Here is a 72089-nt window from a genome sequence, read left to right as displayed (position 1 = left end):
AGGGACAACTATTTTTCTAGAGGCTTCAAAAAGTCTAACCGACCTAATCCTACTATAGTTTAGTTCACATGAGTTAAGTCTAAAAATTCAATAAGCCATGGTTTTATAAATAAAAAGAAAAATACTAATGTATACATCAACAACTTATACAATCAAAAGATATTTAACTTATCACTCTAGACACTAATAATGTGTTCTCAAAATCAAATTCAAATTATTAAAAAGATATTATTTTAATTTATTTATATATAATTAAATAAAAATTTCATTATAATAATAAAAGAGTATTTTTATATTTTTTCTATGAAGCTTTCTTATTATTAACTAATGATGATACTTTTTATATACTATTTTATAAAATTTATAAATATAATTCTTACTTAACTTATAAAATGCATTTAATAATTTATTCTAAACTTGTTAAGATATTTTTTATATTTTTATTCGTTATTATCTTTTACTTATCACTTTTTTATATAAAAAATTGTTTTATGCCATTTAGTATTAACGGCTGCATCTTAAAAAAAAATAATTATTTTATATTAATTAATATAATTAAATAAGTTAAATTTATTAAATTATTTAATTAAAAATACTAAATTTATTAGTAGTTAAGTGATAAAAATTATTCTTTAAATAATATTATATTTATTATAATAATTAATTGATAAGATTTATTTTTAATGAAAAATAAAGACATTAGTAGTAAAAAAATAATTTATTTTTATATTTAATGTAATAAATAACTTGAAATGAATATAAATATTTAAACAATATATAATATGAAATGACAGAAGTATACTTATGATATCTATTTTTTTTATCATTTAAATATAAATATATAACTAATTTAATTTTTTAAATTTAATATTATTTTTATTTTATCATAAAATTATAATATTTTAAACCTTAATTAAATTAATTATGATGAATAATATTTGTTACAGTTAGTCTAAAGTTATACAACAAATAGTTAGAAGACATGGAAAAATAATTTAATAGTGAAAATTTATACTTTTCATAGTTTTTGAAATTTTTATAGTAGAAATGTATATGTAGATTTATAGACAAACGTTCTATAAAAATATTTATTATTTATTCAAATTTTACTTCATAATTTATGTATTTTATGCTGATTTTTAAAAATAATTAATAAAAAATTAATACAAGTAAAAGAAACGTATTTTGAAGATAGACAAATTTATGTTCGTATATTTTTTTTAAACACAACAGACAAACGGATGTTTAAAAATATGTTAAAATTTCAATAATAATGATTCAAAAATTTAATAATTATGATTAAAAAAATTCAATTATTGATATTAAAATAAATTTATACGTAAATTCAACTAAGTTATAAAATTTTTATTACAAGTACCTTTTAAGATTAATTTCAAATATTTAATAATAGTATTTTCTTAAAATTTGGTTTTATATGTTTAAAATTTATATAATGTTAATAGTTTATTAATTAATAATAACATACTATTCAATTTATTTTGTTTACACACGCTTGTAATTACATTTATACCCGTTTGTGCGCGTGCATATAAACACAAAATCTTCAATAAATTAAAAATAACTTATTTTAGTTTAGTTTTTGAAAAGTTATAAAAAAAATTTATTTAAATTTTTAAAATTTAAAAAGATAAATTAATTTTAACTGATATTATACTAATTTTTGTTTTCTTTTTTATAAACTTCTCTGTAAGTTTAACCAAATTGGGTTACATCATAATAGAGGATAGTAATCGAATATTACTTTAAATAGGATTTTATTAAATTGAAAATAGGAAAAGTCAACTTTACCTATATATGTTTGGTCATATATAATTTAAACTTTAAATTTTGAAACTGAGAAACACGATGCTCTCTACTTACCAATACGTGCGAATAATCTTTTCAATTATTGAGACATATAATTTTACCATGAATACCTCACGTGCTCTTCATGTGTATATTTTGTTGGACAAAAATGCTCCTAAATCTTTATCTCCCATCTCCTAGCAATGCCAACCTTCTTTGCTGACAAGGGTGAAGGTACGTCTTCTTTATGGCTAAAACTTCAATGGCGAAGCACATTTCACAAGTTTTACAACAAATGAGCAGTTATAACAAAAGTGTGTGTGCACTTATAATAAGTAGTGTGACGTTGACTATGGTAGAGCATCATCACCGTCTGAGTGCCGACATCAAACTTTGAAAGACACATTTATGCGAAAGGTTTACAGGACATGAAGTGTGTGGGCATGCAATACTTGAAGTCATTTCAAGCCTGCTCATGTTGATTTTCGACAGAAAATATTTAAAAATAATGTTAATACTTAAAATATTAAAACTCAGAACTCATCCGTATTTGATCCATTTCACTGTATATTTTCAAATTCAAGGTCATCATTTTTCTCTTTGTCGGTTGGTGCTTCAATCACACTAAGAGCATTCCTATGTAGCTTCAATTCAATACCATTTGTAAGAAAATGCATTTACTTATACCAAAAACAAGGTAAATAATCATCTAACCTACAACAAATGCCAATCTAATTTCCAAAATCAACAAATTCCCTTAAGTAATATTCAAATTTATCATAAAATTCTAATCTCTCTTCTAAAAGATGACAACGTGCGAATGTGTCTACTGTGCTTTTTTAAACAAATTTGTAGGTGGATGTAGTCCCAAACCGGTCAGAAGAGCACCTAGTAGATGTTGTTCAAAGGCTTTTATTTTGCAGATATCTAAATATTAGTGATTTCATATTTGTAATAATTAAAATTCAAATATTTAGTACAACACATATATGATGAGTACAGAGACATGAGAGATATTTGAAATTTAAGATATGATACAACTTATATACGTTAGCATCAATTCAAATAAATAACATATTTTATACATATATTAAATATTTATAAGGAGATATTGATAATTAATTCATATTAATATGTTACTTTACATATAAATGATCATATTTTATAAAAAAAATAAAAAAATTACATACAATCATATCATTCTCTTATCTAAGTAATTAAGTTAAAATATTTCTCTTACTATAAATATATATTAAAAAAATTACATACTTGACACTTATTCAAGTTAAAATTTCACAAAAAATTGGTAGTTTTATATATAAAAAAAATATAGAGCTATCACAAAAAGAAGGTTATACCTTTATACTGTTTAATTCTAATTGTATCACACTTATCTTCTTTATTCTTCTTCGCTAGAGAAAGCATAACTTCTAAGTCTTGTTCATCAATAGATAATTTAGCCAATTCAAGAAATTCAGCACCATCATCAAGTGGATCATGTACATCTCTACTAATATTCTACATCCTTGTCTCTTTTTTAGTGTACTTTTCTTTTTTAGACAAAAAACGCGATATTTATTTCATTTAGGATTGAGTTTTTCTACGGGCATTCTACCTGTTACTTTAGGAGGTATTTCGTTTGGCATATGTCTGCTCTGACTGAAATCTTTAGAGATGATTCTGTACTCCAATTTGGAGAAAGGTTGGAATGCACATAAACTAAATCCTCAATCTTTTTTGGATCTATTTTGTTTCTCTTCAAAGAATGAATGAAAGAGAATGTACTCCATGCATTATCTACCAAGATTTTGGTTCCAATATTCATCTATCTTCAATTGAATCAAAAGAAGCAAAGTCACCAATATAAGATGAAAAATTTAAAAATTCAACAAACTTTTTTTTTCCTTTCCTCAACATTAGTAAAATATCTCTTTTAGACTTTTGTTAAGTCATTCTTCACTATAATACATATATATGATTAATAAATTTGTTATACTATGACTTTTATTGTCCAAGAGGCAGTAACTAAAATAAAATTTACCTTAGGTTCAATGAATGGGCCAAACAATGAAGTGAAATACAACTCTTACTCCTCCTAAAATTAAGTATATTATGAACCACATTATAAAAATTAGAAACCTCATTTTCTTCCTTTCCCTCGTGCCTGTGTATGATTATCTTCATTTTTTCAAATCATGGAATTCCACATTTCATAGACCAAATAAAGAATAGAAGCATCTGTGTCATATTTTTTAAGCATGCCATATATAAGATATGTGAAAGAAAAAATAGAGTCTAATTTATCCCACCATATATCATTTAAAACAAGTTCTTATACAACTTTACAAACATCATTTTCTCTATAACTATTCCATTGATCACTAATGACCATATTTTGTAAAGCATGTTTCAACAACTTCAATCTTTTTAACATGACAATCATTGATGCAAAACAGGTTTTAGCAACATAAAGCAATTTAAGAGGAAAAACTTATTAAAAATAGCTAATTTTATAGAATAGGTCATTATGAAAGTCTTGATGAAAGATGTTTCATCAACTATTTTAGTGATCTAATAACACTCATTGAAACATTTTCATTACCATCAATATTTCTAGCTACAAATATTTTTCAATGTTAGATTCAAAGTATGAATCATACTAGGGGTTCAAAACACATGATTAAACTTAACTTCAATTAACATCCAGGCTGCCTTACAAACATGAGCATTATTAGTTATAATTTGAACATTTTTTGGCCCCACTTCATTAATTACATCAGTTATTATGTTAGTCATGTAATGTTTGTCTTTGTACACCTTATAACCATCAATAGCCTTAAAAAATGTTGACCCTCCTTCACTTACACTTACAGCCATGAAATTTATCAATGGCATTCTTTGAATATTTGTCCATCCAACAACAACTAATGCATGATTTACTTAGATTTAGAAATTTTGAAATATGCAAGGTGAGTTTCTTTGTGTGTAGGTGTGATAATGTAGAGAACTTACCCTTACATTTTATTTTTCAGGTGACCAAGACAATCAGCACCAACCTCAGTGAATGGGATGAATGATACTGCTAAAGGACATATTTTATTTTGAAAACTGTAATTTTTTGAATGAGTCCTATAGCATTTATTTTGATCAAAATTGTAACTCATCTCATATTTCAAAATACTTTATTGAAACCCTGTACTTGAAACCATTTGAAATAAAATTTTTATTATCCCTTTTACTTGCGAAAATATCTCATTGAAAAATATTTGAAAATAAATAAGTTACGCTAGCTGTACTAGATGAGTGATGTTACTAGTTGAGATTAAAACTCCTCATCACAATATTAACTTGACATAAGTCATGTCTAAATATGTCGAGTTGTAGCTTAGCTGTATCTAAATGTGTTGAAATGTATTACTTTCGTATTGGGTTGAGAATTTATTTTTATAATAAAATTAAAGATTAGATACTTTTTGGATACATATCTTGACATATCCAACACATATCGATATCCAATACATGTCTAACATGTATCGATATTAAATACATGTTCGACATAGATACTTCAACATATTTAGCGTATAAAGGCTTCATAGATTAAAATATTCTATCATTTTTAAACAACGTTATTATAGTGGTGAAATTGCATATTTTTAAATTCGAGATCATCATCTTTCTCATTGTTGCTGAACACTTCAATCACACTAAGAGCATTCCTTTGTAGTCATGACTTCACTGATGATTATATTTATTTTTGTCATTGTCTAATTCTTATTAAGAAGAAGACAGAGAAAAAGGTTGTTGCTATTTAGAGATGAGAGATTAGGAATTTGGGAATATCTTTGTCCAAGGAAATATGGACGTAAAGAGCACGTGAACCTGTCACAACCAAGCGGTCGCAACAGCATGACGAAAACAAGTTAAGAAAAATATCTTTTTAAGAATAAAATATTTTGTAAAAAATCAGAGGAGTTGCTACTAAAGTTTATTTTAAGAAAACATTGGAAAAACTTTTAAAATAATATGATCTTTGAAACAGAAATGAGTACAGGAGTCATTTATGCGTAGGGAAGATATTAGCACCCTACAACGTCCGTTTAAAAATGATTACCTTAAATTAATTGTGCAAATACATTTTAATTTTGAAAAATATTTATTTAACCCCTAAACAATAATCATTTTTATTTTTTATTTTATAAGAAAAAAATTATTTATTAAAATGTTAATTGATATCTTAAAAGAAAAAATTATTTTGACTTTATGGGTCTGGTTCTCATTCCAACATATCTCCACGTGCAATAGAGAACTAAAACCCACGTACCTTTATCTAAAAATTACAAAGTTAGTTCATGAAAATTAAGTTTAGTAGAAATTTTTTTTTTTTAAATTTAAAATTATTTTAATAAGATTATAACATTTAGGATACGAGATAATGCAGTTATACATGTATCTTATGAGAAATAATACGGAAGTTAAAGGAAAATCAGAATAAATATATTTAAATTGATTAAAGAAAATATTTATTTACTAAAAAGATTAAAACTTTGTAAACACCAAAATTTTCATTTAAAATTTTTTATTTAAAAAAATATTCTAATATTACAAAAGGAGAATGGAATCAAAAGGTTTTAAAGAAAAAAACAAAAATTTGTCTTAATAAAATAGGAAATTTTCAGAATTAATTTTTAAAAGGAAAATAGAATATGACAAATAATCAAACTCTTGAACTAATGCTACTTTATACATAAAAAGAGAAAAATTCAGAATTTTTGGCCTTTGTGAAAACCCTAGCAATAAAAGAAAAAAAGAATTATAGAATAGAGGAGGCATCAAAGGAGGCTAAAAATTTTGAGAGGAGGATTCTTAAACTTGGAGAGAAAAAGAGAAAATATAGAGAAAGAAAGGTTAGTAGAAAGGAGGAAGAACAAAAGGCAAGCAAAAATTTTTAAGAACATCAAGTAAGCTTCATCATGCATTTTATACATTTTTCTTCTTCATACATATTTATATTTTAAATAAACATTTCCTATATCAAATCAATCCCAAATGACAAAAAAAAAAAGTTTCAAACCACCACTTCAAACATCCATGTCTCACCACCTCTCCACCCATTCCTTCACCTATCATCATCCACAAACACAAAACTCACCATAAAAAAACTCTTTCCCTACCTTTTCTCATTCCTCTTCCTTTTACTCTCACTAACCTTCACCACTCAAAACCATGACCTCCATTAACCTCACCTCCACCCTTTCATAACTTTTTTTGTTTTTCTTGGAGAAAAGCACACCCCTAACCCTAAAGTCCTTCCCTTTCAAATTTGAAAAATTTAAATTTGGGACCATTTTACCCTTTTTTTTATTTTTTTGTCCGAATTTTTATTTTTATTTAGTTCAACATACAATTTCTTATTTTAGTTTTATTTATTTATTCATCATCATTATTATTTGTTATTATGATAATTATTAATTTATTTAATGAATGAGTTCTTATTATTTTTTTTATGTTAGCCTTGTTTAAATTATTTTATTTTATTTATTAAAAATCTCTTGATACCATTTACTTTACAATATCATATTTGAGTTAGTTTTTTTTTTATCTCATTTTAACATTAACAATAAATTATTTCCTTTTTTTATATTTCATTATTTATATCTTACTTTTTAAGATTGTTATCTTTTATTTTATTTATTGTATATTTGTATCATATTAATACGATTTAATTTTATATTTATGATTACTTTATCTTATATTGTGAATATTAAATTACTTATTTTTTTGTATAATTAATTAATAAATAATAATATAATTGTATCAATTTATAATACTAACGTATAGTTTCTCTATCGTCATGTATTATAAATTGATAAAGTCTATGTGTACCTACGTTACCAAGACTTTATGTAATATTAATTTATCATATATTGTCATTAATTAATTAGTTAACAACTTTAATAACAATGCAAGATGTATTTCTCTTCTAAATACTAACTTACAAATCGATCAACTAATTTAAATCTAAATTGTTTTATTAAGAAATAATTTATAATGCTAATGTGTAGCGACTCTACCTTTATGCGTTATAAATTGTCAAAATCTATGTGTACCAATGTTACCTTAGGTTTTATATAATATAAATCTATCAAATGAAATTTTTAATGTTTTTATTAAATGAGTATCTTCTTTAATCAATTCAAATAAAATTATTTTTTATTAAAATAGAATTAATTTCATATTTTAAATTTTCTTAAGTCATTTCAAATTTTGATAAATTAAATTACTATCATTTCTTCATTTTATAAATTTCTATAATATCGATGTGTAATTTACATTACCTTCAATAGTCTAATAAATTATAAGAAGTTTATGTATAGCTTACGCTATCTTAAATTTCTTTCAATATTAATCATAATCAAAATTAAAATTCAAATACCCCATTTACGAATAAAATATTTCTTAACGATTTGCAATATAGTTGTGTGATCTTCCTTCACTTTCCGTATTGTTTCTTGTAGGGTACATGTATAACCGCGTTATCTTGTATCCTAAACATTATAATTTTATGAAAATAATTTTAATCTCAAAATAAATTTTCTTTACTAAACTTAATTTTAATCAACCAACCTCATAACTTTTTAGATAGAATTATGTGGCTTTGAGTTCTCCATTGCACCCGTGGATACGTAGGAGCGGGAACCGAACTCGTCAAGTCAAAATAATTTTTAAAATAACCCAAATAATATTTCAATAAATAACATTTCTTCTTCTAAAATAAAAATAATTGATATTTAGGGGTTAAATAAATATTTTTCAAGATTAAAATGAATTCGCGCAATTAATTTAAGGTAACCGTTTTTAAACGGACGTTGTAGAGTGCTAATACCTTCCCTACACGTAAATGACTCCCAAACTCATTTTTGGTTTCAAAGATCATATTTTTAAAATGTTTTTCCAACGTTTTCTTAAAATAAACTTTGGTGGCGACTCCTTTGATATTTTTGAAAGCGTTTTTCGCCGTACTGTTGCGATCGCCCGGTTGCGACAAACTTCATTTGATAAATTTATATTGCATAAACTTTAGGTAACGTTGGTACATATAGATTTTTAACAATTTATTACGCATAAGGATAGAGTCGCTACACATTAGCATCATAAATTATTGCATTATAAAATAATTTCGATTTAAAGAGTGATTAGTAAATTAGTAATTATAAGAGCAATATATTTTGATTAATTATTAAGATAAATTTCTAATTAATTAAATACTACATATGATAAATCAATGTTGCATAAAGCTTATGTAATATAGGTACATTTAAGCTTTATCAATTTATAACATTGGATACTAGAGAAGCTACACGTTAATGTTATAAATTGATGCAAACATCTATTGTTTATTCATTTATCGTAAAATAGATTAAAAATGTAATTTATCCACAAAATAAAAAGGAACAAAATATGAATATAAAATCAAATTACACTCCAAATCTATAAAACACTCAAAAATAAATAATAAAATAATAAAAAGAAAAAATTCAAGAATTATTAGAGAAAAAAAGAGATTAATTATATTATTCTACTAATTTTTTATTTGATTTTGATAAAAAGAGACACATTTTAAATATTAATAAAAATAAAAAATAAAAACAAAATAAAGTGAAAAATTTTAAACAAAATTATAATAATAAAAGATGAGATAATTTTACTAAAATAAATTAAATATAGATAAATAAAATAATAGATAAAACTAGAAAAAGAAACAAAAATAAATAAAATAAAATAAATTTAAATTTATTTATTATTTTCTTGACTTAAAAAAAGAAAAAAAAAATTTTGACCTCAAATGTTTTTAGTTTAAAAAATGGGCTTTTCTGAGCTTAGGATTTTAAAAAATAAAAGGAAATCTAAGATTATAAACGGTCCAGTCAGTAGCTTATATAACTTACCCTCTGTTCTTTCATTTATTTTTCAGGACTTCAGAACATGTTAAAAGTAAAACGAGTTTTATATGCAAAGAAAAAAAAATACATCCAATGCAGTTAGCAAATGGTCCAAATTTGAACCGAAAATGAAGATGAAGAAGACTAAATGGTGTAATTTTTTTTCTCTTCTTTTGACTTTTGATTTCCTTCTCTATTCTTTTTTTTTCCACTTTTTCTTCCTTTTGGTTGTGCTCACTTCTATTTTTGTGTCATTCCTTCTTCTCCTCTTCTAAAATACTTGTTCTTTACTTCTACCCCTTCTCGGATCTTCGTCTCTAAAATGATTTTTTTTACTTCGTAAAATTTTTTTCTTCTCTCTCTAAAAACTTGTTGTCTCCTTTCCAAAATTTTTTTTGCTTTCTTTCAGAGAAAAAACTCCCCTCATAAGATTTTTTGTGTTTTTATACGGGTCATTTTTAGGGTTTTATAAGAGGCTAAAATTATGAGTTTTTCTCTTTCTCATGCATGAAGTTGGCTTTGGGTGCTAGATACAAGCATGCACAATGCAGGATTTCCTTTCCCAAAATCAAAATAATCTTTCAAGTTTTTTTTCTATTAACATAACCCCATTATTTATCTCTTATTTATATATATATATATATATATATATATATATATATATATATATCTTTAAAAAGGAATATTTGAGAGCAAAAATTGGTATTCTAGAAGCTTAATGGTAAAATTAGACAATTCTATAATAGAAGAGTTTCTTTTCATATAAAGCATCTTTTCAAAAGTCGAGATTTATATTGTATATGATCAAATATAATAGAGTAAATAAGACTTTTCTCTTAAAAAATATTCCAAAGAAAATGGTTAGACACTCCAAATCTTATCACATAAAATCTTTTTTTATTATTAAACAAAGATAAAAGTCCAAAACAACATACTAGTCTAGGCTAACACCCTAGGTCAAGAAACTCCTAAGGTATCAAGCATTAACGGGGATCAAGGGAGGGGAGCCGTATAAAAAACAACAGAAGACAATCCAGCCTCATACTCATGTTTAGCCAGCCAATCAGCACATTAATTGGTCTCTCTTAAGATATGGTTCAGCCTAACAAATTTAATTCTCGTAAGGAACCTAATTCCATCAATGATAAAAAATATCAGGTGTTCACTACTCTCAAATCACATAAAAATTTTAAATAAAATAAAAGTTTTTGAAATATATACAAAGCATCCAACAAATAATGCCTCTTTAATTGGTTTCAGGAGTTTAATAAATATTTGAATTCTTGGTTTTTATTGCCTTCTCCTCCCATATATGTCTTCCCTGTTCCCTCACTTACACGGAACGGTCTTTCAACGCTTGATGGCAGAACGAAGGTAGTGGAAAAATTGTTACATAGAACCCAAGTCATACGTGGGTTACTCATGCCATATATAATTAATTATCCAAACAGAAATATATAAAGAGGAATGGTAAGAATTCTTTTTGACACTTTTCAATCATTCCATACAGTCTCCTCTATTATTGATTGAAATCTCATGTTAGTATCACTAAATAATATATGGATCAGTCCACTCAGTCGATAGGGTCAGCAGAGGATTTTATCCAATGATAAAAAAAAAATTATTAAAAAGAGCGTGTTAAGAACGTGTGTTTAACTGTTTATACCATTTCATGTCCTTAAATAAATCATGAAGTACTCGGAAATTCTATTCTACAAGTGAACTTGTGAATTAGACCATTAGACTTCTCTTCTATGAGGCAATCTAAGTGTTATACAAATTCTACAACCAAGTACTGCGACATACAGTAAATTAGCAAATAAAACAGAAAAACAACGACAAGCGATGAAAGCCAAAATTTAATTTAGCACAGAATGTTTACATTATCACTATTGAATGAACTGACATTCAAACTAATTTTATGATGCTGTCTCGAAAGTAAGCGTTAAAAAATATGTATTGATCTATTAAAAAGGAGAATGTATATATCGATATATAAACACGAATATTATGTAAATGGAGATACAATCTTTTGTATTTATATATACTATATATGCATGGATTTATAGTGGCAAGAAACAATAAAATGACGAGGGCATAAAGCATAACACAACCTCTCTCAAATTAAATATTACGATTATTCATGCAAAATGGGGTCCTCAAAAAATATTTCAGGCCAACAAGATGGGGTTCCTCCATAGCTTGAAGTGCAGCTATTGGCATCTCCTGGATTGCTTGTTGTGGTCCTTGTCACATTCAATGGAATAGATGGAGCAGGAGATGCTATAATGCAAGGAGAGCCATCAATTATGTGATCACCTTGACCCATCATTGTAAAGCTATTAGTCCCTTGACCCTGCTCATTATTCAAACGAGATTGGGAACTGAAAGAGACTTGTGGTGGGTCTAAAAAGTGAGATAACATGCTTGAGTGGTGGAGTGGTTGGGAGCTATGATCAAACCCATGAGAAATTGAGGCAGAATTATCAAGTTGTGGAGAGTCCAAAACTTGGTTACTGTCGTTGACATTAGTGATTGAATCTAACAAATTAAAAGCTTCCATGTTTGTGATGGCATTTTGGTCATAGGAGTTATTGGTACCTACGGAACTTGTGGATTGGAGTAAATAATGAAGGCTTTGAAGCTTTGCCACATGAATGGCCTCTGCATGTAACCTCATAGCTTGTTCATCAAAGGATTGATGATCCATAAGGTCTGTCATGTTGGCCAAAGCTAGTAGATATGGCAAGGTGGAAAAAAGATCAGTTCTTGGTTGGTGTGTCATTGGATCAAAACCCATCTGAATCAACTTTTTCTTTAAGTGAGTGTTCCAGAAATTCTTGATCTCATTATCTGTCCTGCCCGGAAGATGGGTTGCAATTGCTGACCATCTACCAAGGAAGCATAGCAAATAATAGAAGTATATTAGTCATAATAATAACTTAACAGTTTAAAACAAACAATGGGAAACAAAAAGTCATAGAAAAGATTTAAACGGGTTAAATCAAGCAGAGTTGAAAGTTCTCGATATCCATTCACCCTCTCCCCAAAATCCAATGATAAGAAAATCATGAAGTTAAAAGAGTAGTGTAGTTAGTTAATACTTTTGTTGGTTATAACTTCAAAATTATTTCAGGAAAAGGAGGAGAAAATTGAAAGTACTTGTTTCCAAGGATGGAATGGAGATGCAGAATTGTCTGCTCTTCTTCTTGAGAAAATTTTCCTCTCTTGATATCAGGCCTTAAATAGTTGGTCCACCTTAGCCTACAGCTTTTTCCACATCTGTTAAGACCTGAAAAATTTTAAGCATATGAATGAATTAATGAGGAAATTAACACTGAAAATAAAAAGTGGTCTAGAATTAATTGCGGTGTATTTAGAAAAGTTTATACAATACAAATTAAGACCTGCTAACTTAGGTAGAGCTCTCCAACTTCCATGACCATGTTTCTGAATGTAATTGACTAGCTTTAGATCTTCTTCAGGAGTCCAAGGTCCCTTCTTAAGGCCAGTTTCATCGCAGCATGGGGGCCTTCCCATGTTGTAATGATATCAAAGATTTACAGTTATTTTGTGACTGCTTCTTTTCTTCTGCTACCTCTAAATTAAACAATTGGGTGGGGGGTTTGCTATTTATATCGTTTATTCTTGCTTGTTTCTTGCGTTGATTGTAGTGCATTACTTCATTTGAAAATTATTTTCGCAATCTTTCTTAGGTTGATCGTAGGTTTGGACACTTCCATCTGGTTAAAGTAGAAAAAAAGAAATATCAAAAGTCTCGACAAGTATATTTTCAATATAAAACTTGTTATTTACTAATAATTTAATATTAAATTAAACTTTATTAATATAATTTTTATTTAAGAAAATAAAATCATTAATACAAATATATTGAGCTTTTATTAAAAAGTACAATATATTATGCTAACAAAAGTAATCCTAATACTTGATAATTTTTTTTTTAGTATGGATTATAATATGGTTACCGATTATTATTTAATAGTATATAAATCAAGTACTATAAAACGTGGTGAGGAAGAGAAACTCTCGGATAGACTTTTAAGGTTGCTTTTGTTTTACTTATACATATCTTTTTGCAAATAGTTCATATTTTAGTTAAACTTTGATTCTTTTAAATGTTGGTAAGCACTATGACTTTAGCTATGTTTTAACTAGTTACATTTTTTTTACTGTTTCACTATTTAACTCGTTATAATGTTATATCTAAGGGGATAAATATTCAGTGATATAAAATAAATTATATAAACACCTGAGAAGTCTTAAGACTCTAATTACATAGCATCTTCCGTCTGGATGTTAGCAGATATATGATGGTGCGTACTACTGTAAGAGAGACGGGTAAAGGGTCCTCAAAATTGGGTATAAAATTAGATTTTACTCTTATGTATTTTATAAATTGTTCAAATAATGTTTAATCGATTAAATTTAAAAACCTAGGTCTGATTAGTTATTATACTTTAACAATGAATATTACATTTTGCCTGCATGTTTTTACTCTTTTATTTGATTATAATTACCATATTTTCTTTATTTGATATTGTTATTGTATTCTTTAAATTTATGTTCACATATAAGTTTGTTGGTGATGTTGTGATTAATGAATAAAATTTGAAATTATTTAGCACGAAACAGCTTGAAACTCGTATATAACTTTTTTTTCTCTTTGTATTACAAAAAACAAAATCACTTATTTAATAAAACTTACCCATAAAAGTTGAATTTAAATTGATAGAATACAATATATTTATTTATTTTTACATAAAAAAATCAAATAAATTTTATTATAATACTCATTTTCTCAATATAATTACTTATATATATAATATATCCATCCTAGTTACTACTTATTACACTTGAAAACAAAATAAAACTTTTAAATATATTGATTAAAGTTTGGCTCCTAATGATGTATATAAAAAAGTTTTTATAGAGAAATAAAGTTCACATAAATAATTTTTACATCTTAAAACAATTAATCTCTAACAGCTATGTGCCGGAAGACATACCTTAGTTAGTAGTAATAATAATAATAATAATAATAATAAAAAAACGTGTGATAATATGTATAGAAAATCAGGACATTTTGGTAATTGTAGGCTAAACAATTTAGTTTCAATTATTAAGGCATAGTATTCTTATTAAGACGAAACTTTCAAATCAGATACTGAGATGGCAAACGTAACACGTGTCGAATAAATTCTCCTTGAGGAACCCGTCCCATAAGGAGGCTATGTCCCCTTTCTTCATGGTTTGCATGCATCAAATGACTCACGTCCTCTCCCTTTGGATATCAAGTGCCCTTTGTCCAAAATGGAATCATTCATTGAATAAAACCATCAAATTTGTATATACAAAATTATTTTCACTTACACTATATGCACTCTATATCCATGCCTACGAAAAATACGGTTTCGTTACCCCTTTATAAGAATAAGACCATTATATAGGCGAAGCTATGTTTTAGGAGTGTGATAAAGAAGATGCACTAGAATATTTATTTGAGTGATCGAATCAAAACATTTAAATTTAAATAAATATGTTTCAGATAATTATGTCTTTTACATAAAACTTGCCCTCCAAATCAATTTTAAGTAATGCTACAGTTATGTTGGATCTGATCTAATTTGAAGAATGTATAAAAATTAAAAGAAATTATAAAAGGAGAAATATTAAGAAACAAAAAAGACAGTTACATATTAAATCATGTTGAGTTTTGCTGGTTTTAATTTTTCTAACTAGCTAAGTAATTAAGCACACACTCGACGCTATGCATGTACGACATGGCCAAACTAGTTAGTTTAATTTGGATTTTCTCTAGCATATTTTTTATTCAGCAAGTATTTAATAAGATTTTACTCATTAATTTAGTTTTTAGTTTTGCACAACAACTAAAGAAGAGAGAAAACATACGATGGGGGATTGAAATTTCAGCTGTAGATAAATCCAAATTCCAAATTAGCTCGTAAAATATGCACATGCTAAACAAAGTCTAAACAGGTAAAATAAAACTAATCAATCCAAGTCGTTAGAAATATTATATACAAGTGCTGTAAACTTAAAAATGAGAAGCCTCAAGCGTAAGAAATGGGACAGAATCAAGGTAAAGGAACGTAGGAGTAGAGATTTAGTTCATTGTCAAAATTAAAAGGACGTAAATGATGTGACTCATTTGACTCGGAGGGTGGTGCAGTTAGAGACGTGGAGGAGAAATTGGTGCAGCAAACGCCCAAATCTACACCAATATTTTGTAACCCTCAATTCGTTCTTTGCACGGTTGATAAACATTTAATGGCATTTGTTGGTGTGGATTGTCCTCATGCACGTTGTTTTGTTGCAGATTTTTAGTCTAGTTACTATTATCCTGCATCTTAAATTAATGATCTCTTTTTTTGTGCAAAAGTTGCAATCTATCACACAATGTGTCAGCCAAATTTCATAACGTCAGATATGTCATGGGCTATATAGGATCTGTAGTTGGTTGTTGGCTATTTATATTGATTCATTATTTGTATCCAAATCGAAATTACCCAAGTTCGTAAGGCCATAAAAATTGAATATTAGTATAATTTGTGGATTAGAGACAATTACCAAACACTGCTGTATGTACGACATAGCACTGTACATTTTATAAAAATGTTGTTAATACTTTAAGATCGGTGATTTTGCGTGTTGGGTTTGTATATGTCTAGGCGTAATACTTTTGTTGTGTCAAAATTTCATATATTTATCTTAGGATATTGTTTTCTAATTTTTTTAATAAGATATCTTTAATATTTATTGAACCAAATTTATTTATCAATATTTACTCTTGTTAGTTTTAATTTAAATTTTCACAAACTCCTTTTGTTAACTATAAATAAAAAATAGTAACAAATTATAAAATGTCTTATTTAAAAAGTATTAAAACCTTCTAAATATACCTAATAAAAAACACAGAAGTACTATATATGTAAGCAGAATAATTCCACGACCTTAAACTTTTTACCTACGTCCAAAATTTAATTGATAGTTGGTTCGTATTTAAAAAATAACTCTTATTTAATTATTTTTAGTCTTTTAAAAAACTATTGGTGTTTAATATGTATAAGATATTTTACAAATTTTTAAATATTTATTCTTTTTTTACATATTCATTTTCAAATCTTTCTAACCTCTTAACAATTAAAATAATATTAAATTTTGACTTTAATTAAAGTTAAACTTGTAATATTGTAATTAATTTCTTAAAAGTTGATATATTAATTATTTTGAAGTAAATTTTCAATCTATATAATTTAGTTTAAAAATCTTACAAAAAAAGACAATGATATATCATACTTAATTGTCAACATCTATATGGAACAGCAAAATTAGCAAACAGAGACAGAGACTATTATATTTTTTTTCATCTTTAACAAATTATTCATTAGTTAATTTCGTACTCGTGATGCAAAATCTCCTTCATTGCCTTTTGTTAGCAAACGAGTCACACACACAATGACTTTGATCCTTCTGCCAAGTTATCTTGTCGGAGATTGTGTGCTGCAATGAGACAAAGGATCAAGTGATGCAAAATCAACTTTTTAGTTTAGATATAATATCATCTTTGAATTCAGTACTGTGTCAGCTAAACAACTGATTTGCTTCTTGTAATGGATTTCCAACCAATACATCTATTAAAACAGATTTCGAAGCCACCTACTTAATGTATGCTAACCCATTTTTCATATGTATATATTTGTCTTATCTTCGTCCCCAAAGTAAAAATGGAGTCTGTTTTCTTGCTTGAAGGACAATCTTTCCGCACTGAATTTAAAATTCTTACCTCTTTCCTTCTAATAAATACCTTACAGAAGATGAATAATTCTAAATTTTTATACATTTGTATATATAATTTTTATTAAATAAAAAGATTAAATACTTTTATATTTTAAAAAATGAATAGACATATTTTTTTATGACACTTATTTTATTACGTAGTATGAAAATTATTAAAACATAATAAAACTCTAGAAAGACTTCTTTAGGGTTAATTTGGACAATGGATAGGTGCTAATTAATGGATATTGGGTAGAAAATGCAACTTGAGCATGCTTGATTTAGCTTAATTTCTAAAATATAATTATTTATATTTTAAAAAATCTTTCAAGAGGTTGTAAAAAATAAGTAAGCATTTTGTTCAAAAGCTAAATCAAGCCTAAGGTGCATGTAAAATTTAAATTAAGAATATGTCCTAAAGTGATACTTGGCAGCATGATAAATATATGATTCGTTCCGCTAATTAAAATGGGAGAATGATATCTGCAAACTTGATTAAGTGTGATGATCGAAGTGAATGGTACTAGTTTACGTTCTTGGTATTTTTACTCGGCATATGCGTTCGTGTAATTACATGTGCAGTTGTATATAGTAATTCTTGGTAAGTGATGAAGAACAAAACTGAGGGCCTTGACAAATTGGAAGTAACTTGTGTATAATGCCTCATTGATAACCTAATCTTGACCAAGAGAAAACTTGGTTGAGTCTACTTCGGCCAAAGAGGACGTTTAACTTCATCAGGGTCTTACCAAATTCAGTTTTTCAGTATCTTTCCAAACTTTCACCATTTACTGTATATATATTTCTTGGATTAATTGCAATATATATATATATATATATATATATATATATATATATATCCTAGTTATCGCCATTTTAAGTTGGCTTAGTTGCAATTTTAAATTTAGTCATTCACTTTTTAAATTAATATTCTACTTAACTTTAGCCATTCATTTATTTTTTAATTAGTACAATCTTTTTGTGACTTATCTTTTATGTTGCAATGGGCTCAAGAGCAGATGACAAGCGAGCATTTAAAAAATATTATTAAAATTTTTAAATAAAAGAATCACTATTAAAATGTATAATTTTTTAAACTAAATATTTTTAATACACTATGACGACATTTGTTTTAAAACCGGTCACCTTAGATTGGTTGGGCCTGAAATTTTGGAAATATTAATTTAATTAACCCCCAAAGATTAATTTTTCTTTCTTTTACTTTATTTATTTTTAAATAATAGCAGTTATTTACAGGAAGTGTTGATGAAAATATAAAAAAAAATATTAAAAATTTTATTTTGATTTGATAAGTTTTATTCTCACTTCTATGCATGTATCCTCAAATTTAATAGAAAAATCAGAGTCATATAATTTTACTTTAAAGATTATCAAATTGGTTAATTAAAAGTTTTCAAGATAATTTTAAAAATAAATTCAAATTGCGCATGATACAAATAGTGTGACTATATATATTTTTACTCTAAATAATGCCATAAGTTGAAAGAAGATCACATGTCCGTGTTATATAGTTACATGAAGAACTTTTATAATAATTAAAAAATATTTAAGTACAAATAAATATTTATTTGATATGTTTGCATTAAAAATGATTTAGGATGGCATGATTTTACAAAAATTTTATGACTTATACAACATATGAAGGCAAAATAAATTATACATTAGTATTGTATAGTGTTGTGTTAATGAAGAAGTAATTTTGATTAATTAATAAGTTGATTCTTAATTAGAAAAAAATATAATTTAAATTTTGAAATAGGTTAACGTTATATGAATAATAAGATAATATGAGTATACGTTGGCCTGTACGATATATATATATATATACACTAAGAGAAAAGCATATATGATTTAATTTTTAGAATAAATTCGCTTCTCACATTATCTAAACTAACATAGGTATATGTGTAAATGTATAAAAGTAATAAATTAGTACTGCAAATCGTTTTCTGAATTTTATTTATGTTTGACTAAAAAATATTGTTTTATCAATTAAAATATTTTTTTATTTTAGAAAAATTACATTACACAGTATCTAAAGTAATATAGAAATATTATTATTATTATTATTACTTTCAGTAAAAGTTAAAATTTATAAACACAAATTAAAGGAATAAACGTGAAGATTAAGACTTCAATAATAATAATAATAGTGAATTGGCGAAATTCTTTACTTTTCTCACACTTCTCCCTTATTATTATTATTATTATTATTAAACCAAACTGGTAAAAAACTATAAACGAACTCAAACACAGTATAAGGGGCCGAAAATATACAGACCCGTAAAGAGGGTCCAATTCAGCTGAGCCTAACATTGTTAAAATACCAGTGGGCTATGCAAAGAAGTTACCTAAAATGGCCTTTTCTTTTTCTCACACTTTCAGATTTTTACTTTTATGGGACCATCAGTTATTGGCTCCAAATTTAAGAAACTATCGACGCAGACACATTCCATTCTCTAATTCACTTTATGGCTTACACGGTTTCACTCAACTTTATCTAAGTGCCACTCAGAACCTTCCCTAACCCAGAGGCCGTTTGTGTGAAGTTTTGGGTTTGTGGCTTAGATTCTTTAATTTAAAAATAATACAAAACATATTTTAAAAAACTGTATTAGGATCCTTGAATTTTCAAACCTTGGATCATCATCAACAATGAGGCCCAAAATGTCACGAGTCGCAGTTTTGCTGTAAAGAATGAGATCCATTATATCTACGAGGCTTTGTCTCCTAACTTTAGATGGTGAAAGAAGAAAAATATTTAAAAGGTAAGAGAGGAAAAAAATAAATTAATACAAACTCTCTAAATTGAAAGAACTTAAAAATATTTGATTAGGAAAGTTTTGGAGAATTTATAAACTCTCTCCTCTTACTTAAAAACTCAAAAAACATAACATAAGTCTAACATTGTTAAATATGAGTAGAGGAATCCAAATAATATTTGATTGTTAAATAATTTGTTATATTTTAGCAGTTAAATTAATGATTAAGTTTATATTTTATTTTTGGAACCAGAATAATTGATTACTAATTCAGTAGTTTTTTTCTTTATCTTTTTATAATAATTATTAGTTGCTAATCAATTCTTTTTTTTTTAAATGTGTGCCATCAACAAATTTATTTTTTAATTTAAAAATTTTATCTTTTTTAATTTAGTTCTATTATATATAATATAATATAATGTAATATAAAATTTGTTTTTAACAAAATATTTACTATTTTAAAACTAATTAAATTTTAAATAATATATTAATGTGTAATTTTCATTGAAAAATTATTTTAATTTAATAATGTTAATGCAAAATTTTCACTAATTTATTCATAAACTTATAAAGGATTAACACAATAGAAAAGCATGGATGCACCCATTCCACCAAGTAGCATGGTAGAACTAGTCTTTAATTAACCATATAGCATGAGAAAATGAATTCATGTTACCAGGTTCAACTAAGTCATTAGATCTAAGTTAAACATGTTTTCCGTTCTCCTCCAGAACATATAAAATAATCAACCAATTGCATTGTTTGCTAAGCTATAAGATTACACGTACTTTCTTTCACAACAACTCGTTAAATGATAGGCTAGATCTCTCCTTTATTACAAGCTCTGGTCTAAATAAGTCATGCTTATACACTTTCTTCATTTTGTGCAATAAATTGTTAGTTTCAATAATTTAACTCTGATTAGTTTTTGCTAATAAGATGAATAGTAAATAATTGTACTTATAACTACTTTTTATGAAGAAAAAGATAGAAAATATATTTAAAGAGAATGTTTTTTTTATTAAATTATACATTTAATTTATACACTTGACACTTATTTATAAATTAGTTTTTATATTTAAAGGGTTTACAATTTTAATTCTTATACAAGTGTTTATTACATTTTAATTTTTGTTATTAACAATATCATAAATGTAATAAAACACTTGTATTAAGACAAAAATATGAGTTTATTTTAAGTATATAAACTAATTTAATCGGTAATAATATGTTTTGAGTTCAGAGAATTGAAAGGAAAATGAAGAGAGAAAGGTGAGAATACATTTTTTGAACCCTAAACTCCTTCAAATACCTTTCTGGTCGCAAAACGCTCGCTACAGCGAGATATTCTCGCTGTAGTGACGTCTCCTTGTTGCAGCGAGGTCTCCTCGTTGCAGCGACACCCTCTCTCGCTACAACGAAAATTTCAGAGAAAACTGCACTCTGGTTTCTACAAAATCTCACTACAGCGAGATCCTTTTGCTACAGCAAAACTGTAACAAAAAAAATGCACCCCTCTCTGTTGCCTTCTCGCTAGAGCGAGAATGCAATTGTCGCACCTCTTACTCTTAGGACACTTTTACTACAGTGAGAATTCTCTCTTTACAGTGAGAATGTCTCTGCAGCTCATACTTAGTCTATTTTCAGTCCAATTCTAGTTTAACCACAAACCAACACATATGCTCATACTCGTATTCACACATTCATACAAGTTTACATCATCACATATACATTCTCATCACCATCTATATATATCAAACACACAAACACATGAAAATTGATATATACACTTATATTTATATATTAAAATGTAAAAGTCGGGGCATTACAAGGTCTGCACAAGACACAACTTCAAATAGCTACCTATAGTGAAGAAATTATGAATATAATGATAAGTGGATTGAACACTGTATTCTTTATTAATATAACACTTCCACATCAATATGTTATTCACATTTTCTCTCGACCTCTTAGCTTTCATAATCCCCCACAATAGCTATTGTAAATCTTCCTCCTATAAAAACAATTACTTTTTCCAAGAAATTTCTCACACTCATTTGCATATCTCAAAATATCCATTGTTCATTACTTGCGCTCCTTATTAGTTTTTTCTGAAAATAACTTTAGATATGAATTTTCTAATATCAATATTTCTCACCTATTTGTCCTTCTAAAAACGAAAGAACAATCCTTAATAACCTATGTCACATTAGAATCAATCCACCAATCAACTTACAAACCTACACCACTAGTATTGTCCCTATTGATTGACTATAAGAACTGCAGTTTCCCTTTCTTCACATATTATAGAAATAAGCTACATATTTATGGTTCCCATTGATTGACTAGAAGAAGTGCAGTCTCCCTTTCTACAAATTATAGTGCTAAGCTACATCTTCTTTACATTAATTATTCTCTCTCTTGACTTTTTTTATCTATAAACAATTTACACCACCTATAAAACATATGATTTATAAAGAAATTGTGTAACATTGAAAAGGATAAGAATTATATAATAATTTTTATTAAAAATGATAAAATTTAATGTTATTTAATGTATTAACAATATTAAATGTTACATTTTTTTTATAAAATTTTGTTTTATATATTTTTTATTCTATACAATGTCATACATGTTAAGAAAATTATTTAAAAATTAAGCACTATTTAAGGATTTGATTGAGACCAATTTGCAAGTTGTAGGACGACCTTATTATAGGAGTGATGAAGACTAAATTTTCAAGGTCATCATCACCCAATTTGTTAGCGTGGAGTTTCAGCTTGAAACAATAACATGAAAATTGAACCAAATGCTGGGCCATAGATTTTTGTTGTTTCCATTAATGGTCTCAATCAATAATTACATACTAATAATCAAGTGTGAGTCAAGAAATTGTAATTCATACACTGAGCCCCTTTCCATACGCCAGATTTAATTGTTGGAGCAGATTTTCCAATTATGGGACCTTACAATGGCAGAGAGAAAGACCAGCTCCTTCAAATCACAGGTCTAATCGATTTGGTCATTAGCGTAATGTGTTGTTTCTTACGTAGTTGGCTATAAATACGTTCATCCAAATACTTTATAGCATCACCATCTTACTTTCTGTGTTAGAACTTCTAAAGAGCCTTCAAATCTGTTTTGCAAAACTATTTCCATATTTATGGGATGGTTTCTGTTTCTTTTCCAATTGAGTTTCTTGCTTTTCCATTTTCCTTCTCACACTTCTTCATCGGTGCCATTGTGCCACCATGATGAAGCCTCTGCCTTGCTTCAATTCAAAAACTCATTTAGTCTCAATGGCTCTTCCGAGTCTTCCAATCACTGTGCTGCAATTGGCGAGTCTTCATATCCGAAGACAGAATCATGGAAAAATGATACGAATTGCTGCTTGTGGGAAGGGGTGAGTTGTGACACAAAGTCAGGGCATGTGATTGGCATAGAGCTTAGCTGTAGTTGGCTTCAAGGCCATTTTCATCCCAACACCACTCTCTTCCAACTCACTCATCTTCAAACGCTCAACCTTGCTTTCAATTCTTTTTTCAATTCTCCAATGCCTTCTGGATTTGGTAATCTTCTCACTCTTACACATCTAAACGTATCTTCTTCTGGTTTCAGTGGTGTTATTCCCTCTAAAATCTCTCACCTTTCGCACTTAGTCTCACTTGATCTCTCACCCTCATATGGAATGACAATTAGAGAATCAACTTTGGAAAAGCTCATTGTAAATGCAAGCGAGCTAAGGGAGCTCACTCTTGATGACCTGGATATTTCTTCCATTAAACCAAGCTCTCTATCTTTCCTACTGAATTTTTCATCCTCTTTGGTCTCTCTTAGTCTTAGTTCTACTGGGTTGAAAGGGACGTTACCAAACAAAATTCTCTTTTTACCCAATCTTCAAAAGCTTGATCTGTCTTGGAATCATTTTCTCGAAGGTGAACTTCCTAAGTTCAATTGGAGCGCTCCTCTCAGACACTTGGATCTCTCCAACACTGCTTTCTCAGGAAATGTTCCCAGTTCCATTAGTCGTTTGAAGTCTCTTAACTATTTGAATTTTGGGGATTCTATGTTTGAAGGACCCATTCTTCAATTTTTGTCAAATCTCACACAACTAAAACACTTGGACCTTGGTTGGAACAAATTCAGCGGAGAGATTCCTTTATCATTTTCAAATCTTCAAAATCTCACTTACTTGGATCTTTCTAACTCTGACTTCAAGGGACCAATTCCACGAAGTGTGGGGAACCTTACCCAACTAAATTATCTGCACCTTGCAATGAATAATTTTAGTGGTGAGATTCCATCGTTGATTTTCAAATTTCAACATCTTATTTCCTTAGATCTTTCAGGAAATAATTTTGGTGGTGAGGTCCCCAATTTGTTTGGCAAGCTTAACAAATTAGAATATTTATATCTTTCCTCAAATAATCTTGTAGGCACATTGCCATCATCAGTTTTTGGTCTGACTCAGCTTCGTTATTTTATATGTTCAGACAATAAATTATTTGGCCCAATTCCGAACAACATTAGTGGACCTCAAAATATAGAGACTCTAATTTTGTCCAATAACTTACTGAATGGAACAATTCCGCTCTGGTGTTTTTCTTTGCCATCATTGTTTCAGTTATCTCTAAAAGGCAACCAGCTGAGTGGGCCAATCGGTGAATTCTCTTATTTTTCTTTGCCATCGTTGAGTTATTGTGATCTCTCTTGTAACAAGCTACAAGGTAATATCCCAGAGTCGGTGTTTGATCTACCGAATCTATCAGCGTTGCATCTATCATCAAATAACTTGAGTGGCCTTGTAGACTTTTACAAATTTTCGAAGCTCCAGTACCTAGTGCTTCTCGATCTTTCTCACAATAATTTTCTCTCTCTTAATTTTGACACCGGGGGTCACTATAACTTCTCCAACCTCAGAAGACTATATTTATCTTCAAATAATATAAATAGTTTCCCAAAATTCCTCAATGAACTCCAATATCTTGACACTTTAGTCCTATCTAACAACCAAATTCATGGGAGAATTCCAAAATGGTTTAATAATACGGGAAGAGATACATTATATTATTTGGATCTTTCTCATAACCTTCTAACATCCCTTGGGCATCTCTCACTCTCATGGACAATGATACATTACATTGATCTCAGCTTCAACATGTTGGAAGGAGGTATTCCGATTGCCCTATATGGATCTTACTTCTTTTCTGTCTCAAATAACAAATTGACTGGACACATTTCTTCAGCTATTTGCAATGCAACCGTCCCCAGTATACTCAATTTGTCCCATAACAACTTGACAGGCAAGCTTCCACATTGCCTTGGAACCCTTCCTTATCTGTCAGTTTTGGATTTGCGAAAGAACAACCTTTCTGGAATCATACCTAAAACTTATTTTGAGACAGAAGCATTGGAGACTATGAATTTTAATGGCAATCAATTGGAGGGACCATTACCTCGAGACGTGGCCAAATGCAAACAACTACAAGTTCTGGACTTGGGGGAAAATGACATACAAGATACATTTCCTAGTTGGTTAGAGTCCCTTCAAGAGCTACAAGTCCTTGTTTTACGTGGAAATAAGTTTAACGGTACTATTGACTGTTGGAAAGCCAGGAATATCTTTCCTAAGTTGAGGATTTTTGACGTCTCCAACAACAATTTTAGCGGCACCTTGCCAACAACATTCATCAAAAACTTCAAGGGAATGATGATGAATGTCGATGATGGTTTGCACTACATGAAAATGAATTCTACATTCGCTTTTTCATCTAGTTACAACGACTCTGTGGGAGTCAGAATGAAAGGGAACACTTTTGAGCTAGAGAGGATCTTAACTACTTTCACAACTATTGATTTATCAAATAACAAATTTGATGGAGTGATTCCAACCGTCATTGGAGAGTTAAAGTCACTGAAAGGGCTTAACCTTTCTCACAATGGAATCACTGGTTTTATTCCACAGTCCTTTGGCAATTTAGAAAATCTGGAATGGCTAGACCTTTCCTCAAACATGCTCATGGGTGAGATTCCTGAGGCATTGACCAGTCTTACCTTTCTTTCTTACTTGAATCTTTCGCTAAACCACCTGGAAGGGATGATACCAACAGGTAAACAGTTCGACACATTTCAGAATGAATCCTATCAGGGAAATCCAGGGCTTTGTGGGTTGCCTTTGTCAAAGTCATGCCACAAACAAGAAGAACAACCAGGTGATTCATCAAGCTTCAGCCATGAAGAGTTGTTTGGATTTGGTTGGAAAGTCGTAGCAGTAGGATATGCGTGTGGAATGGTATTTGGAATACTCTTGGGATGCATTGTATTTTTAATTGGTAAACCACAGTGGATAATCAAGCTTGTTGAAGATGTTTCTAATCGAAGAGTGAGAAGGAAGAGCTGCAGATCTATTGCAAATAGAAGGGGATAGTTTTATGGTCCTTGCAGGATATGAGATTTGGTTCAATCTTGATCCTTAATCTGGTATTTGTCTCACTCTTGCAGACAGAGGTTAATTATTCATTGCCTTTTTGTGATTTGGGTTTAATGCTGTCACGTGGAAGACAAGAATGTGTTATTCTGCTGGAGTGCCTCCTTTCCCGACTGTTGTCAGAAGATTTTTCGGTAAAGTTTTTCCATGCTTTACATGCTTCAAATTCCCGATGAAATTTTTCTCAAACGTAATTGTCTGTCAACAGCTGATTTGGTTGTTCATTTGTTTATTAGGTAAAAGTAAACCTTGTAGCACAGTCCACTCATACTCGCCGAATGGACACAAATTTCGATTATTGTTTACTATTGACCAGTTGTGTCATGTTAAGTTTTCCTATGTAATATATTGACGGGTTTATGGTAATGTAGTTAGGCTTCTGTGAGAGGATGCCCAGGGTTGGAAAGAGAGCATAAAATTTTGAGAATTGCTGAAGAAGCTAGCTGGTGTCTCTTTTAGCTTTTGTAGCTCATAGAAGGTATTTTAGTTTCCTTTCTTTTGCTGATCACCCTTATTAATGTTTTTGGTATTTTACACTTTTCATTGGAGTCTTAAACTTGCTTTACAATGCTGATGTGTAATTAGTTGACTTCCATGGATGTGAAGATTTAGTGGAATGTCGTTCACTAATTGTGTTATAACCAAATGAAAAGTTGTAATATGTAATTTAATAGTAGACTTGGATTTCTTACTAATGAATTGCCTTGGTATGATCGGAGCGTCAAAGACTTGCCTGTATAGCACAACTTTCATTATGTCAAGACTATTATTTGAGTCAGTGAGCTGCTTCTGTACATTCCAGATTATCATCATTCATTGAGATGAGTGCAGAGAAGCTGATTTAATATGTAATATGATTTTGTAAATATTGCAACCAAGTAGTTGCATGCCCATAATTTACGGTATCAGCCAAACACTTGTAAAGAGGAAAGAATGCTCGAGTATGGATCGTGTCTCAAAAAGAACCATACCATCCAAAGGTTTCCCATCAATTGCCACAACTTAGTGCGTACACTTTTATTTTAACCATCTTTATATATGTAGATCCTAGTTTCTTTAATATATTTTATTTGTTCAAATTGACTAAAGTATTTATGTACATGAGCCATGTATCTGCAGGTTGGAGCATGACATTGGGATTTCCTACACAGGGACAAACCAATATGTCTTATCTCTCCTGTAACGACAAAACCATACCAAATTTAAGAGGATTGATCAATTTCATGTGCCAAATAAAGTCTTCTAACTTCTCTTATCATTTAATATTTAATGCATGGTAGGAGTAGTACTGAAGTATTTAGGCACAAGGAAGTTCATATTGCTAGAAAGGAAGAAAGAAACAATCATGCCAGCATAGCGGGGCAAAAATTGTTAGGAATGAAGTCCCACATCGGTGGGAACTTCAAGTGGGGGCCCTCCTTTACTTATATAAAGGGTAAGGGTCCATCAAATTAAAATCATCCCAAAATTTCTTCTCTCCCTCTCTCGTATCACACTAATCATATATATTTAGTAGTGGTGGTTCTTTATTTTGAGGGATAAATTTTAATAGAGAAGAGTAGTATAATTTTTATTCTGTGATAATTTTCTGTTGCTTTTATTATCTCTCTTTCAGCTCTTATTTTTCTCATCTCTTATTTTAGTTGTGTGTTATTATACCGTTACTCTGGTCCTAACAGTGGTATCAGAGCCTGGTTTAGTTTATTCCGCTGCTATTGTCATTAGAATAGTGTTGGTAAAATTTTGAGTATGCTCAATGATTGCGGTTTAATCTGATCTTTCACATAAAAAAAAGAGTTGTTATGGAAAAGTTTGGTAGTGTGAAACTGCTATCTGAGAAAGTTCTGGCTAGGAAAGATTTGGTATTTAAGAATGTCTATAGTGACCCACCTCTCTTTCTTGGAAATTTTTTGGTGTGTTAGTTCATGGTCTACCTGTGTTATTCCAGTAGACAATACTATTCATAGTGAGAAGTGCATAAGTTGGTATAATAAAGAGAGAAAATATGGCAGCAAAATATGAGATAGAGAAATTTAATGGGAGTAATTTCTCCTTGTGGAAATTGAAGATAAGAGCAACTTTGAGAAAAGACAATTGTCTTGATGCAATTGAAGGCAGACCTGCAGATATTTCAGAAGAAAAATGGAGAGAAATGGATAATAATGCTGTTGCCAATTTGCACTTAGCATTGGCAGATTCAGTGTTATCTAGTGTTGCAGAGAAGAAGACTGCAAAGAAGATTTGGGACACACTGATCAAATTGTACGAGATCAAGTCACTTCACACCAAAATATTCTTAAAAAGGAAACTCTACACTCTTCGAATGAGTGAGTCCACACCTGTGACGGACCACATCAACAATCTGAATATGCTGTTTGCTCAACTTACAGCTTCAGATTTCAACATTGTAGAAAATGAACGTGCAAAACTTCTACTCCAGAGCTTGCCAGATTCATATGATCAACTCATCATCAATATTACAAACAACAACATCATTGGTCATCTATCCTTTGATGATGTTGCCGGAGCAGTTCTTGAAGAAGAATCCAGGGGAAAGAATCAGGAAGACAGACTGGAAAGTTGTAAACAAGTAGAAGCTTTGACGATGATGAGAGGGAGATCAATGGAGTGTGGTTCCAGTGGGAGCCAAAATCATGGTAGATCAAAATCTCAGAGAAGGAAGAACCTCAAATGCTACAACTGTGGCAAGAGAGGGCACGTAAAGAAAGATTGTTGGAGCAGGAAGAGTGAAGGAAGGAAGAATATGGAAGCATCAACCTCACAAGGTTGTGTTGCTAGTACCTCAGATGATGGTGAAATTCTATACAGTGAAGTAGTAAATTCTAGAGGCAGAAGACAACTCCATGAATGTTGGATATTGGATTCAGGTGCAACTTGGCACATGACTCCATGCCGAGATTGGTTTTCTACTTATGAACCTATCTCAGGAGGATCTGTATTCATGGGAAATGATCATGCCCTAGAAATTGCTGGAATTGGTACTGTCAAATTGAAAATGTATGATGGTACCATTCGAACAATTCAAGGGGTACGACATGTGAAGGGTTTGAAAAAGAATCTATTGTCCATTGGGCAATTGGATGACCTCAAGTGCAAGATCCACATTGAAGGTGGGATCATGAAGGTAGTTAAAGGCAATTTGGTAGTGATGAAAGTAGAAAAGATCACAACCAATTTATACATGCTTTTGGGAGATATGTTGCAAGAAGTAGATGCATCAGTTGCAACAAGTCAAGAAGATGAAACACTGATGTGGCATCGTAGACTCGGTCATATGTCAGAACGAGGTCTGAAAATTCTTACGGAACGTAATCTCTTACCAGGGCTCAAAACGGTAACCTTACCATTTTGTGAACACTGTGTGACAAGTAAGCAGCATAGATTGAAGTTTGCCAAAGTGACTACAAGAAGCAAACACATACTGGACTTGATTCATTCTGATGTATGGGAATCACCGGAAGTATCCATTGGTGGAGCAAAATATTTTGTATCATTTATTGATGATTACTCCAGGAGATTGTGGGTGTACCCAATCAAGAAGAAGTCAGATGTGTTTCCAGTATTCAAGGAGTTCAAAGCACAAATAGAACTTGAAACTGGGAAAAGAATTAAGTACTTAAGGACAGACAATGGAGGAGAATATGTAGATGGTGATTTTCTGGCATTTTGCAAGCAAGAGGGTATTTCAAGGTAATTCACAGTACCTTATACACCTCAGCAGAATGGTGTAGCAGAGCGGATGAACAAAACTCTTCTAGAAAGAACAAGAGCTATGCTAAGAACAGCAGGAGTGGCTAAATCTTTCTGGGCAGAAGCAGTGAAAACTGCCTGTTATGTAATAAACCGATCACTATCAACAACAATTGGTTTGAAGACACCAATGGAGATATGGAATGGAAAGCCACCTAATTATTCTTCATTACATGTGTTTGGATGTCCTGTGTAGGTGATGTACAATTCCCAAGAAAGAACAAAACTGGATCCAAAATCAAGGAAATGTATATTCTTGGGTTATGCTGATAATGTTAAGGGGTATCGTTTGTGGGATCCCATTGCCTGCAAAGTAGTTGTTAGCAGAGATGTAGTATTTGTAGAAAATGAGCTGCAGAAGGAGGAGAAAAATGACAGTACTGTTAAAGACACTACTTCAGTAGTGATAGAAAGGAAATATAATGATAATGACACCTCTGAAGCAGAACAAGAACATGAAGAACAAGAATGAAATGATGCCAATAATGGAGAATCTCAACAAATAAGACGTGAGATAAGAAGACCATCTTGGCACTCAGACTATGTTATGGCAAGTAATGATGCATATTGCCTTCTAACAGAAGAAGGAGAACCATCAACCTTTCATGAGGCTTTGAGGAGTTCAGATGCTTCTTTATGGATGATAGCAATGTAGGAAGAAATTGAGGCCTTACATAGAAACAATACATAGGAACTTGTTGAGCTTCCAAAAGGTCGAAAAGCTATTGGTTGTAAATGGGTTTACAAAATCAAACGAGATGGCAATGATCAAGTGGAGCGGTATCGTGCCAGATTGGTGGTTAAAGGATATGCTCAGAAAGAAGGCATTGATTTCAATGAGATATTCTCGCCAGTTGTCCGATTAACCACAATCAGAATTGTTCTGGCAATGTGTGCTGCATTTGATTTACATCTTGAGCAACTTGATGTAAAGACTGCTTTTCTACATGGAGAACTTGAAGAGGAAATATATATGCTCCAACCAGAAGGTTTTGAAGAACAAGGAAAGGAAGACTTGGTTTGCAGGTTGACCAAATCTCTGTACGGTTTAAAACAGGCGCCAAGGTGTTGGTACAAGAGATTTGATTCCTTCATTATTAGCCTCAGATACAACAGACTGAGTTCAGACTATTGTACGTATTACAAGAGGTTTGGTGATAATGATTTCATCATTTTGTTGTTGTATGTGGATGACATGCTGGTGGTAGGCCCCAGCAAAGATCGAATTCAAGAATTGAAGGCACAATTAGCTAGGGAATTTGATATGAAGGACTTGGGACCAGCAAACAAGATTTTGGGGATGCAAATACACCGAGACAGAAAAGATAGGAAGATTTGGCTCTCTTAAAAGAATTATCTTCGTAAAGTCTTGCGGCGCTTCAATATGCAAGACTGTAAGCCAATCTCTACCCCACTTCCTGTCAGTTATAAATTATCCTCAAGTATGTGTCCTAGCAATGAAGCGGAGAAGATGGAAATGTCTCGAGTGCCGTATGCATCAGCGGTGGGAAGCCTTATGTATGCCATGATTTGTACTAGACCAAACATTGCACAAGCAGTGAGAGCAGTCAGTAGGTTTATGGCAGATCTTGGTAGAGACCATTGGAATGTTGTAAAGAGGATCCTTAGATACATTAAAGGAACCTCTGATGTTGAATTATGTTTTGAAGGATCAGAATTTATTGTCAAAGGCTATGTTGATTCAAATTTTGCAGGAGATCTAGATAAAAGGAAATCTACTACTGGCTATGTGTTTACACTTGCTAGCGGAGCAGTAAGCTAGTTGTCTAAATTACATACTGTTGTGGCTCTGTCTACTACAGAAGCTGAATACATGGCAGCTACCGAGGCATGTAAGGAAGCAATCTGGATTCAAAGGCTATTGGAGGAACTTGGACACAAGCAGCAGAATACTACTGTGTATTGTGACAGTCAGAGTGCTTTGCATATTGCAAAGAATCCAGCTTTTCATTCTAGAACAAAGCACATAAGTATACAATACCACTTTGTCCGTGAAGTAGTAGAAGAAGGAAGAGTGGATATGCAGAAGATCCATACTAAAGAAAACATAGCAGATATAATGATAAAGCCAGTCAATAGTGACAAGTTTACATGGTGTCGGTCCTTGTATGACCTATTAGAAATATAAGCAACATGTAATGTATTAGGAATGTGTGTGAAGATATGATTAACTTAATCATAATCTTCAAGTGGGAGAATTGTTAGGAATGAAGTCCCACATCGGTGGGAACTTCAAGTGGGGGCCCCTCCTTTACTTATATAAAGGGTAAGGGTCCATCAAATTAAAATCATCCCAAAATTTCTTCTCTCCCTCTCTCGTATCACACTAATCATATATATTTAGTAGTGGTGGTTCTTTATTTTGAGGGATAAATTTTAATAGAGAAGAATAGTATAATTTTTATTCTGTGATAATTTTCTGTTGCTTTTATTATCTCTCTTTCAGCTCTTATTTTTTCTCATCTCTTATTTTAGTTGTGTGTTATTATACCGTTACTCTGGTCCCAACAAAAATTTCATTCTCCTTTATTTTGTCAATATCATCATGGCAGAAGATTACAAAAACATTTTTTTCCACTGTTTATCACTTGTTGTGATCTTATACTCTGAGAAATCAATCCAAATAGTATAAGTGCTACTACCGCAGTATTCTGGACAAAATATATTTCTTTAGATTATTAACCCAACTGTCATATGTCTTAACATAGGAATTCAGAGGCATGACATGACTCTGAATTTAAGATGACATTACTCAGATTTAAAATGAATTTACCGCCTATTTTTGATGTTTTTGAAATCCCATTCTATCGAAGGTGATTTTTTTTTTCTCGCGTTGTAAAAAAGTGCGTAAACTTGGTTGGGTAACTGAAATAAATGGAGGTTAAATTTCAGGGATCAGTTGTTCAATTACATGTCAAGATCAAAGTCAAATTGAAATTAAATTAAAAATTAAAAATAATATTTCATATATCCAAATCAGTGACGATGCTAGTTAAACATACCATTCAAAATTTAAATTAGTTGACTAATCATATAAAACTTATTTAGACAAATTATACAAATTTAACCAATATATATAATTCAACAACAACTTTTAAAAATTAAAACTAAAATTAAGAGATATGTTATGCGATTTTTGTTTGGAAATTAGACATTTCTCGAATGAAATGTCTGCCCACAATCAATTTAATTCCTAAAAAATAGTTGGAAAAAAAAAATCAAACTTTGCAGTGTTGTCTTAATTAGAAGTGATATATGAGAATGATACATATTTATTTTCACACACAGGCATCCATGATCCATGGGACAGGGCTATGAAGGAAAGAGAGCCTGAACTTTGTGACATGACGAAGGAATTGGTGTCTCCAAGGACTGCAAAATTGGAGAATCTGCGAAAGATGCATAAGAACACTTCTGCAGTTGACAAATGACATTTTAATCTGTCCTCTTTTGTAGCTCACCCTTGTTATTGTATTTTGGTATTTAACACTATCCACTAGGATCTTAAAGTTGCTTTGTAATTTGCCTTTATGTGGTCAGAATGTGTAGATTTACCATTCAAGCTGCGGCGTAGGGACACTTGATTATGAAGCTATTGAAGTCTTTTTCCAGTATATCTTTGCTATTCAAAACAACTTTCCTTATTTCAGAAGCTCTGTATCCATTCTCAACATGCACCGCATTTCGATTTGGCTGAGAATGCAAATTTTTATCTATTGCTTAATGTCTTTTTTCTTTTGTTTATTAAGTGACTCTCATTTATTTTTTACAATTCTATCAGGCACATCTATAATTATGCAAAACATCGGTGAAAGAATCTTTCACCCTTGACTCTGGATAAAACCAAGAGTTTGCTTGAAAGATTTGTCCGTAGGCTATTTGAGTTTGAAAGTATTGTTCTGTTATTTTGGTCCTTTGTTGTTTTACTAAAAATTTTTAGGGAGGTTAAGTTTAGAGAATATATAATTATTGCAATATTCTTTTTAATTAGTTACTGTAACATCCTCTTTTCATTTTTCATTAAATTTTGTTTTGATTAATGTTAAGTAGTATTAGAATGCATTTAGATATGAGTTTGGAGGAACTTTATTGCAAGAGATCTCGCTCAGGCAAGGTAAATCTCTCTCAGGCGAGATTAAGCATGCAGGAATATACAGTTGCAGGGCTATCTCACTCAAGTAAGATGAGATAAATTAAGTCCAACTGTCACTTCGCCCAGACGAGAGTGATCTCACTCAGGTGAGAATCCATAGAAAAAATGTCATGCTCTCTGGACACCATCTCGCTTAAGCGAGATAAAGCTTGCTCAAGCGAGCATATCAGAAAATAGTGGGCGAGACTATTGTCTGCATATCTCGTTCAGGCGACAAAGTCATCGCTCAAGCGAGCTGTTCCTCTCTCAAGCGAGTTGTTCCTCGTTCAAGCAAGAGCGTGCGTGGCTGAGGGATATTTAACAGATTTCTCACATAAGAAATTCATTCTATTTCAAACTCACGTTCCTTATTTAGTTTTCTCTTAACTCTCTTCTTTTTTACTTAGATAAAAGCCTCAGAAACTCTAACTTGTCCTTAAATCTAAGCTTGGACATTGAATCTGAACGACTCCAAGTAAGTTTCTTCATATTAAACTTGATTTTTTCCTATTATTTTTCATGTTTTTGTTCTTATGGATATCTCTTGATACTCAAGAGAACTTCCATCCGTGAACTTTGATCCTTTTCAATATCTCTATATAAACTCATCTTTGAGGTAAGGAGAGCTCTATTTTATCATTATATTACAGTATTTATTTTGTGCTCATAGAGCACTATTATGTGAATATTTTATGAGAATAGATGGTTAAAATATCTTTTGTGTGAATAATGGATGAAAAGGTGCTTGTTTGATTGTTTGGACTGAGTGCTTGTTTAGACTAAGTGGTTGGTGTATGTATTATATGATGAGTGCTTGATGTGAAATATCCTTGAACTTGTTGAGTAGTTATCATGAGATTTTATAAAATATATCTGAGTAAAGTGGTATGTTGAAATGATATTGATATGAAAGGAGTTAACAGTTGTTAATATATCAATAAGTGTATGGTTGAAACGGACTAGAATGAAATTAGTCTGAAAGTGCTTACTAAGCACGATCTTATGAGTGGAAAGAAAGAATAATTTTGAGAATGACTATAAGAGTTGAATATGGATTGAATCTAGTGTGAATAGTTATAGAGATACACTGGGGGTATAGAATTCAGAGACGATGAAAATCTAGAAGAAACATAGAATGGTGAGCGACATTTGCGTATGTGTACACACTCTTTCTGAGAGCGAATGGGTCGCATGGTCTCATACTTATTTCCTGACTATACCTTTGCTAAAGGGCCTGATTATTGTACACGTTGTATCCGTATGCGTGGGCTAACCGGTGACTATTTACCTAGTTAAATAAGACCTCAAGAAATGTTGGAGGCATCGATATCTGTGATCACAGTGCACTGGGAGTGCGTATTAGAATAAGAGAACAGATGATGGATAATAAATAGTTGAATTATGTGTAATGTGAATGTTTGTATTATGAATGTGTGAGATTGAATGTATTGTATTCATGTTATAAAGTATAATTTTATGACAAATGTTTTGTAAAAGATAGAATAGACACTCATTTTTACTGATATTTTTAGGAAACCAGGATGATGGAACATCAGGGAAGAATTAGACTAGTCAATAGTTTAGTACACTTTAAGTTAAATTATGTATTTAATGAATATCAGAGAGTAAGTTATTTTAAATTTGTTGTACTTCTAGAAGACGAACCTAGGATTTTTGTTATGATAAAGATGGATTACTCTTGTAGTATTCCGTTTTACTTTCTTAGAAATAGAATACACCAGACTTTATGTGTATATATATATGTATGTATATATATATGTACGTATGTATGTATGTATAGAGGTACGGTTAGAACTCCGGCGACTCTCACCTTTTTACTTATCACGACCACGACCATCTCGGAAGACCGACTTGATGGACCTTCGAGCACATTACTGTCACTGAGGTCAAAGCTAATTCGGATGGTTATCTGGGTTCAGATGAAGATATAAACTTAGAGGATTTGGCCGAGATAGAGAGCTGATGTAACATCCTCTTCTCACTTTTCTATAATTTATGCGATGTTTAATATTTATTAGTGTTGGAATGAGTTTAGAAGTGATTTGGAAGGGTTTTGGAAAGTCTGGGGGAGTTTTGGGTGCAAATATCTCGCTTAGGCAATGTGGATCTCGCCCAAGTGAGATGACTCGTGCAAAGAAAGGACTGTTCCTGAGCTGTCTCGCTCAGGCGAGAATCTTGCTCAGGCGATAAGAACGTCGCCTAGGCGAGAAAGAGATAAGATCAAACCAGCTGCCGCCTCACCCAAGCTAGGGTAAGCTCGCCCAGGCGAGTTGGTGAGCTCGCTCAGGCGAGATGGAGCTCGCCCAAGCGAGCATATCAAGAAAAAGGGGTCGAGACCACTGTTTGCGTATCTCGCTCAGGCGAGCTGACGGTCGTTCAAGCAAGATGCTGTTGCTCAAGCGATGTGGGCCGTCGCTTAAGCGAGACGCACAGGACTAGGGGTATTTAAGGACTTTTCTGCATGAAAATTCATTTTAGAACTTAACTCACGTCCCTCTCTTTCATTTTCTCTGATCTCTCTCTCCTTTTCACTCAGAGTAAAGCCCCATAAACTCTGTTTTCTCTCCATAAACGAGTTCAGACTTGAATTCTAAGTGATCTCAAGTAAGTTTCTTCGGTTAAAAGTATGTTTTTATTGATCATTTTTCTGGTTTTGGTTCTAATAAATATCTCTTGATATTCAGGTGAACTTCTGTCTGTAGACCTTGAGCTTTTACTAAATCTCTCTCTTTACTCCTTCTTGAGGTAAGAAGAGCTCTATTTTATCGTTATGGGATACTATTATTTATGCTCTAAGAGCACTGTTATGAGAGTATAAGAGAAAAATAGATAGTTATGATAATTGTTGTATGAAGTATGGCTGAAACTGTAGTTGTTTGATGGTTTGAAATAATTGGTTGATTAGGCCAAGTGGCCGATATATGCTTAATTGCATTTTGTGCTAAGTACTTGATATGAAATATGATGAGATTTGCTGATCGATATTGGTGGGATATTATAAAACATGTTTGAGTGAAATGATGTATTGAAATGACTGTTGTATGCAAAGATATGCTTTTTGAATGGTATGAATAAACTCATGTGTGAAATGAGTGATAATGGACTTAGTCCGGAAGTGCTTTACTAAGCACGATCTTGTGAATGAGAAAGAGAAAATTGATAAGATTGACTCTAAGAGTCAGATTGGATTGATCTAGTGTGAATGGTTACAGAGATACACTAGGGGTATAGATTCCAGACACGATAAGAATCTTGGGAAAACGTAGGGTGGTGAGCGACATTCGCATATATGTACACACTATACTGAGTGCGAATGCGTCACATAGCCTCACTCATTTTCTGACTAGACTCCTGACTATACCTTTGCTAAGGGGCCTGGACATTGTACATGTTGTATCCTTGTACATGGGCTAACCGGTGACTATTTACCTAGTTGAGTAAGACCTCAGAAATGCTGGAGGTATCGATATCTATGATCACAGTGCACTGAGAGTGCGTATGGAAATGTGAGAAAGAGTATGTAATAATGAATTGTTGAATGATATGTGTGATTTGCATATGTTACGTGATAAATGCGTGAAAATGGTTGTGTATGATACTATGTACATGATATAAATGTATGATAAATGATTGTAAGGATAGAATAAATGCTCACCCTTACTAATATTTTCAAAAAACTCGATGACGGAGCCACAGGGAAGAGTTAGGCTCGTAGATAGTTCAGTAGACTTTAGGTTAAATTATATATTTAACGAATGTCAACGTGTAAATTATTTTAAATTTGTTGTACTAATATCAGAAGATGAACCTAGGGTTTTTCTCATGATAGAACTGAACTACGCTTGTAGTATTCCTTTTGATTACCCTAGAAGTAGAATCCACCAGACCCTATGTGTGTATATGTACAGAGGTACAGTGAGAACCCCAGCAACCCTTACTTACCTGTACACCTATTATGACCACGACTCTCTAGGAAGACCTACTCGATGGACATTTGAGTGCGTCACGGGAACAAATGTCTAAGCTGATTCGGGGGATGAGTATCTGGGTTCTGATGACGACCTGGACTCGGATGACCTTGCTGAGATAGAGGGTTGGAATGCTAGAGATGAGTAGAACCGAGGCTGCTCTGGAATCCATTTTTGTAGTGTCTGGTGATGTAAATATTGTTTTGATCTTTAAATACTTTGACATACATTCTGTAAATTAATGCACGATATTTTACTTTTACTTTCTGATTCTGGTAAATTCAAAAATTTTATGTTATTGTACTATTTTATTGATGAGAATGGAACGATTTACTTAAAATACAGTAATCACTTATGGAAAGATTTTTATTTGTATTTGAATTTTATACTAAATTTGGACCGAAATGGACAAATTATATAACATGTAAGAAATTTGAAATAAGGACGTTACAGCTGGCATGGGGTTGATGAATAGGACTGGTCTTCAGTATTGGTTTATAATTTAAGACTGCTCTGGGACTTATATTAGTTTTTGTGGTGTAAATATTTTGGTGATGTAAATATTATTTTAAGTCTTATATATTTTGACAAAGGATTTGTAAATTATTGTACTCTATCTATGGAATATGTGTACAATCTTTTAACTTATGAATTTTGATTATGTTTGATACAACATTTAAAATTTTTGTCGTATCATTTATATTAATCTGAATGGAAATATTTGTACAAATTACTATATTAAAGAGGATTTTAGTAATTACTTATAATAAAGTCCATTATACACGAACTTCGTATTTTACATCAATTTATATAGTATAAAATATACATTGTAAGGAATTTTATTGATTAGGATGTTACAGTTACCTCCTTCATTGCACAGAAAGGATTTTGTGGCATCCTGTCTTACTCCATTCACTTAAGTTATGTATTAGGTAAACATAAGTTGAGACTTGAATATGCTATCAATATGATATTTTGGAAAAGTTAAGGTGTCATGAATTGACGATTAATTGCCTATTGAGTTATATATTCTGCTTCAAGAGCATTATCTTCTAGGAAAGAGGCTTTCATGCATTATGATATGCTGCTGTGATTAATTTTATGAAATATTTAATTTATTTGAGAAAGTTTTGATCGTGTCTTCTAGTTCCCAAGGTTATTTTGGGCATGCACCCTTAAATAAAGATGTATGGATTGTTGTTTAGGTTTTTGTATTCTAAATGTGGAGACTTGGTAGTGGAAATATCGAATCTCATCAGTAAATGTTTTGACCAATGATATAATCATCTATGAAATATTTTTTTTTCTCTCCTTATTGTTAGGTTGGTGTAATTATGCATCTATTTATTATTAACCCTATTGATTAGGGTGGTGTAAACTTGAATTATGTTGAAATGTGGAATATAAAGGTTTTATAATTTCTGTGTGATGAGCTGAATCTAGTTTGAACTACTGTGTTGTGATGCTGTTGAGTGGGAGCTGTAGAATGATTGTAAATATGTCGATAGCCTGGATAATTTTGAAAGTATAGTTAAGAATTGGTATAATATCATCCGAGAGAGAGATTGAGAGTTTTGGATGCAGGAAATCTCGCTCAGGCGACATTTGTCATGTAACACCCTCATTTCATTTTTCGATAAATGGGGTTTTGTTTAATAATAAGTAGTATTAGAATGCCCTTTGAAGAGAATGTAAAGGATTTTTGGAAGGAGTTTTGGTACAGAAGATCTTGCCTAGGCAAGGTGGATCTCGCCTAAGCAAGATAATTCGTGCAAAGAAAGGCGGATGTAGAGCTATCTCGCCCAGGCGAGGCAATGCTCACTCAGGCGAGGACATTCTTGCCCAGGCGAGGAGAGTATCGCTTAGGCGAGAATGAGATAAGGTCAGTCCAGCTGCCACCTTACCCAGGCGAGGGTGACCTCGCTCAGGCGAGCTGAGCATCTCGCTCAAGCGAAATTGGATCGCTCAGGCGAGGACCCACAGGGTGAATGACGAGCTCTTTGGACACTATCTCGCTCAGGCGAGATAAAGCTCTCTCAAGTGAGCTTATCAGAAAAGAAGGTTCGAGATTGATGTTTGCATATCTCGCTCAGGCGAGCTGTCGGTCGCCCATACGAGATGACGTCACCCAAGCGAGCTGACAGTCGCTTAAGTGAGATCGCGCAAGTTTAAAAGATATTTAAGGACCCTCAACCCTCAAAAACGTTCATTTCTCACCAAATGACCTTCTCTCTAGATTTTCTCTGAGTTTTCTCCTCTATCTCTCTAAAGGAAATCCTGTCGAACTCTGAATCCCTTCCAGATCCGAGCTCAACCACCGATTCCATTCAGATCTAAGTAAGTTTCTTAGAGCTCAGATATCTATGTTACTCATTTTCTACGGTTCTCTTATTACGTTAAGGTTTTTGCCGTGAAATCCTTAGGAAACCATATCTTTTAGAAGATGTCTCTGTGAATACTGTGAATCTCTCTGTAGATCACTCAGAGAACTAGTTTGGAGGACTGTTACCAGGTAAGGGGTTTTCCCGAGTTTAAGTTGGTATATACATATCTAATGATCCTAGGAAGATCTAAATAACCGATTTTAGTAATAACCTATGATTTTATGGTGAAAATATACTTTGGTAAAAGAAAGACTTTGAGTTCTTAAAAAGGAATGAAATCAGATTCTTAGAGAATGTATATGGATTAAGTAATAGAAGGTATATAATAATGAACTTTAGGTTAGGAGACTACGTTGAGATTACACGAGTTGGGCTGAGTTCGAAGGTGTCTGACCTTCGACACCTTGTACTGATTGTATGGTGTGACATTGTATGGTAGTCTCTGTGATAAGTTTGATGTATTGTATTGGTTACGTGATGTGACTTTGTATGACAACTTTATATGTTAGACTGGTATGATGCAATAAGTGTAGCTATAATGTGATGACTGAAATGTATACAATATGAATAGAATTTAAGAAATGAATGAAGTGTTGATTGGAAGTGAAAGCATGTCATATTTATAAATGAGAAATGAGAATTTGACTGAGAAAGAATATGGTGCGTGATTATAATGCATGAGTCCACATAACTTTAAACGGAGTGACTATGATATAAATTATAGCACATTGAAGGGTGGGTTATCATATATATTGTCATCCATGAATTTATATAAATTGTGACTCATGAATCATGACATGCTGATTGATAGAAAGAATGTGAAATGAGAAATGTTGAGAATGAAAAAGAGAATGAGTATAGATAGTACAGCGATACACTGGAGTATAGAGTTAAGGAGAAGATTTGGAAAATCTTGGAGAAATGAGGATTGTGAATATTAACAATAAAAAGGATGCACAATAAATTATTGAAAACAAACATTCACAGGCCACACCCTCATCTCCCGACGAAGCTCTTGACTATACCTTTGCTAAAAAAGGCCAGAGCAACACATGTGTATCCGTGATATTGCGGTCAACCAGCAGCTATCTATGCTAGAAGTCCTCCAGGGATCCCAGGAGAAATTATTATGATGAGAAGTGATATAGATGGGATGTGATATAGAATATGATTATGATATATATATATATATATATATCATAGCAATCGGTTCATATTATTATGCTACATGTGTTGTAGTACATCGACGGGTGTTACTGGGACAAATGTATCGTGACACATAATTTGAAATGATATGACACATGTATAATAACATACAGGTCAACATAGAAATGTATGTACGATGAGTAAATTGTGGTATGTGCTCTGGATGTGATGAATGTAAATATAAATTGTACCCTGTTGATGATGAATTAAAATAGGATATTAGGTTATAACTCTAATTACTGATAATTAATTTATTTTAAAAGGAACGCAGTGGGGCGGGAAGTACTCACCCTTTCTGATGTTTTTCAGGTAATGAAAGAATAGAAATGGAGATGGATGATCTATTTTAGGGTCATACTCGGCAAAGATTGTATTAAAAAATTGCTCAGATAAATTTGATTTAAAGTAATGAAATCACTTATATATTTTATTTATCAACAGTAAAAATCTTTTAAGGAGAAATATTATAAATTTGTTAAGTTTATTAATTCATATTTTCATATGGCACCATTTATTCGAAATATGCAAGTTTTTATCGATTTTTTCCTAATTATGTTTTAATAATATAAGGTATAAATGCAAATTATTTGGATATTAAAAGAAGGGTGTTACATGTCTCGCTCAAGCGAGATCAGATAAGGATGCCTCAGCTGTAACCTCGCCTAGGCGAGAGCTGACCTCGCTCAAGCGAGGAGTCGCAGGAAGATTGGGGAACTCTCTAGACCCAATCTCGCTCTGCTAAGATTACTACTCGCCCAGGTGAGATGCAACTCGCTCAAGTGACGAGATGCTTGCTCAAGTGAGAATATCAGAAATTTGAGAAGTTTTGTTGTCTGGTTTTCTCGCCCAAGCGAGGATTAGCTCGCCCAGGCGAAAGCAGAGCTCGCCCAAGTGAGGGATAGCTTGCTTGAATGAGATCGCGCATGCTGGAAGGGTATTTAAAGGACCTCAGCATCCATAAACTTCATTTTCTCACCAAACAACTTTCCTCTCTCTTTTCTCTCTATTCTCTCTACTATTATCCTTGGAGAAAGTCTTCCCGATCAAAGTGAAATCTTCTATCTCATTGAGGTTTAGGTGAGTTCTCAGAGCTCGGTTCTCACTTTTACCCTTGTTTCTCTTTCTCTTCCTCGAGAGACTTAGATCTAGTTGTTTTGAATGGATCTGAGCTGATCAAGCAGTGTTTCACCCTCAACGGTCAATCTCTCTCTCTGGAAACCATACAAAGCACTTCTCAGAACTCATCTTAGGTAAGGGGAGCTTACGTAACTTTATCTAGCTGATTTTAGTAGAAGCTGAGCTATTGATATAAAGAATTTCATTTAGCTGAGAAGAATGGGCTGTGGGAGTAACTTTGAGGTTAAAATCTGGGGTTTGGATAGTCAAGTAGGCTTCTCTGCCGTTTAATGATTGTCTAGACATCGTGCTAGAATGTGATAAGCTGGGATGTAGTGAGTTGTAAGCCGAGAGCTTGTGCTAGGGTATCTAGTTACTATGTGAATTGCTTAGTTTTGTTGAGATAATATATGTTGAAAGATTTGATGTTGCTGTTAGAATTTGTATGTAGCCGAGTTGTTGAGCTTGAGTGAGATATTATGTTTGGCTAAAATTGCTGAAAATGAAAATATGAGAAATTGTTGTGCTATTAATGTTGTATAAAAATGCATTTATGATTTGGCTGTATTGCTGAGGCTGAATATGAACAATTGCTGAGCTGTAATATGTTGATTGTGTCGTGTTGCATCATATTTATTATCATCATCATTTTAGAGTTGGTTAGGATACTAAGTTGTGCTGTGTCTTGATCCAGATACCAGGATGGATCGCTCTCAGACTGGAAAACAATTTCTCTGGATTACTTAGGCTGTGCATTTGCATTAGTTGGGCTGGCTATGGGTTGGACATGCTGAATTGTCTCATTGAAGTGCTGTAATGTGCTGTGTGTTGATTTTATAAGCTATTTAAATAATTTTATCCATGATCCATTCATATTTTATTAATAAGGTTGTCTATTTCATAAGCTCACCCTTGCGTTTATTTGTATTGGTATGTAAGTGCTGCTATGATCGTATGATGGTACGTGAGCAGAAGGTATAGGGAATGTCCTAACTTCTCAAGCTGGAAGGTCTAGCTGAGAGGCGTTGCAGTTAGCATGGAGTTAACCATTTTGCTGGTCTAGAGTTGAGAGTAAATCTAGACTATTGGGTTATAGCTGAGAGACGTTGTCGTGAGGCTTGCTGTTCTATTTGATTTGGATGTTGGAGTTGTAAGTTTTGGAACGCTATATTTCTTTATATATATATATATATATATATATATATATATATTATAGATAATTTGAAAAGTTATAAATAGTTGATTAATGATAAAGCGGAATGTTGATGACTCTTTAAAAAAAAAAGGGGTTGTGACACTTATAATTGAATATCTAACTGAAACCTAGAAATTTGTATTTGTGCTTAATTCATAACCATTTTCCTCTTTGAATAAGTTTTTCATTGAATATTAATTGGTGTAGACTTGTACCAAAGACATCATTTTATGCATGACTGAATTGATTGCAGAAGTCTTTGTAGGAATATGAAAATAGGATAATGCTAAACCTTGCTTCTTGTGCTCATTTATTTTATTTGCCTCTCTTTCATCATTCCTTCAACGTAGTGAGCGGTGTAAAGGAAAAAAGATTTAGAACATTTCTTAGTCATCCTCATTCCTCGTGTCTACAAAGGGATAGAAGAAAACTCGAGTTTAACAAAATGTTGGGTCTTGCACGTCGTGTATACTATTGATTCTTTACTTTGATTCCTTTTATGGTTTCTATCAATGAAAGTTAAGTATCTAGAAAATATAATTCGTACATTGTGCCTTATTCCACATGCCTAATTTATGAGCTGAATTTCCAGCATTGAAGTTCACTTGAACAATTTAGAAAATGACTTCAGCGAAATATAAAGTTAAAAAATAATTTGTTTGAGTTAATTTAAAGTGTATATCAGATAAAGCCCTATTCGGTCACTCCCAAAACCAAAAAGAACCAAGTACTCCTTCAATTTTATCCTAGGACGAAGAGTATCAACAACCCCTTCAACTTCACCTTTAGATGAGAAATGCCAACAACTCCTCCAGCCTTATCCTAGATCGAAGGGTATCAACCACCTTTTTAGCCCTATCCTAGGATGAAGAGTATCAACCACCCCTTCGTCCCTAGGACAAAAAGTATCAACCATCCATTCGGCCACTTTAAAATAAATTAACATTATGATAAAGAAGGAATTAATTATCTGAATTATCAAATAGTTAATTTAGGACTGACGTACCAAGCTCATCAGGCCCAATATGTTGCCTATAAAAGAAAAATAAGAGAGACAAGTAAGGAGGTTGACTAAAAATGTATTAAATAACATTTACTGCTCTATACTGAATATTTACTTGATAGTCGCCTTAGTCAGAGTACAATTGTAAGTACCAGCCCTCATCCTGATAGTAGAAAACTTGGAACTTTATCAAGGATGTCCTAGCTAGACATGAAGACAGAAAAAGGTAGAGTTAGAGACCTTGATAGCAAAAAAGTGAATGAGTGTATCCTTAGTAGGAATAAAGTGCTTGAGCAAATTTGGAATAAAAAAAAAAACATTTTGTGCATCAAAGCATTCATAAATACAAAGAAAAAAGAAATTTTCACATATCTTTGAAAGGGCTAAGAAGAATATTTTCTTCCATTATTCTTGGAGTTTAAGGTGGAGAACTGTATTATTTTCTTCCTTTATTTACGTAGGAGGTTACTCTCATGACAATAAGCAATTAATCTCTTCTTAACTAGGATTGAATGTAACCAAAACATTTTAATGTATATTTTGAAGTATAATTGTTAATATTTTTCTTTCTTTTCAATGTTAACAATTCTTTTTTGTTCTTGATGTTTGTTATGTTTTGATCATGCAGAACTTGATTTATAACTTAGGGTTTATTGAAAAATACTCTCTAAGTTAAGATTTAGAACAAATTACCTAATGAAACATGTTTAGAAATAAAATATTGTTTTATTAGTTATAATAAGTATAATACTTAATGCAATAAACTTTTATAAACATGCAAGAGACTGACATTGTGAATACCAATTTTTGCCTCTCCTGGATTACCTCTAAATTTTTAAAAAAAATAAAAATGAAATAATAAAATTGCTTTACAAAAATGGAAAATTTTTGAAAAAAGGGGATTTTGCTTCCCGGAAACAGCCACCTGCACTTCACAGGCCTACACTCCAATATAAAAAATCAGTCTTGAGCATGAAAAAGGAAAAACCCAAAACTTTGGCACTTTGTAAAAGAAAAACCCTAAAATGTGAGATGGAAGGAGGTATAAAAACTCAAGTAGATCTGAGGGAAAGGGGGGTTCGGTGAAAGAAAGCAAATTTCTTTTAGAACAAGTTTCCAGGGAACAAAAAAAATAAAGAGCATCTTTTTAGAAAAATTCTGGGAGAGTTTTTAGAAAGGAAAATTTTTTAAGAACGACAAACTTATCTAAAAGTTTTTCTTGGGGAGATCAAAAAAGGGAAAGAAAAAGATTTTCGGAACAAAATATAGAAAGGAAGGAGAACACTGAAGGAGAAGAAGAGCTCAAAAGGAAGGCATTACCGAAAGGAAGAAGAAGAAAAAAGCTCAATCACTCTATCTTTTTGTTTGAATCTTGAACGTTGCATTCTTGGTATGTTTTTCTTCACATGCTCTACTCTCATAACATAGATAGCATGATGTGTGGCTAAATAATGAAATATTAGGTTACAGGCTTCCTGACATAAGTTCTGTCCTTTTTTATATATATTTTAATATCTTAGTGGCATATGGTATTTGATGAACATAATCGAAACCATTCTTACAGACCATCGAAGTAAAGCTCTCTTCTTATTTTTTTTAGCATTTTAATATTTTAATAATATATTCCATTTGATTTGAAATGAGTTATAATGTCCCTGAACGTTTTGCAGCACGGTTACTATGCTAATACTTTTCCAAATCTTAGTTTCGACACTTCTTTAAATTATTATTATTCTGATTTTTTCTTCTTCTTCTCTTTTTTTACTTTTCAGGTTTAGGTAGCCCATTGTTTAAACGAAAAGATAGTTTAAGTTTTGAATTTTTAGTTTAGAAAAAATATAAAATAATGAATATTTACTTATTTATTTCTTTTTTCTAGTTTTTACCTATTCATTTATTTATCCACTTTTAAATTATAAAATCACCTCATTTTTTTATCTTTAAATAATTTGTTGTGTTCTATTATTATGTTATATTTGCTTCCAATTTTTAATTACAAATTTACCCTTTCTTACCAAAAGTAATGGGAGATAAATAAAATAAGAAAATTTTCATAATAATTATTTATTTTTTTGCTTATGTTTAATGAATAATTTATTCTTGGGTTGTTTATTCTTAGTATATTTTTTTTATTTTGTGTAAATTCATAATATTAGAATAATTTGATTTTATACTCGTAGTATGTTTTTATTTATTTAATAAATATAAAATGTATGTAATTTGTAAATTTATTTTATTTTATGATCAAGTAATAAAAAATATATTTGCATCAATTTATAACATTAACGTGTAACTTCTCTACTGTCGTGTGTTATAAATTGATAAAGTCTACGTGTACCTACGTTACTGAGACTTTCGGCAATATTAATTTATCATATGTTATCTTTAATTAATTAGAAAGATTATCTAATAATTAATCAAAAATGTATTCCCTATAACCACTATTTTACTAATCAATCAATAAAAATTATTTTATTAACACAATAATTTATAATGCTAATGTGTAGCGACTCTACCTTTACGCGTTATAAATTATTAGAACCTATTCGTACCAACGTTACTTTAGGTTCTATACAACATAATTTTATTAAACAAAGTTTTAAATTTTTTATTATTAATTTCATTAAATAGAATTAATTTCATATTTTAACCTTTCTTAAATCATACTTTAATAAATTAAACAACCAATCTCTTATTCATTTTATTATACAAATCTTCACAACATCGATATTTGATTTACATTGCCGTCGATTGTCCAAAATTATAAGAGGTTTATGTATAGCTTACGCTATCTTAAATTTCTTTCAACATTAATCATAATCAAAATTCAAATTCAAATACTTTATTTACGAATAATATATATATATATATATATATTTATTTATTTAAAAAAAATGATTTACAATATGGTTGTGTGATCTTCCTTCACTTTCTGTATTGTTTCTCGTAAGGTACATGTATAACTGCGTTATCTTGTATCCTAAACATTATAATCTTATGAAAATAATTTTAGTCTCAAAAAAATTCTCTTTTACTAAACTTAATTTTAATTAACTAATTTCATAATTTTTAGATAGAACTAGGTGGCTTTGAGTTCCCCATTGCACCTGGGGATACGTAGGAGCGGGAACCGAACCCGTCAAGTCAAAATAATTTTTAAAATAACCAAAATAATATTTCAATAAATAATATTTCTTCTTTTAAAATAAAATAATTAATGTTTAGGGATTAAATAAATATTTTTCAAAATTAGAATGAATTTGTACAATTAATTTTAGGTAACCGTTTTTAAACAGATGTAGTAGGGTGCTAATACCTTCCCTACACGTAAATGACTCCCGAACTCATTTTTGGTTTCAAAGATCGTATTATATTTAAGTTTTTTCCAAGTTTTTTTTCTTAAAATAAACTTTGGTGGCGACTCCTCTGATATTTTGAACAATGTTTGTTTTTCGCAGTACCGTTGCGATCGCCCGGTTGCAATAGATGGTGACTCCACTGGGGAAGTCTTTTAGAGAGTCAAGCCTTTGATAATTGATTGTGCGAATTTGTCTTATTTTGTTTCTATTTGTTTAATCCCTTTCTTTTTTATTTATTTATTTGAGTTAATTGTAGTGTTTCTTTTTTTCGTGCATGTATTTTGTGTATGAATTGCGTAATCTCATTGTATGCTCATATTGATATTGTTATTAATCCTAGGGTAGATGACTATTGATAATTTGTATATTCTCGTGTTGTTTAATTTTTGCAGCTTTTTATTTTTGTTGAGTTGATAAGGTTTGTATGCTCCCTCACACACTGCCACTTACACATTTATCACACACTTTGAGCGGGGTCTTATACCCAGGTCTGAGTATACCTAGGATTAGAGGGGTTATGTAGCGGTGTCATTTTGGATGCACGTCCTATTTGGCTATCGTGAAAATCCTAGCTAGAGTTTGACCTTTTCTTGATGTCTCGCATCTAGTAGACTCCTTACTGTTGTGGTCAACATCAAGGATTGGATCTTAGTTCTAGTGACCTTGTAGGATTACAAGCCACCTTTTATGAGTTTTTAAACGTAAAAGAAAGTTGTAGATCTTTAAGTTAGACCCTTTAGGTGACTTGAAATAGGACACAAAAGGGGGTATTCTTTCCTTATTTACTCTTTTAGAAATCATGTGAATTATTAGTGCCTTAAAGTTTTAAATAAAGAAAGAGAAGAAATTTTTTTACTATATTTTGGAATAATATAAGGACTAGTGATTCACATGATTCTTTCAATTAATTTTTCTTACATCATCATCATTTCATATATCATTGCATATCATTTATTTGAATATCATGCTTATTGCCATCCTTCTGACACTTGTAATAAATTTAAAATTAGTTTTGAAACAAGGTTAAGGATGACAATTTGCATAATTTCTTACATCATTACATTGTCAGATGAAGCATTACCCTTTTAAGTATCAATTTAGATTTATCAAAAATAAAATTCAAAAGATCTTAAAAAGGGTGATGATTCATATTGTTCTCGCATAATCATGGTCATCACATATTTGTCTCATTAATGTAAAAGCCGAGTGGATTATCGATTCATTTAGAATTAATGTTAATTCTTATATGGATGTTTATTTGTTTAGAATCAATATTAATCCTTATGGCTACTAGGATTCTATGTTAATGAAACAAATACAAGATTTGAAATAATTTCTCATCATTTTCTTTTTATTTATAGGTTGAGAATCACAAAGTTGTTTGAGTATTCGAGAAAATGGAAATTAATGTGGGATCAAGTAGCAGTGAGGTGAGATCAGTAGAGTTGAGAAGAAAATTGCATCTAAAAGTTAAAAAGGTTGACACTACTAGTTTGAGAGAATTAGGAAAGAAGCTGAAGACGGTCCAACAACTCACTTTAGTGAGGAAGTATGGAAATATTTTGAGATTGATGGAAGTGAATGTGCAAGAAGATGCCATAACAGCTCTAGCCCACTATTATGATTCCCCGTTGAGGTGCTTCACTTTTCAGGATTTTCAATTGGCTCTGACCTTAGAGGAATTTGAGCAAATTCTAGACTTGCCTTTGGAGGGTCAACAGCCATATCGTCCTATGAAACATCATGCATCTTTGCCGACTATCGCCAATGTCTTAAAGATTCATCCAGCCGATTTACAACAAGCTTATCAAGAAAAACATCATAATAGAGGATTCACAAGAGAATTTCTTGAGCGACAAATGCATAATTTGGTAGAAACAGAAGATTGGGAGACTTTCATAGATATCCTAGCACTCACCATTTATGGCATTGTCCTCTTCCTTAAGCATGACAACTTTGTGGATTTAGCAGCAATAGATGTGTTTCTTGCATGCAAAAATCGATCTGAAAATCCTGTCCTTGCACTACTAGCTGATGTTTATTGTACACTGAGTTTCTGCCATGAAAGGAAAGGAAAGAGGATTATATGTTGTCTACCTATGCTTTATATATGGCTCACAACTCATGTCTTTAAAAGGCCAAGTGAGATCAAGTGTCCGATCACTGATTTGCTGAGGTTTCAGATTGGGCAGAAAAATGGTCAAGAGTGGGCTAATCACTTAGCCAGTTTGAATAAAGGACACGTCAGGTGGCATACTCCATGGCAATAGTCAACGACCATTGTTTATCACTGTGGCAATTACCCAAATGTTCCTCTTATGGGTACTCGAGGTTGTATTAATTACAATCCAATTATGGGACAACGTCAGCTCGCTTATCCCATGATGGGACCACCTGCTGAGGAATTATTGATTCCTTTTGTTGTCTATTATGAAGATGGAAATTTCACTGAGCTTATCCAAAAGGCAAGGAATGCTTGGGTAAGGGTTGTTCGAAAAGGAAAAGAGTTAGGCGTGAGAAGTTGTGCAGCGAAAGCAAGTTACCGTCAATGGGTTAAAGAAAGAGTCCAAGAGATTAAGTTACCTTTCAAAGATCCAGGTACCTCCCAAGAAAGTGAGCCATCTAATCCAGAACCCTTTGAGAATGAAGAATTAAAAGAATTAAAGGTAAGACTGGCTAAGATGATTGAAAAGAATGTGAGGGTAGAAAGGGAGCTTCGAGAGAGCTGTCAAACTTGCGCCATTCTGAAGAGAGAAAACAGTGAAAAACAACAAGCCTATGAAGAGGTTTGTAAGAAGCAGAAGTCTGTGCAAAGCCATACAACTAAAGTTCAACGTTGCCTTGAAGCTGCAAACAAGGAATTAGGATTGAGGGTGAATGAGCGAAATGCAGCTTTATATGAGAAACGACAATTGAAAGGTGCATTGTACAAGGAAAAAAGAGATCGAGAAGAAGCTTTGACTCAAGCCAGTGAACTCCAAACACGAGTGCAAAATATGGAAGAGCAGATAAAAGAAATTGTCATGGCATGCGAGGCTGAAATTAATGCTGAAAAATGGGAAGTGATCAGAATCATGAAAGAGTACGAAGCTATTGTGAAAGTGAAAGATGGTCAGATAGAAGAAGGAGATAAGCTTATTGAGTATTGGATCAAGCGCTTCATACAACCTGCATCATTAGCTAATGCCGCGATTGATGACGTCCCGTATATGTTGTCAAAGGCTGAGACAGCTACTTTTTTTTACATGATACCTCAAGAAATTAAAGATTTCCTTAGCCATTGTAACTGGTTGGTCTCAGAGATGAAAGGAATGATAGCTAGGGCTAGGAAGGGGTGATGTAATGATTTGAGGTATGGGTAGACTATGTATGGGTAGAAAAAAAGAAGATGTATTTTGAATCAAATTCTGATGTACTTTGATGTTTTAATTTGATTATGGATTATATTTTGGTGTGATTCATTTGACGAGGATCCTACATTAATTTCCATTAAAGACTTGAAGACGCTCAACAACTGTGGTGATTCTTTAATCTTTGGTTGATATTTTTTTTAAGTGCATTTTTCATTTTAATTAATTCTTTTTTGACTACAAACTATTTCAGAAAATTAAACAAATATAACGGGGAAACGTTTTCTAAAGCATCCTTATAGAACTCGCGCTCAATTAAGGATCATGGATGAGTTAGAGGAGCACAATGAAGAGCTGAGAAACGATGTTAATCAGTTGAAAGAACAAATGGCACAAATCCTAGAGGCACTAAAGTCTTTAGAGAGAAGAACCACAGAAGGGACCCCTATTCAAGCACCTTCAGCACAACCCACTCCTACCTATCCACCAGGTTTTACCCCTACACAAGGACCGTTCCAAAATTTTCCTCCTCATGAAACAATGGTGCCTTTGACCTTGCATGTAGAAAGGCCTCCACAACAAGCTTTCAATCAACAAGATGTCCAATTTCCCCCATATGGCCTTCTCCAAGGTTATACACCACCGATAGCTGAGAACCCACCAAACACTGGTCAACCATCAAATCAACCCAATCCTGCACAACCTTCAGGTCCACAAATCCAACCAACCCAAACATCCATCCCATCATATGCTTACCCTCAAAATACTCATCCTCAAGAAACTCATACCCCACACTATACCTACCCCAAATCAACCGATCCATCACCAACCACAAATCACTAATCCTAGCCTTGATGGAAACCCAGCCATATCACCATTCCATTCCCATAAGACCTTAGAAGAACCCCAACCCAATTACTCAGAGGAGCACTTCCAATCCAGAGAAAAATTGCAAATATTGGAAGAAAGATTGAGAGCTATCGAGGGGAGTAGCTATGGCATTGGAGAAGCCGTGGATCTTTGCTTGGTCCCAGATGTGATAGTTCCTCCAAAATTCAAAGTGCCTGATTTTGATAAGTACAAAGGAACGACATGCCCAAAGAGTCATCTGATCATGTACTGTAGGAAGATGGCATCACATGCCCATGATGATAAGCTACTAATTCACTTTTTTCAAGACAATTTGATTGGAGGAGCTTTGAGTTGGTATATGCATCTTGAGCGTACTCGTATTCGTAGTTGGAAAGACTTGGCTGATGCTTTCCTAAAGTAATATAAGTACAACATTGATATGGCTCCTGATAGATTACAACTGCAGAATATGTTAAAGAAGGAGGATGAGACTTTTAAAGAATACGCCCAGAGATGGAGAGAAGTTTCAGCTCAAGTGGAGCCCCCTTTGTCTAAAAAAGAAATGGTGGCTATGTTTATTGATACTCTCCAATCACCTTTCTATGATAGGATGATTGGAAGTGTTTCGTCAAACTTCTCTGATATTGTGATTATCGGAGAAAGAGTGGAAAGAGGAATGAGGAGTAGTAAGATATTTCACAATTTGGGCGGACCCTCCAATTTGAAGAAATTTACAAATGGTCCAGGAAGAAAGAAGGAGGGAAAGACTAATGCTATAGCCTTTCACCCAAGAGAAGTTCCTTTCATCAGACCTAACCCTGCACCTTTTCAATTCCAACCCACATTTCCTGCCCCTCAAATGTCTTACCCATATGTCAATGTTGTTTCACAGAATCCAAGTCCCCAATCTTATCAGCTGCGACCCTACCAACCTGCTCCTCCTACTTTTCCCATAGCACCATCCATGAGACCACCTCAGCATTGGAACCAAAACCCAAATCCCAACCAAATAAGACCCCAAAACAATTAAGAAAGGAAGCAAGTTCAATTCGACCTAATCCCCATGTCCTACACTGAGTTACTACCTTGCCTATTCCAAAGTTCATTAGTTGTACCCTGTCCAATGAAACCTGTAGAACCGCCCTATCCAAGAGGGTATGACCCAAATGCTAAGTGCGAGTATCATGCTGGTGGCATTGGTCATTCGACAAAGAATTGTAGGGCATTAAAGTTCAAAGTGCAAGACTTAATTAATGCCAAATGGCTGAATTTCAAGGAGGATAATCCTAACATTAGGAGTAATCCCCTACCCAGGCATGGAGGATCATCGGTAAATGCCGTTAAGGAAGAGTCTGTACATGTTTTAAAGAGGAAAGTTGAAGAGGTTACCACTCCTCTTAAGATTATTTTTGCTGAGCTATGCAAGGCTGACTTGATCAAGGGTTTTGTACATGAAGGAAATATGTGTGATTTGCACCCTGATGCAGACCACTCCATTGAAGATTGTGAAGAATTCAAGCATGTTCTACAAACCCTGATGGACAAGCATTTGGTCCAAATTGGGTATCCTAAGGAGAAAAATGAAGTTTTGACTGTTGATGGGCAATCCTCAGCTTTTCCGAAACCCTTGGTTATTCATTACCCCAAATGTATGAATACTCCAACTACCAATGGACCTAGACCCATCACTACACAAGTACCGGCTTCATTCCCTTACAAGGACAACAAAGCAGCACCATGGAAGTATGATGCGGGGATTTATGTCAGCAATTTTAAGGAAAACCAAACACAAGGTGTCAATTCTGATACTCTCACCGTCTCAAACATTGCTGGCGTTGGTGGGATGACCCGCAATGGTCGTATTTATACACCTGAGGAGCTGAGAAAAGAGCGAGCAAAAGAGATAGAGAGATCCTCAAAGGGGAAAGTCAAATTGGGCGAGTTTGAAGATGCTGACGAAGAGAAAATGCCTGAAATAAAAAGACAGTGTCTGATGAAGAAGCTTGTGAGTTTTTGAAATTTATTCGTCAAAGTTAGTATCAAGTTGTGGAACAGTTAAACAGAACTCCAGCCAGGATATCTCTCCTGTCCCTATTACTAAACTCTAAGCCACATAGGAGAATTCTTTTGAAGGTGTTAAATGAGGCTCATGTCAGCCATGATATTACTATTGACAAATTTGGAGGCATTGTTGGTAATATTAGTTCAAACAATTATCTCACCTTCACTGATGATGAAATACCTGCTGAAGGAATGGGGCACAATAAAGCACTGCATATTTCTGTGAAATGCCAAGATCACATTATTGCAAGAGTGCTTATTGATAATGGGTCTTCTTTGAATGTGATGCCAAAAGCAACATTGTCAAAATTACCTTGTGATGGGTCGCATATGAAACCCAATACCATGATAGTAAGAGCCTTTGATGGAACAAGGAGAGAAGTCATTGGAGAAATTGAGATTCCAATTCAAATTGGTCCTTGCACCTTTCAGATTTTGTTTCAAGTAATGGACATCGCACCAGGTTACAGCTGTCTTTTGGGGAGGCCTTGGATTCATTCTGCTGGAGTTGTATCATCCACATTGCATCAGAAACTGAAGTTTATCATTGATAATAAGTTGGTGATTATCTCTGGTGAAGAAGATATGTTAGTGAGCAAACCTTCATCCATGCCTTATATTGAAGCCGTTGAAGAAGCTCTAGAGACCTCTTTTCAGGCTTTAGAGATTGCAAATGCTACTTATGTTGGAGAGGGAGCCCCAATTGTAAAGCCTCAATTGTCTAATACATCCATAATGACTGCTAAAGTCATGCTTGATGGAGGTTGTCAGTATGGATACGTGTTGGGACAAACCATCACGAAAGCAGCAAATTGGTTGTAGCTCCATGAGAATAAGGATAGATTTGGGTTGGGATACACATCCACTAAAGCTGATAAGAGGAGAGTCATGGAAGAAAAGAAAGAAAGAAGATTAACCAGGTTGGAAGGTAGGGAGCCTAAGACTGAAGGGGTCCCCATTTGTGATCTTCTGAAGAGCTTCTATAGTGCTGGATTTGAGTTTCAAGACTCAGTGGCTGCTGCTGACGTGGATACACCTGAAGAAAAGGTTGTGGACCTAGTTCATACTTATCCGCCAAACACAGAAGTTGGCAATTGGGAGATCATCGAGTTACCTGTGATTTTTAATAGCTATTCAAAGTAATCCTTAAAGTTAATCTTATTGTTTTGTCCCAAGCTTTAGGATATCATTACTTTTATAAAAAAAACACTGATATATGATTTTTTTTGTAATTTGAAATATTAGTTTGTTTTGTAAATTGGGATACATGTTTCCTTTTAAGTATATTTAAATGAAATGCAATTTGAATTCTCAGTAATCTTTCGTGTCTTTTTCTTTATCATTTGAATCTTGTCGTTTATTTTCTTTTTGTCTCAACTCTCGCACAATGCAGATTCGAAAGTGACATGTCTAAAAGTAACAGTGCTAATATCTCATCCACTAATTTTGATTGTCCCATTAATCAAGTTGTCGAAGATGATAGTGATGTTAATTTACCCTCAGAATTTCTAAGATTGGTCGATCAAGAAGTGAAAGAGATCCAACCTCATAATGAACCCACTGAGACAATTAATTTAGGGACTGAAGATGATAAGAGAGAAATCAAAATAGGCACCCTCATGAAAAAACAAGAGCGCGACAAGTTGATTAAATTCTTGCATGATTATAATGATGTCTTTGCATGGTCTTATCAAGATATGCCAGTTTATGTTGACATAGTCGAGCATAAATTGCCACTAAAACCAGAGTGTTTCCCAGTTAAGCAGAAATTAAGGAGAATGAAGCTTGAGATGTCATTGAAGATTAGGGAGGAGGTCAAGAAGCAATTTGATGCAGGTTTTCTTGCTGTTGCCAAATACCCTCAATGGGTTGCTAACATTGTGCCAGTTCCTAAGAAAGATGGAAAGGTTCGGATGTGTGTTGACTATCGGGATCTAAATAGAGCCAGCCCTAAAGATGATTTTCCATTGCCTCACATTGATATGCTAGTAGATAATACAGCTCAACATTCATTTTTCTCTTTTATGGATGGTTACTCGGGTTATAATCAGATCAAAATGGTTGAAGAGGATATGGAGAAAACCACATTCATTACACCTTGGGGCACCTTTTGCTACAAGGTCATGCCTTTCGGTTTGAAAAATGTCGGGGCAACATATCAAAGGGCGATGGTGACATTATTTCATGATATGATACATAAGGAGGTTGAAGTCTACGTGGGTGATATGATTGCCAAATCAATGACTGAAAAAGACCATGTTGTAAATTTACACAAATTGTTTGAGCGGTTGAGAAAATTCAAATTGCGGTTGAACCTTGCCAAATGTACCTTTGGGGTAAAATCAGGCAAGTTGTTGGGATTCATAGTCAGTCAAAAGGGAATAGAGGTTGATCCTGACAAGGCAAAAACAATCATGGAAATGCCGCCTCCTCGCACTGAAAAGGAAGTTCGTGGATTTTTGGGGAGATTGAATTATATTGCCCGATTCATATGCCAACTAACTGCCATTTGTGAACCAATTTTTAAGTTGTTACGAAAAAATCAGCTGATGGAGTGGAATGATAATTGTCAAGAAGCTTTTGAGAAGATAAAGCAATATTTGCAAAATTCCCCGATACTAGTGCCGCCAGTGTCAGGGAGGCCGCTTATTATGTATTTGACAGTGTTAGAAGGATCCATGGGATATGTTTTAGGTCAGCATGATGAATTGAGTCAGAAAGAGCATGCCATTTATTATTTGAGCAAGAAGTTCACTGATTATGAAGCTAGATACTCTTTGTTGGAGCGAACCTGTTGTGCCTTGGCTTGGGCAGCTCGTAGGTTAAGGCAATATATGTTGAGTCACACGACTTGGTTGGTGTCAAAAATGGACCCAATCAAATACATCTTTGAGAAACCAGCCCTTATTGGAAGGATTGCTCGTTAGCAGGTCTTACTGTCAGAATATGATATTGTGTATGTTACTCAAAAAGCAATCAAAGGCAGTGTTCTTGCAGATTTTTTAGCTCATCAACCGGTGAATGATTATCAGTCAATACAGTACGAATTTCCTGATGAAAATATAATAGCGTTGCTCAATGAGAAAGAATCGTCAGCAAGAGATGAATGGGTCATGATGTTTGATGGTGCTTCTAATGCACTCGGACACGGGATTGGTGCTATACTAATTTCCCTAGAGAAGCAATATATTCCGATCACAACTAGATTATCATTCGATTGTACAAATAATGTAGTTGAATATGAAGCATGTGCTATGGGAATTCAAGCAACTATAGAGTCAAAGATCAAAATTCTTGAGGTGTATGGTGACTCAGCCTTAGTCATCCACCAGCTGAAAGGTGAATGGGAGACTCGAGATGCCAAATTGATCCCTTATCAAGCCTATATCAGAGAGCTAGTGGAGTATTTTGATGAAATTACTTTCCAACATATTCCTCGTGAGGAGAATCAATTGGTTGATGCTTTAGCTACTTTATCATCAATGTTTGTAGTGAGTCAAAAAGAAGACATGTCGTTCATAAAGATGCAACAGCTTGATCATCCTGCCTATTGTCAAATGGTTGAAGAAGAATCTGATGGTAAACCTTGGTATCATGACATTAAAAATTTCCTAAAACACCATGAATACCCATTAAATGCTGTTGAAAATGACAAAAGGACATTGAGGAGGTTAGCAATGAGTTTCTTTCTGAATGGAGACGTGCTCTATAAAAGGAATCATGATATGGTTCTGCTTAGATGTGTGGATGCTTCAAAAGCACGAAAGATCATGGAAGAGATTCATGAAGGTTCATTTGGGACCCATGCCAATGGACATGCTATGGCAAAGAAGATTCTAAGGGCTGGATATTATTGGTTGACAATGGAGGCCGATTGCTTTCGTTATGTGAAGACATGTCATAAATGTCAGACATATGCTGACAATATTAACGTTCCCCCAAAAAGTTTGAATGTCTTATCATCGCCTTGGCCTTTTTCAATGTGGAGAATTGATGTTATTGGACCCATTGAACCTAAAGCCTCTATTGGTCACCGCTTCATTCTAGTTGCTATTGACTATTTCACAAAATGGGTTGAGGCTGCTTCATATGCTAGTGTGACCCGAAATGTGGTGGTGAGATTCATTAAAAAAGATTTGATCTGTCAGTATGGCTTGCCAAGCAAGTTGATAACAGACAATGGCACTAATCTAAACAACAAAATGATGAAAGAATTGTGTGACAATTTCAAGATTCGACATCACAATTCCTCTCCCTATCGCCCAAAGATGAATGGAGCAGTTGAAGCAGCCAATAAAATTATTAAGAAGATCATTCAAAAGATGGTAGTGACATACAGAGATTGGCATGAAATGCTGCCATTTGCCTTGCATGGATATCGAACTTCAGTTCGCACTTCAACCGGGACAACTCCATACTCTTTGGTATATGGAATGGAAGCAGTACTTCCTATTGAAGTCAAAATTCCCTCTTTAAGAGTAATAATGGAGACCAAATTGGAGGAAGCAGAATGGGTGCAATCTCGTTTTGATCAATTAAATCTCATTGAAGGAAAACGGTTGAATGCGTTATGTCACGGTCAACTATACCAGAGAAGGATGAAGAAGGCTTTTGATAAAAAGGTTCGCCCAAGAGAATTCAGTGAGGGAGATATGGTGCTTAAAAAGATTTTGCCGACGCATAAAGATTATCGTGGCAAGTGGTTCCCGAATTATGAAGGACCATATGTGGTGAAAAAGGCTTTCTCAGGAGAGGCTCTAATCCTCACAAACATGGATGGACAAGATCTTCCAAACCCCATCAATTATGATGTTGTAAAAAAATACTATGCTTAATAATAATAATAATAATTAAAAAAAAGAAGAAAATAATAATAATAATAAAAAAGAAAACAGCTCGCTAGGTTGAAAACCTGAAAGGGAAACCTAGGCAAAAGTTAGAGCGACCTGGTGAGCTGAAAACTCGAAAGAGCGGCTCAGGCAAAAATTAAGGTCAAATAAATACTACACTGAACTGAAAACCTGAAAGGGCGGTTCAGAGGGGCACTAACTTCAGTCGCAAGAAAGGGCTTCAAATCGAGAAATATGATCGACTAGAATAATAAACTGAGACAATTTTGAGAGGTTAAAGTTGAATCAAACGGAAGATGGATTCAAAATGCCATACTGAGGCAATTTTATTTTGGCAGTTTTGTTAATGGATGATCAATTTACGGGAGAGATTAGCACTGTTCATCTGGAAGACATCACTTAATCGGCATAATACTTCACTATTTTTATAGTCATTTTGATCCTTTGATGTATTTGTTTTTTTTTTTTTTCGTTACTCATGTCGTAAGTCTTCTTTGTAAATTCACCATTTCTTTATTACAGTCATTCCTATGTTCCAAAATTATTTATCTTTGTCTTTAGTCACCTTCCATTCAGCTTATATACACCACTTTGTTTACTCAACTTCTTTAATAGCATTTTTATTGTCATTTCAATAATTATATACTAAAAGGAAATATGCAAACTGTTAAAAGGGTAATAAGAAAATATGATTACAATAATAAGCTACACAGTAAGTTCGATGAATCTCCTGATAAGTTTAGCATGACAGAAGAAGTTGACTCCTCTTGACGATTCAAAAATAGATGGCAATCCAATTTGATTGATGTCTTACCTAGCTGAAATTTCATGAAAGAATTGATCCTGACCAAAGAAGTTACTCATTCATGAACCTTGATGTGCATGTTTCGATAAGGTTGGAAGAATTATCATCCCCGAAAAAAAATAAAAAAAATAAAAAAGAGGACAAAGTTTGTTTTGATTTAATAAGTCTTATTATTGCATTTGACCTCATTATTCAATAAATTTCATTCCAAGTGTTAACATTCATCAAGTTTATGCAATCGCATCATCACATTAGCATGCATTTGTTTTTATCTATTATCACCTTTTGAAGTTTAATTTAAATTCATTATCTGTCTTACAACCTTTATGTTCAGTCCAAGTCTACGATATAACTGAGTTCTTCACCTTTCATCAAAATTCAGAAGCTGACTGATGTCTTTATTTTTGTCTTACTTTTACTGTTAAGGTTCAGAGCATGACTGTCCTTTTATTTTCTTTTGCAATCCAGAACATGATCGACCTTTTATTTTTTTGTCTTTCTTTTTACCTTTCTTGTCCAAGTCCCTTTATGTTTTTGTCAAAGCCTAAAACTTAACAGCATCTTTCGCATTTTCTCAAAACTCAGCACCTAACTGGTACATTTTATTTTTCTATCAAAGTCCAAAATCTGACTGGCACTTTTTCCTTCTCTGTCGAAACCCAGAACCTGACTGGTACCTTTTTACTATTATGTTAAAGCCCAGAACCTGGCTAGCACATTTTATTTTTCAGTCAAAGCCCAGCACCAAACTGGCACCTTTCTCTCCTCTGTCAAAATTCAAAATCGAACTGCCACATTTTACTTTTCTGTCAAAGCCCAGAACCTACCTGGCACATTTCATTTTTCTGTTAAAACCCAAAATCAAACTGGCACATTTTATTTTCCATCAAAACCCAGAACTTGACTGACACTTTTCACCTTTTTATCCTATTGTTTAAGCCCAGTATCTGCTTGACATCCTTTGTTTTTAGTGGAGACTCAATGTCGCTTCGCAATTTCGTTCAATACAAATAGTCATAAATTACGACTTTCCCTAACAGCTGAGTATTCACTATATTTGTCTTTGTATTCCTTGTACACCTGGTTCATTTTAGATAAAAATTGATTCACTTCTTTACTCAGTTCTCATTAACTCTAACTTCAAAATATCTCTGATTGATAGGAACTGAGTAAAGAGGGGCAACTATGAATACCAATTTTTGCCTCTCCTGGATTACCTCCAAATTTTTAAAAAAAATAAAAATGAAATAATAAAATCGCTTTACAAAAATGGAAAATTTTTGAAAAAATGGGATTTTGCTTCCCGGAAACAGCCACCTGCACTTCACAGGCCTACACTCCAATATAAAAAATCAGTCTTGAGCATGAAAAAGGAAAAACTCAAAACTTTGGCACTTTGTAAAAGAAAAACCCTAAAATGTGAGATGGAAGGAGGTATAAAAACTCAAGTAGATCTGAGGGAAAGGGGGGTTCGGTGAAAGAAAGCAAATTTCTTTTAGAACAAGTTTCCAGGGAACAAAAAAAATAAAGAGCATCTTTTTAGAAAAATTCTGGGAGAGTTTTTAGAAAGGAAAAATTTTTAAGAACGACAAACTTATCTAAAAGTTTTTCTTGGGGAGATCAAAAAAGGCAAAGAAAAAGATTTTCGGAACAAAATATAGAAAGGAAGGAGAACAATGAAGGAGAAGAAGAGCTCAAAAGGAAGGCATTACCGAAAGGAAGAAGAAGAAAAAAGCTCAATCACTCTATCTTTTTGTTTGAATCTTGAACGTTGCATTCTTGGTATGTTTTTCTTCACATGCTCTACTCTCGTAACATAGATAGCATGATGTGTGGCTAAATAATGAAATATTAGGTTACAAGCTTCCTGACATAAGTTCTGTCCTTTTTTATATATATTTTAATATCTTGGTGGCATATGGTATTTGATGAACATAATCGAAACCATTCTTACAGGCCATCGAAGTAAAGCTCTCTTTTTATTTTTTTAGCATTTTAATATTTTAATAATATATTCCATTTGATTTGAAAGGAGTTATAATGTCCCTGAACGTTTTGCAGCACGGTTACTATGCCAATACTTTTCCAAATCTTAGTTTCGACACTTCTTTAAATTATTATTATTCTGATTTTTTCTTCTTCTTCTCTTTTTTTACTTTTCAGGTTTAGGTAGCCCATTGTTTAAACGAAAAGATAGTTTAAGTTTTGAATTTTTAGTTTAGAAAAAATATAAAATAATGAATATTTACTTATTTATTTCTTTTTTCTAGTTTTTACCTATTCATTTATTTATCCACTTTTAAATTATAAAATCACCTCATTTTTTTTATCTTTAAATAATTTGTTGTGTTCTATTATTATGTTATATTTGCTTCCAATTTTTAATTACAAATTTACCCTTTCTTACTAAAAGTAATGGGAGATAAATAAAATAAGAAAATTTTCATAATAATTATTTATTTATTTGCTTATGTTTAATGAATAATTTATTCTTGGGTTGTTTATTTTTAGTATTTTTTTTATTTTGTGTAAATTCATAATATTAGAATAATTTGATTTTATACTCGTAGTATGTTTTTATTTATTTAATAAATATAAAATGTATGTAATTTGTAAATTTATTTTATTTTATGATCAAGTAATAAAAAATATATTTGCATCAATTTATAACATTAACGTGTAACTTCTCTACTGTCGTGTGTTATAAATTGATAAAGTCTACGTGTACCTACGTTACCGAGACTTTAGGCGGCAATATTAATTTATCATATGTTATCTTTAATTAATTAGAAAGATTATCTAATAATTAATCAAAAATGTATTCCCTATAACCACTATTTTACTAATCAATCAATAAAAATTATTTTATTAACACAATAATTTATAATGCTAATGTGTAGCGACTCTACCTTTACGCGTTATAAATTATTAGAACCTATTCGTACCAACGTTACTTTAGGTTCTATACAACATAATTTTATTAAACAAAGTTTTAAATTTTTTATTATTAATTTCATTAAATAGAATTAATTTCATATTTTAACCTTTCTTAAATCATACTTTAATAAATTAAACAACCAATCTCTTATTCATTTTATTATACAAATTTTCACAACATCGATGTGTGATTTACATTGCCGTCGATTGTTCAAAATTATAAGAGGTTTATGTATAGCTTACGCTATCTTAAATTTCTTTCAACATTAATCATAATCAAAATTAAAATTCAAATACTTTATTTACGAATAAAATATATATATATATATATATATATTTATTTATTTAAAAAAAATGATTTACAATATGGTTGTGTGATCTTCCTTCACTTTCTGTATTGTTTCTCGTAGGGTACATGTATAACTGCGTTATCTTGTATTCTAAACATTATAATCTTATGAAAATAATTTTAATCTCAAAACAATTCTCCTTTACTAAACTTAATTTTAATTAACTAATTTCATAAGTTTTAGATAGAACTACGTGGCTTTGAGTTCTCTATTGCACCTGGGGATACGTAGGAGCGGGAACCGAACCCGTCAAGTCAAAATAATTTTTAAAATAACCCAAATAATATTTCAATAAATAATATTTCTTATTTTAAAATAAAATAATTAATGTTTAGGGATTAAATAAATATTTTCCAAAATTAGAATGAATTTGCACAATTAATTTTAGATAACCGTTTTTAAACGGACGTTGTAGGGTGCTAATACATTCCCTACACGTAAATGACTCCCGAACTCATTTTTGGTTTCAAAGATTGTATTATATTTAAGTTTTTTCTAAATTTTTTTCTTAAAAGAAACTTTGATGGCGACTCCTCTGATATTTTGAACAATGTTTATTTTTTGCCGTACTGTTGCGATCGCCCGGTTGCGACAGACATTAACATTATTTATATGTTTAAAATATTGAATATTATTCATGTGTTTTAAGATATTTATGTGAGGAAAGTTAGGTAAAGTTTAATCCCAACATTTTCTTTCATTGATATTTTAACTTAGTATTTATATCATTTCTGATGTTGGTCAAATTGAATTTTGGTTTATGCAAACAATCTTCATTGTTATGTTCTTCAAAACTTTTTTATATATATTCCAATAAACTTACAAAAATAATGGTGTGAAAGTATTAAATATCAAACAAATATCTTAATACAATATTCCTATTTCCTATTATTAAAATGAAAGTTTGACACAGCCTTGCCAAATATATAACAAAAACTAAATTCATTTTCTCTTTTTCTAGCTAGAGATCATGATAACAGATTGAAGAGATTTGACATGTTATGAACAAATGAGTGAGATAATTATCGAGAGACCATGACACAAGAAATATGTAAACATCACAAGTTTAAAGGCAGATTACTTGATAGTTATGCTGAATAATCACAAGTTATAAATGGTGATTTATTAACTTAATTTAAACAAAGTCATAATTGTATGAGGTGACTATAGAAATTATTACTTGATAGTTATGGTAAATCATGACAAGTTATAAATAGTGATTTACTAACTTAATTTAAACAAAGTCATTATTGCATGAGGTGACTATAGAAATTATTACAAGAAGGTAGTATTTAAAATTAGTGAAAAAAGTTTTACTTTTATTTGTTATAGTAAATCAAAGGGACAGAATGTGAGCAAACTTTTTTTTATTACAAATCCACTTTTTACCTTGGAGGGAATAGTAGAAATTCTTTCTTAATTTTATTCTTGAAAGTATAGAGACTGCTTTTAAAGAATATGTAAGGATTAAATGAAAAAAAAAATGTATTGTAAAATAATGGTAATATAATGCCTAACCATACTATAAACCATTTTAAAAATATTTTTTCATTTAAAAATTTGTTTTTACTAATTTTGTCATATAATGATCAAATTGAAATTTGAGTTTTGTATAAAACTACACAAGCACTTAACTATATGATGGATTTATATACTAAGATCTCATAACTTGTATTATTAATTGTCAAGTAATTATGGAGAGTACGAGAATTTACACAGTATTCTTTATATTATTAGGCTTTATCGATACAGCCTGGCAAAATAGTTATTAGGTTTTAATTTAGTCTTATATAATATAATATTTATTTTTAGCAATTAAAATAAGCACTAATTTTAAAACTTATAAAATTTTAAGAAATATTATATAATAACTTTGATTTTTCATTCAAATAATTTATTTTGAATTCGTAATATCCACGCGATATACAAAAGAATTACTAATTTATTTATGAATTTATCAAGGATTACTACAGTATAAAAGCATGGATGCATCCATTCTACTATGTAGCTATATATGCATAGAAAGTTACCTAAAATGGCCTTCCCTTGTTCTCACACTTTCAGATTTTTACTTTTACAGGACCATCAGTTATTGGCTCCAAATTTAAGAAACTATCGACCCCATTTTGGCTTACACGGTTTCACTCAACTTCATCTATGTGCCACTCAGAACCTTCCCTCACTCAGAGGCCGTTTGGGAAATAACTTTTGGGTTGGTGGCTTAGATTCCTTAATTGAAAAATAATACAAAAAATATTTTTAAAAACTGTGTCTAGTTTTTATCCTTTATATAAACCCAGCTTAATATGACCTTTCATCATCGAATTTCTCAAACAGAAATCTAGGATCGAGTTTAGATTTTAAAAATGGGCCGAATAAAAATTAGGATGGGCGATAATGTGAATCCTTTTTCTGAATGCATGCATAACAAAAACTTTATAGAACCATATTAATTATTGAAAAATTAGAAAGATTCAATACTTATAAAAGATGGATATGAGATCATAAAACATGTTTGATTTTTTTGAAAAAAAAAAAGTTTTTTGTTTTTAAAAACAAAATATAATACATGCTTAAATATTTCTAGAATTTTATAAATGATTTTATAAAATAAATTAAATTGTTTTTAATTACTTTAATTTTATCCAATGAAAATGTGCCTAAAGATAATCTTCACCCCGGCTGACATTTGCTTGAATTTTCGAAACTTGGATCATCAATATAGGAGGTCCAAAATGCCACGGATTGGATTTTCGGTGTAAAGAATAAGATCTATTATACCTTACCTTTGAAAGTTTAGAGAGAAAATAAAAAAATAATAATTTGAAAGATAAGAGAGAAGAAAATAAAAGAAGAAAACAAGTTAATATAAAATTCCTAATTTAGAAGAATTTCAAAATATATAATTAAGAGAGTTCTAGAAGATTTATAAATTTTTTCTTTTTATTTTAAAACTGTTAAACATAGCTACACATTATATAAACTTTTCCTTCTCTTTTTTTTTTAAAACTAACTTTTAAACAAAGTTTTAAAAAGTATTTCAGATAATTAAAAATAAGTTCTCATTGCTGACAAAAAGAGAAAAAAAGAAGTCTCTTCTCCTATTTTTCTTGACCAAAAAATAAAAATTATCAAGAAAAAAGGGACAAATTACGCGTAAAATTTTACATAAATGATTTGACAATTTTCATATTTTTAAATTCTTCTTAAATATTATTAAATGTGCTCAGTTTTGTTTTACTATTTTGTTGTCAATACCAAAAGCTTTTCATAATTATTGGGGCGGAGTTCTTAAATGTCAATTTTGACACATTTATATAATTCATTTTTAAATTTCATCTTAAATTTTAAAAATGTCTTAGTTTTAATTTATTTCTGATATAATAATAGTACTTTTTTTATATAGATGAAGATGACATCTACTGGACTCTTTTTTTATGAGAAGTCTTTATAGGAATTGATCTTAATTTGTATGAGTTTAATTTTAATATACTGTTAATATAAATAAATTTATACCACCAACCAATTAAAACATATTCATGTAAATATAACTTTTAAATTAATTATTTCAAAAATTCGTAATTTTCATTGACTTAACAATTTACATTGGATAATAATGTAAAAAAAATTTAAACTATTACTGTATTTTACTTTAAGTTCATTTGTATTAGAAAAAAAGAAACCCAAATCCCACCCCCATCTAGTTATAATTAATTTACAGAAACTAAATCGAGTTGATTCTTTTGATTTTGTGAACTGGTTACTACTTTTGAACTGATTTTTTGGTCCATAGCCAATTCAAAAACTGTGGTTTAACTGCAGCCTATAACCAATTTAAAAACTGGTTCTACTGTAAACTGAAGTTCAAAAACTGGTTTAATAATTATAACACAAATATAAATATAAAATCGTAAAGGCCATACCTCCAAAATAGATTTTCGATTGCTATAATTGTTTGCTTAATAAGAGTAAAGTAATTCAAATAATATTTGATTGTTAAAAAATGTGTTATATTTTAGCAGTTAAATTAATGATTAAATTTATATTTTATTTTTGGAACCAGAACAATTGATTACTAATTCAGTTTTCAGTACTTTTTTCTTTATCTTTTTATAATAATTATTATTTGCCAATCAATTTTTTTTTTTAAATGTGTGCCATCAACAAATTTATTTTTTAATTTAAATATTTTATCTCTTTAATTTAGTTATATATAATATAATCTAAAATTTGTTTTTAACAATATATTTACTATTTTAAAACTTATTAAATTTTAAATAATATATTAATGTGTAATTTTTATTGAAAAATTATTTTAATTTAATAATATTAATACAAAATTTTTACTAATTTATTCATAAACTTATAAAGGATTAATACAATAGAAAAGCATGGATGCACCCATTCTACCAAGTAGCATGGTAGAACTAGTCTTTAATTAACCATACAGCATGAGAAAATGAATTCATGTTAGCAGGTTCAACTAAGTTAAGCATATTTTCCGTTCTCCTCCAGAACATAGAAAATAATCAACCAATTACATTGTTTGCTTAGCGATAAGATTACATGTAATTTCTTTCTAAACAACTCATTATAGGATAGATCTCCCCTTTATTACGAGCTGTGGTCTAAGCAAGTCATGCTTGATACACCTTCTTCGTTTTGTGCTGTAAATTGTTACTTTCAATAATTTAACTCTGATTAGTTTTTGGTTAATAAGGGTTTATTTTAAATATATGAAATAATTTATAAATAAATTTTAATTATATAAACCCAATGAGTATTTTAACAAGAAATAAAATAAAATTTGGTGAACTTGTTTAATTTAAAAAAAAATAAAGTAAAAAATTATAATTTTTAAGAGAGTAAAAATTTGTATATTTAAATTAAAGATCATTATTTTTAGTATAAGACAATATATATTACTAAATAAAACTCTTTATTAATTTCATTAATAGATAGATAAATTAAAAAAAAATTATAACTATATATAGTTAATAAAATGTTAAAAAAAATTTCATATAATAATTTTATTATTATAATTGAATGGAGATTAAATATGCTTAGATAATTCGTTTTATAGATAAAAGAATTAATCCAAAAAACCACCATAAAAATCGGTTAACCTTTTGAGTCGATTAAATATACTTCATTTAAGGGGCAAGCTTGGTCCGGTATGGTTCCCATTGATTGACTAGAAGAAGTGCAGTCTCCCTTTCTACAAATTATAGTGCTAAGCTACATCTTCTTTACATTAATTATTCTCTCTCTTGACTTTGTTATCTATAAACAATTTACTCCACCTATAAAACATATAATTTATAAAGAAATTGTGTAATATTGAAAATGACAAGAATTATATAATAATTTTTATTAAAAATGATAAAATTTAATGTTATTTAATGTATTAACAATATTAAATGTTACATATTTTTTATAAAATTTTGTTTTACGTCTTTTTTATTCTATACAATGTCATACATGTTAAGAAAATTATTTATAAATTAAGCACTATTTAAGGATTTGATTGAGACCAATTTGCACGTTGTAGGACGACCTTATTATAGGAGTGATAAAGCCTAAATTATCAAGGTCATCACCCAATTTGTTAGCGTGGAGTTTCAGCTTGAAACAATAACATGAAAATTGAACCAAATGCTGGGCCATGGATTTCTGTTTTTTTATACATTCTCCTATATTGTATTCTTATGAATTTCTTAATTATTAAATGAAAATATTAGTGATAAAAAATTCAGTTTCAAAGTTTAAATGAAAATACAATTACTTATTTAGTTACTAAATTGTCAAAAAATATTCTATAACTGATTTAGCATCGAATTCATGGTTTTATTTTTTCAATTAAATATTTTGTTGCTAAATAGTTTATTACATTTTGGCAAGCAGATTAATGATTCAATTCAGATTTGACTTTTGTGACTAAAATAATTAGCGGTTGCTAAATTTTTTTATCCTGTTTTCATATTTTAACCTTAATTTTATCATTCAAATAATTTATTTCGATTTCGTAATATCCACACAATATAATGTGATTTTTTAAAATGATTTAATAAAAAAATAACATGTTAAAGATAGAATAAAAAAGTGTCATTTTCTTTTATAAATTTCTCCGTTTTGCAAGTCGTGCTTGCCATTGGTTCTTTACATAAATTCTTTCTCTTTTGGTTTTATCATTTTTGTTGTCTTCCATAAATGGTCTCTATCAATAATTACATACTAATAATCAAGTGAGTCAAGAACTTGTAATTCATACACTCAGCCCCTTTCCATACGTTAGATTTAATTGTTGGAGCAGATCTTCCAATTATGGGACCTTACAATGGGAGAGAGAAAGATCAGCTCTTTCAAATCACAAATCTATTTGGTCATTACATTAGCGTAATGTGTTGTCTCTTACGAGTTCGTGGGCAAATGTATTCATTAAAAAGTAATAAAGAATTTTTGAAAAGAATTTTATTTGCTTTGACATAGTTTTCAACTTATTTCTTATCGAGTCGCTACTTTCTATTTGATAGATTGGAGCGACTTCCTTCTTTTTGCTTATGTGACAGTTTGTATGCCATTAAAAATTATTAGATGCTATCTTTTCTATCAATGTATGGGCCGTAGTTAGTCCTTTGCATAGGAAGGATCCTCCAGTAGCTGCATCAATTATAGCTCTATTATAAGAAAAGAGTCTAGCATAGAAAATTTGCATTTATTTCAACACAAGGAAACCATGATGTGGACATCTCCTTAGAAGTTCTCCAAAAAAGCGCTCTCACATCTCAAACAGAGATTCAAATTCATATTGTTGAAAATTAGAGATCTCTATCATCAGATTTGCATAGTGTTATAGTGAAAAATATTTGGCTAAGAATTATTGTGTTAGGCTATCCCACTTGTAATTGAATTAGATAGAAGAGTGGAGAACCATGCGTTTACCCTTTCCGTGACAGATAATGGAAAGAGGCGAAGCCTTATAGCATCTTTGGTGACACCATTGTATTTGATGGTATCAGTGAGTCGGAGAAGCTTTTTCAGATGAAGGTGGGGGTCTTCATCAGGTCGCCCCGAAAACAGTGTGGAGTTCTGGACTAGATTGATCAAGGCCGACTTTAATTCAAAATTATTAGCCTCTATGTCAGGTGCTACAATGCTCCCGGCATCACCCTCAGCAGTGGGTGTCATATATTCCAAGATTGGCAGTTCTTCTGCCATCTTTTTCTTTTCTTTACACTCCTTCCTTAGCTTATGTGCGGTCTTCTGGATTTCTGGATCAAAAGCGAGTTCTGCAATAGATTTAGAATGAGTGAGCATGAAATAAAATTAAAAAAAAATGTTTAAATCAACTAAATACTCGATTTTCTTTGATATTGAAAACTAATCCCAGCAACAGCACCAAAAACTTGTTTGTGGGCAAGTGTACCCATCAAAAAGTAATAAAGGATTTTCAAAAAGAGTTCCCAAATTATCGTCCCACAGAGATTATTTTCAAGTACCAAGAATAGCTTGATTCGATTGTTTAAACGTAATGGGATTGTAATAGACTAAAAATAGAGCTTAATTTTAACAATAAATTAAAAGAACAGTAATAGAATGTATGAGAAAGATCAAATGAGATGAGCCTAGGACTTATGGGTTCACCTACTACACTTCTTTATGTTCTAATTAATTTAATTCTGATATTGGTATTTAAATATTTGCCAACCACTCATAATTAGTTCTATTAACACCCAATGATTATGTAATGTCAATATTTTTTTCTCTGAGCAAACACCCCCAATGATCATGTAAGGTAATTGGTCGAGAAAGCATGAAGATCCTATGAGTTTGTTAATTTAATAACGGCTGAAAGAAAAAAATTAAGTATGAT

The 72089-nt window shown here is 31.5% G+C and overlaps 3 protein-coding genes, 1 non-coding gene and 1 pseudogene across 4 annotated transcripts; 4 read left to right on the top strand and 1 right to left on the bottom strand.

Annotated features, from left to right (window-relative positions):
* Nucleotides 1–11883: 11883 nt before the first annotated feature.
* Nucleotides 11884–13286, bottom strand: LOC113874362 (transcription factor MYB93-like). Its single transcript, XM_027512586.1, has 3 exons — nt 13154–13286; nt 12909–13038; nt 11884–12637 (listed from the first exon to the last, which is right to left on the bottom strand). The coding sequence occupies exons 1-3, from the start codon at nt 13284–13286 to the stop codon at nt 11884–11886; spliced, it is 1017 nt and encodes a 338-aa protein (XP_027368387.1).
* Nucleotides 13287–23511: 10225 nt separating this feature from the next.
* LOC113848294 (receptor-like protein 7) lies at nt 23512–26775 on the top strand. The gene is made up of 3 exons (XM_027477749.1): nt 23512–24355; nt 24572–24637; nt 24698–26775. Exons 1-3 carry the CDS (start codon nt 23512–23514, stop codon nt 26773–26775), a joined length of 2988 nt encoding a protein of 995 aa, XP_027333550.1.
* Nucleotides 26776–50408: 23633 nt separating this feature from the next.
* On the top strand, nt 50409–51281 carry LOC113874361. Its single transcript, XM_027512585.1, has one exon. It carries the CDS (start codon nt 50409–50411, stop codon nt 51279–51281), a length of 873 nt encoding a protein of 290 aa, XP_027368386.1.
* Nucleotides 51282–52685: 1404 nt separating this feature from the next.
* Nucleotides 52686–60109, top strand: LOC113874360 (annotated as a pseudogene).
* Nucleotides 60110–70947: 10838 nt separating this feature from the next.
* On the top strand, nt 70948–71057 carry LOC113848645. The gene has a single exon (XR_003501909.1). It is a non-coding gene; the product is annotated as a small nucleolar RNA R71 (small nucleolar RNA).
* Nucleotides 71058–72089: the final 1032 nt, after the last annotated feature.

Source organism: Abrus precatorius, unplaced genomic scaffold (genome assembly GCF_003935025.1).
Source record: "Abrus precatorius isolate BTA unplaced genomic scaffold, Abrus_2018 Scaffold8, whole genome shotgun sequence".
NCBI lineage: Eukaryota > Viridiplantae > Streptophyta > Magnoliopsida > Fabales > Fabaceae > Abrus > Abrus precatorius.
This window is presented reverse-complemented; position numbering and strand designations above follow the sequence as displayed.

What these genes read in the sequence shown, in the direction of transcription:
- LOC113874361 (XM_027512585.1), top strand. Translation starts at nt 50,409, where the DNA reads ATGGAAATTAATGTGGGATCAAGTAGCAGTGAGGTGAGATCAGTAGAG.
- LOC113848294 (XM_027477749.1), top strand. Translation starts at nt 23,512, where the DNA reads ATGGGATGGTTTCTGTTTCTTTTCCAATTGAGTTTCTTGCTTTTCCAT. An exon ending in CAACACTGCTTTCTCAGGAA is followed by an intron (nt 24,356 to 24,571) that starts ATGTTCCCAGTT and finishes ACTTCAAGGGAC; the next exon opens with CAATTCCACGAAGTGTGGGG. An exon ending in CCTTGCAATGAATAATTTTA is followed by an intron (nt 24,638 to 24,697) that starts GTGGTGAGATTC and finishes TAGATCTTTCAG; the next exon opens with GAAATAATTTTGGTGGTGAG.
- LOC113874362 (XM_027512586.1), bottom strand. Translation starts at nt 13,286, where the DNA reads ATGGGAAGGCCCCCATGCTGCGATGAAACTGGCCTTAAGAAGGGACCT. An exon ending in AGCTCTACCTAAGTTAGCAG is followed by an intron (nt 13,039 to 13,153) that starts GTCTTAATTTGT and finishes AAAATTTTTCAG; the next exon opens with GTCTTAACAGATGTGGAAAA. An exon ending in CATTCCATCCTTGGAAACAA is followed by an intron (nt 12,638 to 12,908) that starts GTACTTTCAATT and finishes CTTCCTTGGTAG; the next exon opens with ATGGTCAGCAATTGCAACCC.